At 40.0% G+C, this 58,466-nt stretch overlaps 2 protein-coding genes across 4 annotated transcripts; both read left to right on the plus strand.

Annotated features, from left to right (window-relative positions):
- The first annotated feature begins 7,573 nt into the window (after positions 1-7,573).
- Positions 7,574-24,595, plus strand: GFPT2 (glutamine-fructose-6-phosphate transaminase 2). Its single transcript, XM_048320217.1, has 19 exons — positions 7,574-7,676; positions 12,253-12,360; positions 12,979-13,077; positions 13,761-13,886; positions 14,452-14,510; positions 15,018-15,152; positions 16,571-16,632; positions 17,819-17,898; positions 18,179-18,296; positions 18,955-19,118; positions 19,658-19,753; positions 19,859-19,956; positions 20,299-20,419; positions 20,590-20,747; positions 20,878-20,992; positions 21,594-21,721; positions 22,366-22,533; positions 22,971-23,132; positions 23,739-24,595. Exons 1-19 carry the CDS (start codon positions 7,670-7,672, stop codon positions 23,781-23,783), a joined length of 2,049 nt encoding a protein of 682 aa, XP_048176174.1. The 5' UTR covers positions 7,574-7,669; the 3' UTR covers positions 23,784-24,595.
- Positions 24,596-26,027: 1,432 nt separating this feature from the next.
- MAPK9 (mitogen-activated protein kinase 9) lies at positions 26,028-52,536 on the plus strand. 3 transcript variants are annotated; one of them, XM_048319686.1, is made up of 12 exons: positions 26,028-26,133; positions 29,949-30,123; positions 33,988-34,117; positions 35,279-35,337; positions 36,240-36,378; positions 36,589-36,754; positions 37,709-37,780; positions 41,920-42,102; positions 42,618-42,742; positions 43,272-43,335; positions 44,817-44,888; positions 45,645-52,536. In XM_048319686.1, the coding sequence occupies exons 2-12, from the start codon at positions 30,002-30,004 to the stop codon at positions 45,785-45,787; spliced, it is 1,275 nt and encodes a 424-aa protein (XP_048175643.1). In that variant the 5' UTR covers positions 26,028-26,133; positions 29,949-30,001; the 3' UTR covers positions 45,788-52,536. The 3 variants fall into 3 exon arrangements, with proteins under 3 accessions (XP_048175643.1, XP_048175644.1, XP_048175645.1); XM_048319687.1 differs by lacking the exon at positions 37,709-37,780 and adding an exon at positions 38,009-38,080; XM_048319688.1 differs by having other exon boundaries at positions 45,640-45,724.
- The last annotated feature ends 5,930 nt before the right edge of the window (positions 52,537-58,466 follow it).

Genomic DNA, 58,466 nt, shown 5'->3' on the forward strand with positions numbered 1-58,466 from the left:
AACTGAGTTCAAAACTGCCTGTCTTTGCTGTCAAAATGTACAGCACATAAAAAAGGTTTCAGACTTGAATTGAAATTAGATGTTTTGACTGGGGGAGAATATTTTTTAAGAGTAAATCCCTTCATTTTAAGATGTAACTAAAATACAGAAAACAGAAACATCTATTCCTCTTTAGTTTTCTAGCAACGTTCTCTTACTTCCCAAACTCTTCCTTAAATTTTGTCCAAGTTACCATGAGTTAGTATTTTTTCTCTTTAAATTGCAGAAACAGTAGGAAACATTTAAGAAATACATGCTCAGTTTCAGCACACAACTCAAAGAAGCACAGTTAAAAGTGGAGATGAAAAACCATGATCTTGTCTCCCACTTGCCCACATACAATGATGAGGTAAACTGCAGGCTGACAGAAAGCAGAAAACTCAATTTTGAAGCAAAACATCGTCCTCAGCTTACCCCATCTGGTATGTTCACACCAAAGTACCCAGAGCCCAATGACAATACCACAGGAACTCTGGTTGCCAAAGGCAACTTTGCAGTGCAAGAGCATAAACACCCCCACAGGGATGCCATCCTTCCATGCATCTCATGGGACACTCTGAACATGAAGTTCTAAACCCATTTAGTAATTGGAGCTGTTAGGACTAGATAGAGTCCATCTGAGTGAGGGAACCCCGAAGGGGATTTCTAATTTTACTGTAATACAAAATCCTGTGCTTAATAGAGGAAAACTATACTTACAACCAAAATGGAAAAATAAAAAAAGAGAAAATACAAGGACTTTTTACTGACAGTAAAACAGTGCAATTCATAGCCTGGTCATGAGAGCTGTTTCACTGTGTAGTTGGCAGAAGCTGCCAGGGACAGATTTACTCTCCAGCCCGAGGGGCAGTGGCAGCAGAGGAGGTGGTGTGGGATGTGCACTTGAGGTGACGCCGTGGGGGAGCTGCCATTTCACTGCACAACTTTTCCTCCATTCCAGGCTAACTTAAGGATATCATCCTGCACACTTTCACAGGTTGTAGAGCACTGTTTCTGTTAATTATCAACTTGTGACTTCTATTCAGTGGTCTCTATCACCCTGTTCTGTAGCAATACTCTGTGTGTAGTAAACAAAGATGCTCTGCATTGTTTTTTTTAGATGCTTCTTAATCTCTAGTACAGAGGAACTGCACAAAAACTGAACTGGTTTTGCATATGGCTGGTGACAGAAAAGTTATCTTGGAATCTCCTGTGTGCAATATCTTTATTTCTACCAATGTTGATGTGCCCAAATCTGATTTTGACAACTGGTAGATTATGGCAGATCTAATAACCCCAAACCCCTGGAAACAGAGATATAGATGAGTCATTAATTGCCAGTGAAAGAAAATGACTGCTTCTATTTAAGCAGAGTTAATGCCATTTTTCTTTGAATAAGCTGCCAAAAGAACAAGATCACAAGCTGTTAGGAAAACAACTTGAAGAAGCTGTAGCTGTGATTTGTGTCAAGCTCAAAAGAAGGAAAGATACAGAATCTGTAGGCAAGAGCGGACATCATCACAATAGCTGTGAGTCTGGGACAGAAAATGACCCACCTGTGAGCATAGTTTTGTTCAATACTGTTATCAGTTGCTAAACAATAGCATCACATATCTATCGTAACTGGTTTTTATTTATTAAAGCTGGGGAATCCCTGGTTACCTGTGCTTGGACTTAAGGTACTTTACTTTCACCCTCCTCTAAAATAAAGAGTAGCACTGAAGCTGCAGTATTAAATACACCAGTCCTAAAAATTACTGTTGTAGCTTCAATCTGGGCTCCCCCCATTTATTTATTTTATTCCCAAGTGGGACAAAAGGGGAAGAGGTGGTGTTTAAATTCCCAGTATGTAGTCCTTTGATGCCTATCTCAATTGGAAGGAAGTGATAGGGACAGATTAAGATTTGGGGATAGGGATAGGTAAAACAAATAGATTTGAATGTGTGGGGTAAAGCCAGATGCATCTTGTTGTATGGGCTGCTTTTAGAAATCTGGGGTTGTTTTCTTTCAGCCTAGAACTGCTGATAACTGGAGCTGTATGGCAGTAACTCACATTCCCAGCACCTTGCCTCCCTCCAGCTCATTCCAGAGGCTGCTGTAGCAGCTTCTTGCTGGGCAGTGGTGACAGAAACAATGTTAGGGTTGAGACAGTGGAGAAAACTGGACTGTTATTCAGCCTGGCTTTGTGGAGAGTACAGGTATGTGTTCCTGTCAACAGGTTTTTATTTGCAAAATCAGAAGCTTCTTGCCAGAGAACTGTTTGAAGGGGAAACCCGAGGGCAGCCAGCAGCAAAACTATTTTCTAGCTTCAGAGGTGTTCTTCTCAAAGGCCAGCACAAATCCTTGAAACATTGAAGCTGTGAAAACAAATTGAGAGAAGAATGGAATGGAATTTTTCTTACCAGAATAGCAAGCCAGGTTCATACTTAGAAATAAAATTAACCAGAGCAGTGCAGAAGTTACACCTCACCCTGCTGTGCTCCGTGGTGATGAGTGAGCCAGTGCAGCTGGGGGAGAGCAGAATTATTGTACACAGAGGGTGGTTGCTGCCAGGAGGGCTCTGCAGGAGCTGTGGAAGGAGAGTGAGGCTTTCCCTCAGTGGAGGAGTAGGAGGTGATGCTGTGGCCTGTGTGCAGTGCGATGTAGCTGTATGAGCCATATGGAGTAGCTGCAGCAGCTTTTTTGGTTCTTCAGCCAGCTCCTTACCCAAATGCTTTCAGCCAAGCCACGTTTTGGTTCATTACTGGAGAGAATTAACTTCTTGTAATGCTTTTTGCATCTTTGGATTTTAAGCTTCTTGACTTCTTACATGTACATGCTTTCTGCAGCTGTTGTAAGTAGCTAGCTTTGCTCCCTCCAACCCCATGTAAGCTGAGAGAATCCTGAATTTATGAAAAATAGTGAGTAGATGGACCTGATTCCCAGAAATGGGGCAGGGGAGGGCAGGTATGCAGATATCTGTGTTAGTCTGTCAGCATTTCTCACTCTTGACCTGAAGGACCACACAATATGCTAAGAAATCCAGCACCAAAAGCTGGTTTGCTTGAAAAACCTACAGACTTTTCCAAGCATTTATTTTTCTCTCTGACACATGCCATCAATTTATTTGCAGCTCCTGTTATGAGGAATTTACATCAAAACCTCAGGAAACCACTTAATGCTCTTTAAAACACAATGCTTTAGATGAATTATTACTAAATGTGCCTTTGTGTTTTTTAAAGTATTTAAGATCTAGTTAATTAGCTGGGTTGGTTTTACATTACACATGTTCCTCACAACACTCAGCTGAAAAGCCATCATTGAATTAAATCATGGTTACTTAATCCTCAGTCATAGGTATGATGTTGATTCACATTTACATGTAACTCCTCCTACCACACATAATTTTTATAATTTCAAAGTCAACTGTTTGACAGTTACAAGTGATGATTAACTCTCCCCTGTTCTCAAATTAAAAGCTGTTAATTACTACTATGTACTTTTAAACTGAAAATACCAATGGTTTAGCCCTAGAAAGATCCTAGGTGAGCAGCTAGTTGACACCTCCACTGAGAGAACCATCAAAATAACAAACATTTTTTTCCTCTCTTTTGAACTTCTCAGCAGAAGAAAGGTGTTGCTGTCTTCACTTCAAAGGCATTGCTGACTGTTTTCCAAACTCGCTGTGGAGCTGAAATGGATGCAGAGGGTGTCCTGAAGCGCAGCCTGACCTTCTTCACATGACAGCAAGGTCAGCACTTCGTTTTTGTTTTTTCTGTTGGTGAAATTCAGCTTCACTGGAGTGACTCCTGGTTAACAGCAGTCATCGTTAGCAGACTGGGAAGAAATCAGAGAGATCCAGACCAAGCTGTCAGCCCAAATATTCTTGAGAGCCCTGGTAGGGAATAACACTGTCCCATTTAGTTAAAATGAAAGTGATGCTGATGAGAATGTTCAGAATTTTTCCACGTTTTAAATATTTTTATTTGGAGTAATAAATAAAAATTGCAGAAGTGCAGCAGCCTAGTTGAGGGGAATGATGATTTTTAATGTACAGTGGCTGCTTTTAGGCTCTCAACTTCCACATTTTGAAGCAAGAGAAACTCTAAATATATAATATATAATTATATGTAATATATAAATATATTATATAAATTGAAATAATTGATTGTTATTGTTAATACACGAACCTGTGCTGTGTATTCTAGTACGAATATAGAGACAGGCTATTAGTTCTCAGAAAATGTTGTAGCCACTCAACCAGCGGTCCAAAAAGGGCAATTTAAAAGGGGTTTTATAACCCAGCCATAATCATGCAAGTGCTGGAGTGGGAAGGGACTGCCATTTGGTCACCCCATGTCCTTCACACCACACACAGGTCACTCAGTGGTGACTTACAGGACAGGGTCTATTCCAGTGGTGTCACCAGTAAAAGGGCCACAAACCAGCCTCTGTGGCCTGGTCCATTGCATAACTGCTCCTCCTAATTTTTTCCTGATATTTATCACACTTCTTCCCTCTGGCACTTCACATCCACTGCTTTTTTCCTGCCCCTGTTTACTAATGAGAGCAGTTTGGTTCTTTCACTTCCTGGGACAAGGAACTTACTAAACTCCTCACCAGGAAATTCAGTCCCCGTGGGTGTCAAGGAACAGAACAAGGTATTCAGATGTGTATCTGTACCTCTTGAGTATGCAAATGCATTTTGAAATATCTGTCCTTAAAAGCAGCTGATGGCTGCTTTTCAGGGCAGATCATAAATGCTGTGAGAACTAGGACCTGTATTAGGCTCAGAGGGAGCCTAAAAATAAATCCCTCCTCTTTCCAGCCACACGCTCAATGATTTTCATTGCCCCTCACCTTTGCCTATTGGTGCTCCAGGCAAATTCCTCATTACCTGACACTAAAACAACGATAGAGTGATCTCCATCCTGTACCCTACTGTTTCCTACTTCCATTTTTCATCACTTGTGTGAAGACAGAAAAAAAAGAGAAAGATGTAGCTGGGCAAAAATTCCTCATCCTTTGGGTGTCACTTCAGATTCATGTTCAAACTTTACTGGGAAGCTGAACCAGCTGACCTCCCTGTTGCTTGTCAGTTGCCTGTCTCTTATGGCAGGAAAATTGTAACCTTCAATTTACAAACTCTATCAAAACTGCTCTGTTTTGTTTTGGTTTTTTTAATGGTCTCATGAGAAGAGCAGAATTTCTGGATTCTTACGATGTTGAATACAATAGGTGATACTTTCAAATATTTTGGCTTTTAGAGCTTATGAAGCTGTGAGATGGGATCAGTTCGATCATCTCATCTGAGTGCTGTAAAATGTGTCCTTCAAGCCAAACAAACCCACCAGTAAAAAGAATTAGTGTACTCTCTAATGCACTTCCAAAAAGTCATGTAAAAGCCAAATGGCATCAGACAAATGTGTCTGGGAAGTGTTGACTGATAAGTTACCAAGGTGACACAGTAACCGCTAATTAATGCAGTTCTTACTTGCAGTTGAATCTCATTTTGTTTAGTTTTCTCCCCGGGAATGTCACATGGAAACATGAAATGTCTTGCATGAGTGGAATTTTGGGCCCTAACTCGTGATCTTTGGCAATTAGTATTGCAGTGATGTTAAAAAAAAACAAGGGTTTTTTCCTACTGACTGCATCACTCATTAGTTAAAATGCTCCACAAGGAACAAATAAAAAGTTTACCTTTACTGTATATAATTTAATATAAATAGCAGTGCTACTTAATATGCAGAGCTTCAATTAGGAATGTCCCCCTCCACTCTGGCTGGCCTGGGGGAAGCAAGATCAGAGATTACTTTAGAGGAGGAGCAGTTACCCAAACAGACAAGAAAAACTGGAATGGAGTGTCAAAATGACTTGCCTGATGTCACGATGTCATGTTGCAGGTCAGTGACAGAGCCGGGACTGCAACGCTGCAAATCATGGCCCTGTTTGGTCTTATTCTGGGAGACTGGGGGAAGGAAATACTGGTTTTTAAGGAGTATGGTGTGCATAGTTGTTTCACACATTAAGTAAAAAATACACTTAATGTATTCCTTACATAAATTAATTTAAAAGAGAATTTAAACACCTTAAATTTTATGACCTGGAAATATTTTAAACATAGGTTTTTACCTTAAAATTGAGACAAAGTTTCTCTTTCTTAAAGTGGCACAAAAAGGGTTTTTTTGTAATTGAAATGTTAATATTCCAATCTTTATCCTTCATTCAACTTCTCCATCAAGATGAAAAGTGACAAAGTTTGAGGGAATCACTAATTTAGATTAAAAATTATCTGCAAAAACAGATGCAAGAGGAAAAGAGCCATTAAAGTCTAGCTTAAATAAGATACCTCACACTTGAATTTCAAGAACTCTATGAGATAACTAGGATCATGTCTATAAAATACTTTGGTACTTTGTAATAAGGAAGAAGAAACTATTTCGTGAAACTTTGTGTATTTTTAAAAGTCATGTTTGTTCGAATAATGGCTTAAGCTGCTCTGTGAATGCTGTCAGTCCAAGTGTGCTGCAAGGCGCTCGCTTTAAAAGCCACCATTCATTCCTTTTGGTTGGAGGAGGCACTCTGAGATAAGAGATGAGTTTCTTTTAAAGAAGATAAAGCTCGAGACACTGCATGGGCCATGTCTGCAGACCTGACCCTGTGCCAGGGGCCATGGCCTTCCTCCTTCTTGCAGTGCCTGCCCCCAGGAGAGAGCCTGGACCAGGAGGCAGCAGCTGGACAAGGCTCCTGGAGCAGTTTCTTTCTTGCCAAGTACATGGAGGAGACCACGGGCTGAGCAGGATTTTAGGCTCTCCCTCAGGTGAGCCTGGTGACCACGTTCAGCCGAGCACGGGGCAGGAGCTCCCCGTCCTGCCTGTGCGGACACAGGTGGCTGCTGAGCGTCTGTAAATTCTTGTGGCTGGAGGACGGGGGATCCCTTCCCCTGCCCAGCTCCAAGAGGGGCTGCCCTGACAGGACGGACTTCTTTGCTGCCTGTCCTGCTCCTTCATGGCACTGTGAGGTGGAAAACCAGAATCAGGGCACAAAAAACTCCTTGTGCCGCCCGTGGTCACACAGCCAGGTCTCTCTGGGGTTCGTGTCACCCCGGAAATCCCTGAGTCGGCCTGAGTCACCAGACCTGAGGAGGACACGGGATTCATCCTGTCTTGACATGACTAGAGGATGTAGCCTAGAGCTGTGCCAGAGAAGGTTCAGGTTGGACATCACGTAGAATTTTTCCATGGAAAGGGATGCCAAGCATTGGAACGGACTGCCGGGGGGGGGGGGGGGGGGGGGGGGTAGGGTGGAGGGGGGAGGTGTGGAGTCCCGATCCCTGGAGGTGTTCAAGAAATGATTGGACGTGTCAGTTAGTGCTCTGTTCGACCAGGTGTGATCGGTCAAAGGCTGGACTCGGTGATCTCGGAGGTCTTTTCCAAGCTCAATAACTCCGTGACTGCCCGTGAGCGGAGCTCGGCCGGGCCGGGCCGGGCCGGGCAGGGCGGGAGTGGCCGCGGCCCCACCGAGCTCTGCCCCTGCGGGGGCCCGGGCAGGGGGCGGGGGAGGCAGGGCCGGCCCGGCCCTATAACCGGAGCTATAAGAGCCGCAGGCGGCGGGGCCGCGCCGGCGACAGCCGCGTTTGCCGGAGCGGGAGGGACCGTGCGCTGCCACCATGTGCGGTGAGTGCCGGAGCCGCGGGCAGAGCGGGCCGAGCTTCGACAGGGGCCGCTTTGTCCCGAGCCCAGCGCTGTCGGGGCCGCGGGTTCGCTCGGGACTGGCCCCGCTGTGTCCGTTTGGGGGATGGGAAGGACAGGGAGCGCCTGGCAGGTGAAGGTGAGGCCCCTCGGCCCGCCCGTTCTCCCAAGGAGCGGCGATCGCTGTTCCGCTCCTCTCTCCCCGAGCCCCCCGTGCCTGGCGGCGCGTCCCCGGCTCTTGGGATGGAAATCGCCCCGTTCCCACCGCCCGGCTGCCCCAGGGGTGCCCGGGGTGCGTGGTTAACCTCTGCTCCCGGTCCCGCTGCCTCTGATGCACGGGAGGCGTTGGGCTCTGTTTTTCCTAATCCGGGACTAGGGGTTGATTAATCGTGATTCACTTCCCAAGAGCAGCGATAAGAGAGAGTTTGTGGCTTTCAAACAAAGGCAGTGAAGGAGCTTAATTCTTAGCTGTTTTGAGTTTATTCACGTCATTGTACCTAATAAAGATGAGATGGTAAAGATAATTCCTACACTGTGTATACAGTTGCTTAGATATGCTTTGGATCAGATTGAAATCAAAGTGTGGGTTCAGAAGCTGCTAATGCAGTTGTATTTAGTTAAGGAGGAAAGTTTAGTGAAACTTCGCCTATCTGTCTCTGACAGATCCTCTCAGGTCTGGTGAAAGTAGAAAAATTTGCACTTGTACTTCTTAGTCGTCATCAACAAAACCTCTTTTGTGGGATGCAGACTGAAAGTGAATTGAGTTACTGCTCCTAAAATTGAACTTTTGGAATTAGGTATGTTTTCCTTGCCTCCACATCCTTTTTAATTGTAACCTCAGACAGAGCAAGGAGCTGAGGAATCCTCTTTCGCTTGAAACACGAGGTGATATTGTTTCAACTCCTATTGTTTGAGTTCCTACGTGACAGATCACTATCAGTGAGACAAACTCGGTGTCTTCTAAACAAAACCCCTTCAGGTGAGAGACCTGGCCCAGTGCCTGATACACCCTAAAGTGTTCCCACTGAGTGAGACAGGTAATGGTAATATCAGAAACTTTGTGTGTCTGGGCTGTGTATTGATTGGGAAATGAAGATGTTAACAGTGTTCAAGGAGTTCAGTGAAACGTCCGATTTGGGGTGGAGTAAGTGACTCAGTATGAAATGGCAAAGAGCAGCAGTTCACGAAGGGTAAGTAAGAGCAGAGCTAGTTTTTTTCCCATCAGCATTTAGAGACCTTTTATATTACATCCCTTTTCATGAAAGATATCCTCCAGCCTGCTATGCTGATCTCTGTAGGGAGTGTAGGAGTTCTTGAGACTGCAACCAGCAGTTTCTAAATTACTTTTTTGTTGTTGTTTTTATTTTTTCATATCTTTCCAGGTTTAAGTGCTGATAATACACCCTATTGTGTTTTCTTTGGCTTCAGGTAGCATGTGAAGATTTATAGCCCTTTTATTATGTTTTGAAAATACATAGGTCATAAATAGTGCTATAAACATGCTCCTAAGGAAGCAAAGTTGAGATGTTATCATTCTTACATGTAAGAAGACAGCATAGCAAAAGTATTAAAGCAAAAGTATTCAGGGTTTAAAAAACAGTCAAGATGTACTTAAACTGATGATCTACCCATTTTAAATCAAAGTTATTTTCATCAGGATATGAAGTTGAGACTCTCTCAAAGCTAAGTTTCTGGCATCAACAATGTGCTTACCCCAAGAGAGGCATCATTTTATTTTTCAAAAAATAAATAATTTTGTTCAAACTTAAAGTATAGGCTGCCCCCTTCTTGATTTTGGTGAAGTCATGCAATTGCAAGAGTTCTTGTGGAATTTTCCCACTAAAAATACTCAATTTACTTTTCCTCTTCTTGACGCTCTGCTTGTAATCCTGAAAGGGGAAGCTCTAAAGGCATGTAAAGGGAGAGCCTTGCTTTCAGTGTCTGCACGTGATTGAAGCTGGTTTTAGTAATGTTTTAACAACCTTCTGTTTCTGTTTTTAGTATCTGCTTCTAAAGGTAAGCCATATGTGATTGACCTAGTTCATCCTTCTAAGCAAACTGTAATTACGGAAAGTTATAAACTGGATTTAACATTCAGATCAAGAGGCCAGTGTCCTAGTAAAACACTTACTGGGTGCTTTTCCTGGATTTTATGTTTTTGAGTCTTCTTAGGGAAGCAAGATCTGGAAACGGCATCTAATGCCTTGGGGAGGGCATCATAAAGTAACTTGTTAGCCTCACAAAACTCTTATCATAAGTATGATTCAACTGAGATTCAGTCATACTGGTGTGTGTCCAGAAAGAATTAAGTTACAAGGAGTCTTTATCAGAAGTTGTTTCTACACGACTTGAGTAATGTGCTTTAAATCTGGCCAAAATGATGACAGAGGAGGGAAAAAATATGTGAGTGGATAAATTATGAAACAGAAACGTACTAGAGAAAGTGTTACTCTCAGTGCTTAGAGTAAGATTTATTTCCCTTAACTGAAAGAGTTTATAACATGTCCTTTGAAGTCAGGCTGCTGCAATTGTTTTCATTTTAAATGGCCTCTGGTGACTTCTGCATCTTCTAATGCACGTGTGTGGAAGTGCAGCTACAATTCCCTGGAAACAAGGATCTTTTTAACAATTGCAGCACAATGGTAGCATTGTAAGGACGGTCCCAGAGGAAGGTTCTTCCTGGAGCTCTGTGTAGTGAAAGATGCCACATGGAACATACAAGGATGTTGAAGCTTAAATTCCTTTTGAAATTTGGCCTAGAAAGTAGAGCTGGATCTGGAATGAGGTGTGTGGCAATGTTTTGGAATGATGTTGAGAAATTTGTATTGAAGAAATTGAAGAATGCTGCTCTTGAGGTTGGTGATTAGTGCCAGAGAACGGTAAATATCTATCTGGAAAAATGATCAACAGGCTCTCAATCTGAAGTGACTGCTTATAACAAGAGGCATTATTTTTCAAAGCATCCATGAAGAACAGTATTAAGCAGTTCAAATTCCCAAATTCCTCCTTAAATGCAACTATTGTCTTAATGTCTCTGTTAATGTTGGATGCACTAGAAATAATTAGGCTGAGCTCCTCATAAATCTCACTTCTGAAGCAGAAAAGTATTATCCACCCTTTAATCCTTCCAAAACATTCAGAGGCAAATGCAATACTCTCTTTGTCTCACTGTCAAATCAACAGTTTTAATAGCTTATAAACCAGTGGAGTAACCAAATTCACAGCAATATTTATAAGGGAGATTTATTGGTGTATCATTATAACAGCTTCTTCACTATGGCCATTTACAGTTCAAAAGCCTTAATTGAGGGGGAAGAGGGTGTTAAATTTCAAACAAAGGCTTTCTCTATCTAAAACACTCGTCTGAACTGCTTATCTGTTGAGCTCTTAAAGTCTGGCTTTTTTCTAACTGTAGTCTCCAGTCCTGACTTGTTGCTTGGAGAAACTGTTGAAACAGTGAAATTAGTTGTTTCTGTTTTACTGGGATACAGATTTGCAAGAGTTAATAAGAGGGCCTAATGTATCCATATAAATATCAGAATCCCAGGAAGAGCAGTAGGCAGAGAAAAGGAATGGCTGTGTTTTCCTTTGCAGGTGACTCTTTTATTACACCTTTTCTAAAGATAAAACAACATCCTCAACATCCTTCTAACAAGAAAATGCCAGTGTACTTTTGCTTTCCAGAAACAAAAAAAAAAAAAAAAATAGGGTGGAGAACCAAGCCCCAAACTAAAAAAGCCTCTTCTTGGTTGATGACTGGTCTATTCAAGAGAAGAGGGATCAGACTCTCAGGCTCTTCTCAGGCTCGACTGTTTGCCGAGTAGGCAGGGAGTGAGTTCACGGCTCTCCTTGCGATGCCCCTGGAGGAGCTGACACGGGGCAGGCACAGGGCTCTGGTGTGCCTGGCTGGGTTTGGCAGGCGGGATTGTGCTGAGGCAGCACAGGGGGGAGTGCTTGTGTTTTGGGTGACCCTGTTTTGTACCTTCTGTTTCTTTCCTTTGTTGGCCTACCCTGTTGACTTCTGCCCTTTCCTCATGTTTTCTTCTCCATTCTTTTTCTGCTGGAGTGACTGTTGTATCCAGGATTAAGCTGGAGCCTTTCAGAAATAGATGCTGTGCCTTGTACCTACCCATGGGTATTTAAGGCCATGACTTGGATTACAAAAGTCTCCTTGTGTTAGTACTGGTGAATATATTCCTTCTTTGAATGTCTGGATATGAAATAGATCACAATGTTCCCATTTTCAGCTGTGGTTTTCATGAAAAGTAGAATTTTTTTAACCTCTCCTAACTGTTTAACTCTTGGTGGGTAACATGAGGAGACTGAAACTTGCCAGTAGAGTTTGTGCTGAAATGAGGCTTCTGAGTCCTTTATTGTATTTGAATTCTTTCCATTTAAAAATGCATTAGGAGGAATTGCACTAAAAGGGAGGTTGGGTGCCCCTAGGATTTTTCCCTGATACTACTTTTAAAGAGTTTTAAATTGAGACTGGAGTGATGAAATTTTTTTTAAAAAGCCTTTGCTTCTTTTCCCCCCTCCTTCCTCTTTTCTCTTTAAACAGGAATTTTTGCTTATCTAAACTACAGAGTGCCTCGCACTAGGAAGGAAATATATGAAACCCTGATAAAAGGATTACAGAGACTGGAATACAGAGGATATGACTCTGCAGGTATGTTAACGAACTCAACAAATTAATTTTAGCAACCAATAGTTCATTCCATTACTTTTTTGGGTGCTTTCAGTGTCTGGCGTCTTGGATTTTTCTTTCTTTATTCTACAGATTAACAGATCAGAACTAATTAGTTTGGTTCTTGGAGTGCTACAGCTTTCCTCAGGACTTAAAACTGGGTGTTTAGCCTTGTAATTAGGTGGTTGAGGTTAGTACACATAAGCAAAACAAACAGGGTGTGGAAGAAGATCTCTATATAGGGCCATGTAGTTTGTGCCTCAGCCTTTTTTGTGCATGTGAATCCCAGTGAAGGATGGGGAAGATTAAATTTGTCTTAAATTTGAGTTGGCTCATTTCATCAGGCAAGGTATTTCAGTCTGTTGCCAACCACAATTTGAGATGGCTCATGTATGTTTTAATCTGTGCAATGGATATAGACTTGATGTAGTTTCATCTGAACATGCACAGGTCTAGGAACAGACTTCAAATATATCCCTTTAAAGGGTAATTTAAAAATACTCATTTCAGTGGTGTGAGCCTGTATTTTCTCAGCCTTTTCCTTATTCTAGTGTATTTCATGCTTTAAATAACACTTAATGACTATGTCCTGTGCTGTAGGAGTCGCAATTGATGGAAATAATAATGAAGATAAAGAAAGATTCATCAAACTAGTTAAAAAAAGAGGAAAAGTAAAGGCCCTGGAAGAAGAGCTGTACAGTAAGTGTTAAAAATGACCCCTTTACTTTGGCCTCCCAGTCAGATACCATCTGCATCTCAGCAGAAAGTCAGACCATAAAATTGCAGTTACGATTTTGTGTCAGCAATAACTGCACTGGGGAGTCCAAGCAGCTGAATTTTTTGTGCCTCTCAAATCTGCGCTCAAAAAGCAAGCTGACCTTCAGATATAGCACTGTGAAATTGTCAGTCTATACTCCCTTCTTTTGGTTGCTCCTTTGTTCCAAAGCTGGGTGTCTTTGGTGCTTTACTCATGAGACTTCTGTGCTGCATGGCTGAAACATGCACTCTGACAGAATTTACAACCATTTAAGCAGCTGGTTGTCATCACAATCTGCTTTATGCAGTGCTTCCATCTGTGAAAAGCTGAAGTTGTGTTTTAATACATTTACATTATAATTTGTAGTAATGGGGTCTGTTAGCCTGGCTGTTAGCATTGGCTAAAAACGCTCAAGTCTTGGCAAGCAAGGATTTAATCACAGTAGCTTGAACTTTTGGAAGTGTAATGTCAAGAAAGCAAATGGTTTAAAAAAAAGCCAGAAGATAGCTTTTAGAGTTTTGCCTGTAGGAATTCTCTTTGTGTTTTACTAATCGTGTGTGCGTGTGTGAGAGAGAGAGAGAGAGGCAACATTAATTATTCAGTAAACTGATTTTCTCCTGTATAGAACAAGATGACCTGGATTCAAAAACAGATTTTGAAACACATTTTGGAATTGCTCATACTCGCTGGGCGACCCACGGAGTACCAAGCGCAATAAACAGTCACCCTCAGAGATCAGATAAAAGGAATGGTATGTAATCTCTGGAGCACTCAAACCACATGGATCTGAAATGATTCAATCCACAGAGCACATAGGTTCTCACTATTGTTATGATATCTATTTTTTGTACTAGGGCTAAGCTGTTGCCATTCTATTTAGCTTAAACATGTATAAAACAGCCTCTTCTCAGGCTAAAGTAACACTAAAAATTAATGAGATCTGTTCTCTGAAAATTGCATGTTAATTGAAGTACAACATTCTTGTTTTGAAAGGTGAGGCTGAAAATAGAAATGTGTCAATATTGCCTGGGCCAGAAAAGGGAGATTTCAAATCATTCTTTACTTGAGATGGCTTGGTGCTCTTCTACTGGGTATTGTTTAGAACTCTCTTAATTTGGAACTGCCTTTGTATGCTTTTAGAATTTGTAAGCTTCTGCTTTCTGTTGTCCATATTGTGATAAACTGTAGGTCTGAAAGCTATAGCTACAGTTTCAAGTGTACTTCTAAGCTTTTTTCCCCTTGTAATTTTGTGTTCTGAATTAAATATCCTAATTTTTCATTGCTCATGACTACATACACCTATTTTTTTCTCTTAGAATTTGTTGTCATCCATAATGGAATCATCACAAACTATAAGGACCTGAGAAAATTTCTGGTGAGTTTGTGGCAACTTGATTCTAAAACTAGAACATTAATACTCCTCCAAAGTACCATCTGATCTTTCATGACTTCGATGGAACTTGAATTCAAGTTTCTTGATATCATAAATAAGCTGTGTGAAAGAGTCTGCCTAATAAAGATGCTCAGGAGCTAGTACATGCAATATGTTCCTGTAATCCTAAATGCAAAGTATTTATGAGTAGAGTAGCAGTTTGTGCTGAAATTCTTTGAGAGGGTGTGTGGAGTGGGCTCTCTCCTGTCTCTTGGGGCTTGACAGATGCTAAGCAAGTCTTACTACGTGTCTTATTACAGTATTTCCCAAAGATTATCTATGGCACAATAAGTCCTTGTATTTTATCTGTAGTGATTTGTATCCACTGGTCCAATGTAGTGCTCCGAGCTGTCTGACTCTGCAGTTTCTGGTGGGAGGCAGCTGAGAGGCCCTTCAGCATTTCTGGCCTGAGGATGGACACAATTTTTACCCTTCTATATGGTATTTCAGGAGAGCAAAGGCTATGAATTTGAATCTGAAACGGATACAGAAACAATCCCCAAATTGATCAAATACATGTATGACAACAGAGAAAGTGAAGACACCAGCTTTTCAGCCTTGGTAGAGAGAGTTATTCAACAGTTGGTAAGTGGGAAATTACTTTTTTTCCTGTACCACAGTATAAGCTATGTGTGGGGTTCCTTAGCATTCTGCCTTATGCATTAAGATCCTCTGCAGGAGTTCTTAGAAGGTGCTGCAAATAACACTTTTAGGCTTCTAAACAATGCTTAATAGACCAAGAAATGATATTAAAATTTTGGGGACTTTAAAGGCTTTTCACTGTTAAATCTTTAAATTGCAGTAGCAGTGGGTTTTGTTTGTGGAATTTTTTGTTTTGTCTTGGTTTGGTTTTTTTAGCAAGAAGTTAATGCAGCTTTTTAATGAAGCAGTTTAATTTAAAAAAAAAGTAATAGGAGCCTCTGGGGGTTAAAGTCTCTCATAAATGGCAGTGTGTTCTTAAAGGTTATTCTGATCGTGTTGAAACACTGCTGTGATTCAAGTTTGGCCAATGCCTTGGCTCTCCTATTTGGAAATAGATCTAAGAAGCTGGACTAGTTTCCAAACTGCGAAGTGGGAATCTACTGTTACTCAGTATGTGAATGCTTAAAAACTTTGATAGATGCATTGCAAACTTGGAGAAAGCTGGCTTTGTTTCCTCCCCCAGTCTCCGGGCAGATGTTTTCCCTCCCCTTCCTGCAGTTTCTTACACTCTTTTCACCTCCCCGTCTCCTCTTTAAAGCAGCTCTGTAGGATTCATTGGAGCGGGGCTGGAATCCACACGAAGTCAAGGCCTTTGTGGGTCAAGAGGGAACAGCAGTGCAGGCCCAGAGCTGAGGGGAAGGGAGGCTTCACCTGACCCCAGAACAGGGGCAGAGTGCTCTCAGTGGAGCCCTGTGAGAGGAGGGAATGTCACCATCTCTGTCCCGCTTGCAGGGTTGGGGGACCTTGGCTCCTGCTTTGGGAATCCTCCTCCAGGATTTTGCCAGCTCTGTTAGTACTATAGAGTTATTTTTTTGGGTTTTTTTATGGTGTTATGGATTTTTTGTGTGTTTTGTTTTTGAAATACATTAATGAGAATTTGCTGCTTGAACTAGAAATAGTAACTCCAGGTTTTTAGTTGAAACTGAATGGTAATGCTCTACATGCAAATTCTGATTGAAGGTCTGACTGAAAGTAAATATCTAACACTCTTCATGTTGATTATGAGTAACATCTCTGACATTTTCATAACCTTTGCATTAGAAGTTATTGTTTTTATTTATAAAGAAAGGCTAAGTGCTCGCTTCCTGATCTTTCAGCTGCTGCACTGTTAATGTGCAGGTCAGCTTGTTCTGCTCCACAGCCAATTCCTTTAAAGGTGCAGTTTGCCCTCCAGGATGAGATTCCTGATAGCAGTTCCTTCAGTGCCTCTTCAGAGAGGGGCGCCAGTTTAATGAGATGCAACTATTTGAGATAAGTTGTTTAGGATCTTTTTTTTTCTCCTCTGTGTTCATGGTTTCCAGGAAGGCGCTTTTGCATTGGTTTTCAAGAGCATCCATTACCCAGGTGAAGCTGTTGCTACCAGGTTAGTAAAAGTCCATTTTATACATAATGCATGCTTTTTATTAGGAAAAAAAAAAAGCCAGCATCTCTTAAAGATACTAAAATATTGATGTTTAAAGTGCTTAATTAACCAAAACTCAGTGAGTCAATAAAGAATCTCAGTGTATCTAGTGTTTCTAAATTTGTATTAAGAGTGTGCTAACATTTTTCCTATATCAAAAAGGGGAGAGGGAAGGGATATTACTCAGTTTTAATTCCCATTGAGTAAAGACTGAGGTAAGTATATTCATGTTGGCTAAAAGACGATCATAGTAACAGGTTATACAAATAGAGTTCTATAGCTGTCATAGCATTTATGGTGTCTTTCTGTGTAAGTTCTACTTTTATTTATGACTTGGAAAACAACTTTCAGGAAATGTAAAGATATTAACATAGCAAGTGACGTAGCAGTGGGAATAAAGACTCTTTTATGTTACAACCCAAAAGCCCATTGCTTCTGTGGTCTAAAATAAGACTACATTGAAATTGTGAAAAAGCCAGCTGTACCATCACTCCAACTGGAGAACATCTTCTGAAATGAACTATTCTATATGTGGTTCAGGTTTGGGTTTTTAGGGCTGAGGGATTTAAGAGAAGCTAATCTTGTAATCTGAGTGTGACTTGTTCTTTTATTCCTATGATTTTTTTTTAATAAGGTCTTCAGTGTGACATGTAACCCATATAGTTAAAAAATGGTCTTAATATTCTACAGTTTCAGAGGTGCAGTAGTGATGGTTGATGTTTCTGAGTTTGAAAGGCTAAAGAGTGTAACAGTATTTCAATTCTAAAGAGCACGGGAGTTTATCGTTGTCTCATTTTAGAGGCAAAGTAAACTTACGTTTCAAATTGGAGCCTGTACTAAGCTGTTTTCTGATTACTGGAAAGAAAACAGCTGGTTCATATGCAATTTCCTATACCTGGATGTAGTTTATGGGTAAAGAATCACCAACGCACATGGTACTTACTCATATAATAATATTTGGTGAATCTTGCAGAAAAACCAAGTTTATATAACACCTGACATGTAATGGCCTTAGGATCGTGGTTGAAGGAGGCTCTTCCTGTTTAGGAAGCTAGATGGGATATTGTCTTTTCAGCTTCACAGATGTCCTGTAACCTCTTTGTATGCACATTTTTCTTTATAAACTTGAGTGTTTTGCTTTTTGTAGGAGAGGCAGTCCTTTGCTCATTGGGGTTAGGAGCAAGTACAAACTCTCAACTGAACAGATTCCTGTTTTGTATAGAACATGTAAGTTGATAAATCAAAATACATTATTTTTAAGAACTAAAATTACTGTTACTTTATGATGAGAAATTAGGTTAATTAGTTCTTGTACCATAAAACTACCAGCTGATGCCAGAAATAGCTTCTTGGCTGAGGATATTTTTATACTACTGAATGTGTAGTTCATGTAAAAGTCCCATCCCCCAAACTATTTCTGTAACTGTGATACCCAAACCTGTATAGTCTGTAATCTTAACTTGAACAGAACTGGTTTTGCATTTAGAATGTCTCATTTCTTTAATAGGCAACATTGAGAATGTGAAGAACATCTGCAATTCCCGAATGAAAAGACTGGACAGCTCAACCTGCCTTCATGCTGTTGGGGATAAGGCAGTAGAATTCTTCTTTGCTTCAGATGCAAGGTAGTAAAAGTACTTCAACTTTTCTGAAAATACTAAAAGTGAGCTCTGGAAATCTTATGCTGTCTTGTGGCTTTCTGAAAGAAGAGCTTTTAATCCAGGTAACATCAGAAAGCCCCCAGGCTCAGATGCTCAAAAAATGTTTGCAGTTCAAATGCTGCTGACAAACCTTCAGAAGTGCAGTATCTGCCAGTTGCTGACCCCTACGTGAAATACATCCAGTGTAGGAAAGTAATTTGGGTACAAATGGACACTTAACAGCTGAGCATTTGGGCAGACTATAGGTTAGTCAGGGTCATGATGTCTTTAATTCAGGTATCAGAGGAGTAAAATAGCGGTGCAGTTCCAAGCTTGGCAGGAACCTGGACATCAGACACACATTTATCTGGAAACAAGAGCGTGACCTTAGCAGGATCCATCAGGGACCCTGGGAGGCCACTTCAGAGCAGCAGTGGTTCCTGAGCCTCCTGCTGTGGGTTGCTGTGAGAGTGCAGAAGGAGCAGCAGATGGAGCCATTGCCTTTAGGATGGCTCTGTCTGTAGTTATGTCTGAAAGGAAGAGAGAAGCAAGGCTGGAAATGCTCTTGTGGCATATTTAATTGCTTTGCTGTTACCAACTCTGACGCGTCAGGTTTGTCTTGCTTCTGTTTTTTTCTCTGTAGTGCTATCATTGAGCACACCAACAGAGTGATCTTCTTAGAAGATGATGACATTGCAGCAGTAACTGATGGGAAACTCTCAATTCACCGTCTGGAGCGTTCAGCTAGTGATGATCCTTCCCGGGCCATCCAGACCTTGCAGATGGAATTGCAGCAAATCATGAAGGGTGGGTTGAAACATCTGTAAATGAGTATCACCAAAGATGGACAGTTACTGTTTATGCAGTAGATGAGGCAGAAAACTGCTAATTGGTTGTGAAAATTACTTTTTATTCAGGCTGTTTGTACTGGGGGATGACAATTCCAAGTTTTGAGACTAAGTGAGAATGGACAGTCTGGGACCCTATCTATTTTAGCCTTGGAAAAGTCATAGATACTTCTATTCATTTCAGTATTTAGTGAAAATATAATAATGTTAGCATGTTGTCATTGTTGGCAAAGTTTTACTGTAAATGAATAATTGAAGTGGAACAGAGCAGTTTCCTTATGAAGGAATTTATTTACCTTGTCAGTGCTGGGAGATGGAACCAACCAACCAGAGTGAACTATCCATCCTTCCTTTCGTCTTGCCTGTTCTAAGCTTTTGTTTAAGCTAACACAGTCAAGTTAGCTTGTTACCACAGGTCATCTTAGAAGTTCTCTTTGTAACTGGAATAGACTTAAAATAACAAAGCTAAGCATTGCCATGTCATGTTTTTGTAAATAGGTAACTTCAGTGCCTTCATGCAAAAGGAAATCTTTGAACAACCAGAATCAGTTGTCAACACAATGAGAGGCAGGGTGAACTTTGAGAGCAGCACAGGTAACTGAGAACAGCCCTTCAAACTGCACTAAGTTTGAAATTTGTAAACATGCTATGTAGAAAATTAAACACACTATCGATATATGTGTATTTATTTGTTTGCAGTTCTGCTGGGGGGGCTGAAGGATCACTTGAAGGAAATCAGAAGATGCCGAAGACTGATCATTATTGGCTGTGGGACCAGTTACCACGCTGCAGTGGCTGTATGTTCCCAGCCTTGGTTGAAATGCAAATATAACTTAATTGCTGGGGTTTCAGACAACAGCTCTTCATCTGCTTTTTCTTCCATCTCTAACTCTGTCTTTCATTGAGGGGTCTCACTGTTTTATTTAGTTTTCCTTAGTGCTACATTCTTTATTAATGCTCCAATGCCATTACCTACCATGCTAGAAGCTAACTTTTTCCACCTTGGTTTTTAAAGCTCTGGTGAGCTCTAATTACCAGCTCTTCTGTTAAGAATCCATTTAGATTTTCTCTGACTTGTAAAATGTCCAAATGTTAGCAGGTGGCAATATTAACAAATACTGTGTGCTGCTTGAATACAGACTCGACAAGTCCTGGAAGAATTAACTGAATTACCAGTGATGGTGGAACTTGCCAGTGACTTCCTGGATAGAAATACACCTGTATTCAGGGATGATGTGTGCTTTTTTATAAGCCAGTCAGGTGAGCTGCATTTGCTGTTGAGTGAGTGCTGTAAGATTGCTTTCCATTGCACTTTCCATCGTGTAAGTGTGGATACAGTTATTTAGAACACACTTGTGTAGAATTTCATGCTTTTCAGGAATCGTTATTATCCTCTGCCAACCTGAAGTCAAGATGTGAATGTTTTCCAGGTGAAACTGCAGATACACTCATGGCCTTGAGGTACTGTAAAGAACGTCGTGCTCTGACAGTTGGCATCACAAACACAGTTGGAAGTTCAATATCCAGGGAGACTGACTGTGGTGTGCACATCAATGCAGGACCTGAGATAGGTGTGGCAAGCACAAAGGTAATTGCTGTTCAGTGTTTGACTTTCATCCTTCAGCCCTGTGGAATACAATTAAAATTTTAATTGCAGCACTTCAAACATATTCACTCTCTGCAGAATTAGCTGCTAAATGTTTTTATTTTGTCTGCAGGCTTATACCAGCCAATTCGTGTCTCTTGTAATGTTTGGCCTAATGATGTCTGAAGACAGAATTTCCTTGCAGAAAAGGAGACAGGAAATCATAACTGGACTAAAATCATTGCCAGGTATATCAATATTTTGGGTTTGAGGAGGTGTAGGGGATGTTGGCAGTGTAAAATACTACTCAGGGATATTTCTTTCTCATTTAAGTTTCACTCTCCCCCTCATACTGAAAGGCAGACAATATGAGAAAAATGGACTGTTAATTTCTGCACTATTTGCCAATTTTACAAGCGCCCTTCCAAGAAACTTGGCAGGAAGATTGGAATTTTCATGGGTTGGGTTTTCTAATTACAATAAGGTAGTTTTGTATGAGAAATATTACTTGATCTCCTAAATTCATGGTTAGAAATTTTTTAAGCCTCCCACTTTAAATCAGGATGGATAAAAGGAAACTAATTCAAAGTGACTTTCAAATGGATGTTTCACAACTTCCTTTAGAAATTCAAATGGGATGTATGAGCACTGCTTAAACCAATAGTTGCTTTAAATTTATTACTGTAAGGCTGGAGAAAATATCCTTAAACTGCAGTCAAAGTTGCTAAGTTAATGGTTGAATTGTATTAAGTGTATTTATTCTATTAGATAATTAGAACATTCTACTACAAGTGAACTATTTTTTCCAGTTAAAAAAAATTAATTTTTTTTTTTTCTGTGCCTCAATAGAAATGATTAAAGAAGTCTTGTCCTTGGATGAGAAGATACATGATTTGGCTCTTGAACTGTACAAACAAAGATCATTGCTGGTTATGGGTCGTGGGTATAATTATGCCACTTGTCTGGAAGGAGCTTTGGTAGGAACTTCTCAATATTGTTTAATATTCTTGAAAAAGAGATTTTGTGGCTTCTGCAACATAGTTTATTTCTAATATTTCATTACAATTTAATTCTACTGCAGTAAAATCGCTATCTATAACTAGGAGGATTTAATTCAACACATACATAGGGTGAACCTGGATATGATATCAGTTTCCTGTGTCACATAATAAACACAGTGTTTAATGAGTGTTTAAAAACAAGAAACTAACAATTTAAGTTGCTGACCCATTTGAAAACAACATCAGAAAAACGCAATGTGCTGATGTTGAGAAGAGACGCTCATGCAGGAAACTCATGAATTATGTTATGAACGCTCTGGTAAAATGGACACACCCATTTCTCAGAGGAGTTTGATGTGTTAAAGGTAGACTGCAGTAGCCAAGGTTGTACTGGGTGTTTGTTTCCTAAAATTCCTGTTGGTCACTCCATGTGCATGGGCGAGCTCTGCTGCTGCCCACAGCCTGCTAGAAATCCCAGCAGACACCCGTGTGTTTTCACTACTACTTGATACTGGGTACATGTATTTAAGTAGCAGAGGTCCAGCCTTGGTGTTTTGCTTCTTGTGGCTGTCATTTCTCAGCTGATTTAGTAATAATTTGAGGCATTTCATTTTTTTTAGAAAATAAAAGAAATCACCTATATGCACTCGGAAGGTATCCTGGCTGGTGAGCTGAAACATGGGCCCTTAGCCCTAATAGATAAACAAATGCCTGTTATCATGGTGATAATGAAGGATCCTTGTTTCACCAAGTGCCAGAATGCTCTGCAACAGGTCACTGCTCGGCAGGTATGGTGTTTAACTAATTAACTTATACCATGTCACAGGAAAAGAGATTGTGCACACTGCATTGCTGCTGACTGTGCATCTGGAAAGGGACGTACTGCTGATTATTTTTAATTATTAAGTTGTAAATAAGATGATACATCTGCATTGCAGGTTGTTATTGCAGGTTAACATTAGCAGTGAAAACTGATTTCATATGGCTTGTTTGTTTGTTTTGGGGTTTTTCTGTTTTGAAGCAAATGGAATTAATATTAAAACTCTACAGGGTGAAAACATTCAAGTCTTACAATATAGTGAAAGTCAAGAGCCATTATGCAAGACTGGTATTGCCTTTGTTAGCTAATTGAGTGTCTTCAAAGACGTGTAGGCATGCTATGAACAATATTTCGAAGTAGTTCTAGGCTAGCTGTTCACTTAACAATGCAAAATTTTATTTTCAGGGTCGTCCAATCATTCTGTGCTCTAAAGAAGACACTGAAAGCTCAAAATTTGCCTACAAAACCATTGAGCTACCTCATACAGTTGACTGCCTTCAAGGAGTGTTGAGTGTCATTCCTCTTCAGTTGCTTTCATTCCACCTGGCTGTTCTCAGAGGATATGATGTAAGTGTTTTCTATATTTAACACTCCATTTAGTGCAGTTTTGAACTTCCTCCTACCAGTGTAAAGTGAGAGACCCAGTTATATGGCATATCTAAGAGATAGCTATGAAAATAGCTAGTGAAGTTCATAGTGAGTGTGGTTATAGAGGTGGCATTTCAGTGCCAATTCTTCAGTTTTGTATTTTTAAATTAGTATCCTTCTAAAAAATTTTAAAGCTCTTTTGCTTAGTTTGATTAGTTAAGAGTGCAAATGGGACTTTTTCAGAGAACTCAGTCTTGAAATGTGATATTGTAGTTTAACTTAAAATAGGTCAGTGCTTTGCACAGCTTGGTTTGTTGATGTGTTGGTGTGTCAGTTTGATAGTGATGACTGCTTTGGAAAGGTACCCTGTGCAAAACAAATATGTATTTGTTAGGCGGGTTTTGGAAGCACAGATGAATTCAGCTGCGAGTCATTATCTGCAGATCTATAGCCTGTTGTGTGTGTTAATGTGTCTAGAATAAAGAAGAACTCATTAGGAAGTCTGAAAGAGCACACTAAATGAACTGTCAAATGCAGAATGTCAGTATTACTCTGTCATACTGAAAGTCTGTCTCTTCATTCTAGGTGGACTTTCCAAGAAATTTGGCCAAATCTGTTACTGTCGAATAACAGCCAAGAACAGCTGATGTGTTTGTCACCAGACCTCTGAGTTATACTTGTAGAATGTGTTGTTCTGAACTGATAGGTAAATGTTCTTTCTAAAGAGAATGACAGTGCTAACTGGAAAGTGTCAGATGGATTTATCTTGCAGCTTTAAAAGCTTTTGATGTGCCTTGTACCCAAGTGCTTTTGCTCACGGCAAATACTCCTCTAAGTTCTGAAATTGCCAAAGAAGATAAAAATTGTTTACACATGGTATACTGAATGAACTTTTTTACTGTGCAATATATATATATATACAGCTCTCTCCAGAGTAACTGTGAACATTTTTTTAGCCTACACTACATAACTAGTTTTAAAGATATAGTATTTATAAGTACAATTTGTATAGCTTTTTTTAAGTTATTTTTTTAGTACGTTGCTTATCTGTAACATTGGTAATGCTCAGACTGTAAATACTGAGCGTGTTGATACTTGTGTACAGGTGTTAGGGATTTTCCTTCTTCAGCCTCAAACTGGAAATTTGTTGTCCCCTCTTCTTTCCCAGCTTCCCTTCCCCCTTTGCATCTGTGTTTCATATTTAACCAGTCATTTACAAAGTTCTTCTGTGGCTGTTAATTCCCAGCTATGTTTTAAATGTCTGCTTCTTTCAACTGTTTTGAAAAGCCAGAACGACATTTGTTTTGTATGCCACCCCAGCTCTTATTTGCATAACATGTATAGTGCAACAGAATAAGGGAACTGGATGTCTTTCAATTGATATTTTTGTTTGAAGAGGGTACAATGAAATGACAATACAATTAAAAGATTATATAATTCTTCTTGTTTTGTGGTTTGGTTTTGTGTGTTTGGGTTTTTGTTTATTTTGTTGTTGTCTTTTTTTATTTTTTTTAAATTGATGACTTCTATCTCAGATCTGAATCAAGTCCTCTTTTAGTACCATATATGTTTGCAAAAGAACGCTTCGCTAGTTGCAAACCAACTTGCAGTAGGGGGGGCCTTATAAACCTGCAAAAAAATAAGGTAAATACACACAAGAAGTTCCCTGCTCATTTGTTTGGTTTTTATTTCCAAATGGCCAGAAAGCATAGTATTTAGTTTTTCTGCATTTTATTAACTAAATACTTCACTAGTAAAGCTTCCTTTATGATATTCCTCTGCAGGCTTGCTTATAAATTGAAGAGTTTGAATGTTTACTTAGGTTAAGAGGTTGAAAGTGTTACACCAGCTTGTTGTAATAGAAGCTACTTACTGGAAACTGCCCTAGTACTTTTTATAATCACATAAAAGAACCAAAATCATAACGAAAAGTATAGTACTAATCTGACCTAAATGCCAAGAATATGTAACACTGTGTCTAACATGTTTTGGTAGAATGATGAGAAGGCCCCTTTTACTCTCTGTCTAGAATTAGTATTCTCTTCATATTAAAAATTGGAACTATCAAAGCATATTGATGTCATCTACTCTATATGCTCCATTAAATTGATTTTATTGAAAAAATTGCAGGTGCGTTTTTCTAAAATCATCTGTGAGAACAGAAATCACAGAAATGAAAGGTCTCATCACTCCTGGGAGAGGTGGAAAATGGAGTTTATTTTCAGGCAGCACCTGTTTTAAAAAAACAAGCAGTTCTCATGTCAAGGTGGGGGGTATGTAATGGACAGAAGGCTTATGATTTTTGAGTGTGGTTGAAAATAGCTTGGGGAGGGAATAAATCCCTTCCCTTCTGAGCCATCCCCCTGGAAAAGCTGTGGGAAGTCCGTGCTCCAGGGCTGTGGCAGAAGCAGCGGTTCAGGGTGTGCAGCAGCACAACGAGGCCGTGGTGTGTTGTGACGTGGTGACAGGCTGCCACCATACGATGTCATCCTGCCACTTGGAGGGCTTCTTGTCCATGGCAGGTGTTTGTGTCACGGAGGGCTTCTCCCGGCCTGCTGGAGCTGTGAGGAGCTGGCAGTAGGATTGGTGCCATAGCCAGTCATGACATGGTGCTGCAATCAAGTGACATCATGACTATCGCGACAGCCTGGTATCATGCGATGACATCACAACTCTCGTGACAGGCTTACGTCATAAGATGACATCACGATTGTCGTGCCAGTCTGACGCCACGCGACGACACACAACTGGGGGGCGGCGGCCGAACTGCCCCGTCACTGCGGGCCTTCAGAGCCCTCCCTTATATAGCAGCCAGCAGGTCCCGCCCCCAAGTCCGATTGGCTGAGCTCCCCGGCGGGGGGCTGCGATTGGTCGGGGCGGCTGTCAGTCAGGGGCGGCGCCGTGCGGAGCACCGGGAGGCCATTGTGGCTGGGGCAGCGGGAGGCGGCGGCTGGGGCCGGTCCCGCCGCGTCCGACCCAGGTGAGGGGGTGGCCGTGAGGGGCGTGCTGGGGCGGCGGGGCTGGAGCCGGGGCGGGACGAGCCCTGGGCCTGACGGAGTCCTCGGCTTGTCCCGCGGCGCCCGCCCGCCGCGGCGCGGGCAGAGCCGGGGCGCCCCGCGGGCCGCTGTCCGGGCCGGGCCGCGCCGGAGGGACGCGGGGGAGCGGCAAGGCCGGGCCCGTCCTCCTCTGGCCGAGCCCCCCCTCCTCTGGCCGAGCCCCCCGCCCTGCCCGTGCCGCAGTACCGGCCCTGGCGGGAGCCGCCTCTGCTCCTGCCGCTCCACTCTCGCTCCGTGCCGGCTCCGCCGGTGCCCGTGTGCGGCCGGCCCGCGCTCGGCGGTCCCCAGAGCCCCGTCCCGGGAGGGGAGCAGGACCGAGGGCTGCGGTTCCCGCTCGATGGGCCGCGTCGAGCCCGGGCTTTCTGGAGCCGAAGCGATTTCTCAGCAGAAGTTTTAGGAAAGATATGAGAAGAGTGTTTTTGCTCGGTTCTTACATAAACAGCGAAATGCACGTTTAAACTTTTTCTCTCTTTACCCCAACTTGCCCTGGCAGAGTGCTGAGATTCTTTCAGTGTTCGCGTGTGTGTGTAGCAGATAGTGGTGAAATCTTCGTTTGGTCCGTAGTAACGTGGGTTGCTTAAAGAAGAATGTCTGCTTTCCAAGAGTTTGCAGTTGCAAGCTACCTCTAAACTGCTGTAATCCTTCGGCATTACTCAGCTGGTGCTTTGTTACACTTCAGTTTTAAAGGTTATGAGTAGAGGAGTGAGGTGTAACTCGCTGTGATTTTGTAGCTGGACTCTTACCTTTTGTTATATATTGCTGTAAAGATTAAAAATACCCCATTGACGCTATTCGATGATAGTCCTTAAAAGAGCACACCTGAGGTTGAAGTGCTTTTGCAAGGGTGAAGAAGGGAATAAGGGGAGATTTTCTGCACAGAATTCCCGTATGTTTTCATACACACATTTCCTACGTATGTGTGTATTCATTGCTAATATTGTCAGCAGTAGAATTTTAGCTTAAGGCTTAGAAATCAAGCTAAGTTTCGTGTTGTTCTTGTGTTTCATTGTCAGTAATAACATTTCTGTAACCAAAACAACTCTGGGAATGCGTTCCCAGTCTGTTTGTTTCATATGCTTTCGACTTGAAGATATCCAGAGGACAGATCTGGTTAATAAGAAGTTGCCATTTTAATAAATATATTTTAGGGAAGTGACTGTATAATATAGGATATATTCTATAGTGCAGTTGCTTTCAGCTTTTAAAGATTTCTCACTGGAATTCTATATAAGCCTACTACTGGCAGGTTTGATGTGTTGGTTATTTTTCTAGTAGGAGAATAATGGATAAGGACTAAGAAACTTATTTGACAGATATACTTCCTCCTAGCACAGCAGGAAATCTGTTTTTATTTGGTGGCTCTTGCCCCCAGAATGGATTGTCTGAAGTCCTGTGAACAGATCATGGCACCTAATTTTACATTAATATGTATGTCTGAAGTAATATATGTCCTGATGCATCCAAGCAACTTGAAGCCCAAGTGAAAGTTGACTTGAGATGGAGAGGTGCTTTGCACAGAGAATGGCAAACATGTTGAAGTACATAAAGCTTGTGTGTTCTGAAGCCCAGTTCTCTCTGTGGGTCTTGTCTAAAATGCTTCCTGATTGCCTGGTGATTTTTAAAAGGTGGCTTTGTGCAGACAAGGGTTCTTAAAGGGAGGGGTTTTTCAGGATAATTTCATTTCCCCTATTTTTTTATCTCTGTTACAGAAAAGTGTTTCATTAACCCCTGAAGAGGTACAGCATAGTTTCTTGTGTAACTAACAAGTTGATATCCTGTAACTTGATACCCAGTTTATGCAAAACCTGTACTTTTTTGGTTTTGTCGCTAAGTCCTTGCAGAGGGAGGATCTTGACCTTTCAGCTGTGCCTTTCTTCCGATAATGAAGATTCAGTGAAAATACCATAGCTGCTCAGGAATGGTTCATCAAAAAATTTGGTACCTCAGAAAGCATAGCTTTGGAGTAATGAAAAGGGTTGGAAAGAAGAGTGGGATGTACTGGGGAAGTCTGGGAGCTGCTCTTGAGGCATCACTTTGGTCTCACGTTAGTGTGAGCTGGCTGTGGAACTGCATCTGACTGCCTCTAATATGCCTATATTGTGTGGGAGATGTTGTTTTTTCCCTCCTTCTCCCTGCAACAGAGGCAGAAAGTTGGTAGCCTGCATTTTCCCTTTGCTGATTGTTTGTCCTCTAAAGCTTCTAAGAGGAAATGTCGAGTAAACTGACTGTCTAAATTGCTGCTGGAGATGACCCAGTTGAATGTCTGCCTCTTAAAATGCTGCATAGATTTGGAGAAACTAGAAAGTAAAAGGGACTCTAGACATTTCTTGACAATCTCTTAAGACTATTTCAGTTTGGTTTAAACTTAGTCTTTAATAGGATTGGGAGGTCTTCCACCTATTTTACTGCAGATTCCTTGAGTTTATCTGCTGACATAAAACATGGAAAAGGTGCTGCTCCCTCCTACGTGCACTGAGGAAGAGAGAAATCCGGATTCTAATTCTTGAAGCAACTAAAAGTTATTTCTGTGGCTTTGTGCCCTTCTAGAGTGGGTGTCTGGGTTGCTCTTGAGGCTTTCCTATTTTGCATTGGCTCACAGATACTTGGTGGGGCCAGTGAGGAGAGAGATGAGCTGTTCTTTCTGTAGCCGAAGCAGACAGCACAGGACCCAGCTGCTCTGGGGGAAGGGGCTGCTTGCATTTCCTGTTCTAAGGAACAAGTTTCAAGTGATCTGCCTGTGCAAATCACTCTGGGCTCTAATGGCACTGTCATAGTGAATGTAAAATTAAAAAGGGGAGAATTTGTTAGCAAATTCTTCAGTAATTACCGAGGTAATTTTCTTGTGAGGTTTGGAAGGGGGATGGACACCCAGGAAAACTGGTGGTCTGTGCTCTTGTTACTGTAGTACATCAGAGCTAAAGAGGTTTAGTCCATTACTGTGCTCTCTGATGTGATTACTTACCTCTAATTCATTCTTGACAGATGGATTTGACTTACTCTCTATTGTGGCAGGAAATAATATTGTGGCTCTTTTAAACTGTAGCACAAAACTCTAATTCTGTAGTACTGTAAGGACACTGATAGTGTCGGGTGTTGTGGTGTGTATAAAATGGGAAGGAGAATGTGTTGCCATAGGTCAGGGAAGGGTTACCTGGCAGAGGTGAGAAGGCAGAGCCCTCCTTGAAATTTCCTGCTGAACAGTGCTGAAAGGGATGTTGGAGAAATTGCAGCAGCCACAGGGATTTAGGGGGCAGTTTTGTTTTTAACCAAGTCTTTTATTAAAACCCCGTTTCTTTCTGTCCATGGACTCCATGGATGTCTGCAGTCACTTTTATCTATGTACTCAGTGTTTGAATAACATAGTTTTTGAATTTTTTTTTCTGTAATACAGAAATTAGTACAGTCCTAGCACATAGTAGTAGTTCTAAGTTATGGAGTAACCTTCAAGGAGTAGAGAGTTGTATTTGGGTGGTTTTGTTTATACAGTTGTTTACTGAGATGCTTTTTGTTGAGGGATTGGAGTAGGAACATGCATTCCCTTAAAGTGTGAAAGCTGTAATTGCTGTCTGTCTGCAAGTACTTTTCATTAGCAATGGTAATGCACAAAACTGAAAGAATGTTTGTTTAATGGTGTGCTGTTGAAAAATTAATATGTATTAAAATATGTATACTATTTCCCATCTTGTCTGCCTGAAATTAGTGAGATATTGAACATTTGTTTTCTTTCTTTTTCTTTAAGATCTTGAAAACTTTGCCAGGTCCCTGAGAGACAAAACTACATGACGCTGCACCATGACTGACAGTAAATGTGATAGTCAATTTTACAGTGTTCAAGTTGCAGATTCAACATTCACTGTACTAAAACGTTACCAGCAATTGAAGCCCATAGGATCAGGGGCACAGGGCATTGTTTGGTGAGTAATAAATACTTTATTTAAATATGAAAAGCTATAAATATAAAGCAGAATTTGCATGCATTTCTGGTAGAGGTACCAGAACATAAAACACTGGTAATAAATTCTTATGTTACAGGGTTATAGACTAAATAAATTCTAAACCAATTTCTTGCTATAGTTCATGTGCAAACCTATTATTTTGTTTTGTTTTTAGGGAAAATTAATATTTGGATAACTGCATAGATTAGAATGGTCAACAGATTTCTTCATTTCTCATTAACCACTTTGTTTCTAGTTCTCCCATTGCCCTTGTAGTTGTCATATTGCAGTGTAAGGTATGACAATGGTGAGAGATTCTGGGTTTTACTCGTTTCTTCATCATGGCCCCCTCTCTTCCCCCTCTTTTATTCCCAATCACTCCTGTCCATTTCTAGGAGCCATCAATGCAGTACCTTGCCATTAACTGGCAGGATGAGGCAAATCAGTGTCATTGTCACTCCATGGATTAACCAGAAAGGGATGCTGTGTGAGGGGTTGGGCTGGCCGGCTCTCCCTTGGTGTGTCGCCCCAGCTTTGTGTCCAGCCTCCACTGGCCCAGGACGTGGGAGTCCTTAGGCTGATCCTGAACCTTAGTCTCTTGTATGGCACCACACCTCTGGGCCAGCTAAAGGTAAACACTTTCAAATATTTTTTAGACTGCAGCAATCCATTCTGCACAGCTTAGTGCCAGCCCATATTTTGTTGGGCAAGACTTACTTGGTAACAGCAGAAATGTTTATTGATGTGGGTTTTCATTCCATAAACAGGGGAGCAAACAGATGTACTCAGGAACTCTGTGATATTAACTTAATCACAGCACATGGTGGGCTGTTCGTGCTTTGAATCCAGCCTGCAGTTTGTCTTCATCTATAAAATCTGCAGAATAAGTGTGATGACTCATGTACTGTGAACAACTTCTTGTACAGCACCTGCCCATGTCTTCTTGGCCTTTTCATAACCATAATAAGTTATATAAATAGGAAAAGAGTGCATTTTTGTTGGAGCATGTCTTTATTTTAGAATTTTTTAGATAGCCCTCTTGCCCTGCTGATAGATGATGAACAAGCAAAACGAGAACACCGTATTTCATTCTTCTTCAGTGGGTTGAGTGATGAGAGGGTCCTAGATCTTGGCCATTAGGATTTGGGTAAGATTTAGTATAGTACTGACATTTTCCAGGTAGAAGTGTTCTCAGAGTTATGCTTGCTTTAGATGGCATGCAGGAATTCGGGGTGGTTGAAAGTATTTCTCCTTTCATTAGAAGCAGAGCATTTCTAAGCCAAATGACTTTGACTATGTCCCTGCTTCAAAATGAAATGCAGGTAGTGTTAAGGTCAATGTGTTGGGAAGAAGAAATTATTTGACATATTGACTTGTTTTGAAACTACTTGGTTTATGGAACAACAGAGTGAAACATTGCATAAATTTTCATCTTCCTGTGAAATAACTCAAGTTGAACAAGGTGCAACATCTTAATTTCTCATAAAATCTTTACTCAAGGGAAAGATACAAAAAATTAGGAAGTAAAATGTAGAAAACTCAGTGTAAGATGGGTGCTATCCTGCTATGTTTGGCTGAAAAAATTGTCAAGTCATTAGTGTAACACACAGAAGTGATATTTTTTTAATCATCCCATGTTTAACATAAAAATTAGGAAAAGTGTTTCTGGAGTTTTGTGTCCGGATTTTATTCCTTTTATGAGAAATTTTTAATACCGCCTGTGTCACTTTAGCTAGGAGAGGTCTAAATTTGTGCTTTTTTCCCCATTATTTTAATGGGAAACTCCATTGGTATTGCTCCATGTAGTTTTATCTTTGATATTAAAATGTAGGAAAAAAAGTAGTTTTAAAAATACATGCTTGGGAAAAAAAGTAAATGAGAGCTTGAGGAAGATGAAAAAGTAACTCAGTTGTTATTTAGAGGATATTCCTAGCTCACACTGCAAACAGGCTAGGAGAGAAACTGGATATACCTTTTGTATTTTATGTACAAAGCACACATATTTAACTTACTGCACTTCTTTGTTCCTAAATATTAATACATCTGAAGTCTGGTAATCTATTTTGAACTGAATCAAAATAACTTTTGTCTTTAACTTCCTGACATCTTTTTTTTTCCTTTCTTGTCCTTGATTTCCTAAATTTTCTAGTCAATCTCCAAAATAAGAGGTTCAGGTGGAGTTCTTCATATGTGCTTAGACTGAGGCTTGATACGTCTGATTTGTTAGATCACAGAGGAGCACTTCCCCTAAAATTATTCCTCTATCCACTGCTGCCCTGTGATTTACAGCTAATTCATACAGACCCTGTTGGTTACTGATTTAATACTAATTCACAGGTATAGTCATTAACATATGGAAGTCATTAAACATTAAAGGCATTGACATATAAAAATTAATTTACATGTAACATCTTTTGGATGAATACTGAAATATCAGTGCTTTCATGTTTGGGAGGAAAATAATTTCTCCAACTGTCTGGCCAGTTGCTTTCCTCCCACTTTGTGTTTCCTTTTGCACAGGCATAAAGGCTTTAAATCAGAGATTGGTCGTGGCATTCAGTAATGACTTGTGCATTTCACAGAACTAAGCTGAAATAAATGCTAGCAAGTCTTTAGGGTAAGTGGCACGTTGGTTCAAATTTGGAGGCATGTCCCAAGAAAACACAGCATCTCCTGGGTGAGCCCTGCTTTGTGGTGGTTTTGCTTTTTTCCAGGAGGGAAAGCAGCGACTTTATGCTGGGAAACTTGATATAATTTGAGTATTGTTGTTCTCAGAGGGAAGCTGTACCTTTTGTTATAGTAATGTAGTGTGATAGTCCTTTTAAGTCTGGTGTCACATATCTCGATGAGATAGGAAAGGAGCTTGCGAAGAGCTTAAATGTGCATGGAAAAAATGTGAATGAGAATTCTTTCCTACCCTATGAAAGTAGCATTAAATGGAGATAGGGTAATGTGGGAATCCTTATTTCAAACTGAAACTGTTTTAAGACTCGATCTCCCGAGTAGCATGTGCTAGGAATTCACATATATTTTGCCAAATAGTCTGTGTAACTAATGAAGAATATTCCCACTTTAGTCTTGTTTTGTTTGTACAGATACTTTAGCTTTAGATTCTTATAGCTATTAAAGCAAGTGTAAACTTTGACCTCAAACTGCAGAGGGAAGGAACAAACACAACTGAAAAACAGGGTAAATTTAATGGTCATGGTCACTTCTAAACTCTTGTATTCCTCCCTTCAGTCTGAGTTTTCCATAGTTCTCAATTCAGTGCATTTTTTTCCACCCAGAAGCAGATGATGAGTGTAATTTTCTGCTAGGCACTACAGTTTTTTATCATTGCAAACTATCCATGTACAGGAGAATATTGATCCCTGCAGAGGGGATTGTGGAGACATTGTTGTCATTCTCCTTTAGCAAAGAGAAATTTCCACTGCAAATACTAAATGATTGTCAGTCAGCAAAAGTGTCCAAAAAGTATTCCAAATATACAGACTAGGCAGCTGGAATGCTTCTTGATTTCAAATAAGCCTAAAATATTTTTAGATCTTGCAATTTTGAGTGTGAGTCTTGAGTCAGCAGTTTGAGTCTAAAGACAGAAAGGAGATCAGGAAGACCTCTGATGAATGTCAGTGGCTTCTGTTTGACTTACTTGTATTTATTAAAGGATGTGTAGTTTTTAAAGGATGTTTCTTTTCTGAATTAAACTTAGATGTTGTACCAACAGGTTAGTGGATATACTTTGTCTTAAATCTTGGTTTCTTTTCCTTCCTCACTTCTGCCTCCCTTTTGCACCTCCCCCTCCCCCCCAACAGACTTCAACTTTTTGTCTTTGAATACTTCTAGTGCTGCATTTGATACAGTGCTTGGAATCAATGTTGCTGTGAAGAAGCTGAGTCGTCCTTTTCAGAACCAAACCCACGCGAAAAGGGCCTACAGAGAGCTCGTTCTTTTAAAGTGCGTCAATCACAAAAATGTGAGTTGGGCTTTGTGTTTCTCATTACTGTGTGTTATCAAAAAAGCTTAGGATTTGCTCTCTCACTTGCTATTAGTAACCAAAGGAATGGAAATAGTGACTGGAAAGATTTGCTGTGGGCAATGCAGTTCTCCCCAATGCATGGCTCAGTTTTTGGGTGAGCTGCTTGGGGTATGAAGTGCCAAGGGGAGGAGGTTTTTGCTGTGTTGTTGGTACAGGGCTGCCATCAGTGTCAGCTTTAGAGACCAGGCCTTGGTCTCTTGTATTTGCCCTTTTTAAGTCATCTGCAGCAAAGCCTGTTTGGCACTGGGATGGTTTGTGGCTTTGACCATTTTAACTTCCCTGTATTTAAATCTTCTGAGCTTAGGCAAGATTTTTATTAAATACAGTGTTTAACTGGTGGGGTTTTTGAGGGTGCAGCACTGTCTAAAAAAGTGAAAGGCTATGGACAATACTTGTGAATTTTGAAATCTTTGAACCCCCTAAAGTGAGTCTTGATGTCAATACTTCAATGTTCAAATACAAGAATATAGGGTTTATGTGACTGCTGTGTTCTGGTACTAATATGAACTAAAACATTGCTGGTCATTGAAGTTATGCAGTCAAGTGTCAAACTTCCTGCAGTCAATTAGCCTTTCAGGGTTGCTTTTTAAATAAGCTTTTGGTGAGGCCCAGATGTAGCAGAATAAAAGCAAGGTGGTTATTAAAGATGGCAGTACAGTAATTTTAGCAATTCTGGAAATAGTACATCATAATCTAAGTTTAATGGGATGGCGTGGGGCACCTCTGTGCACGTGGTGTTGGACAGCCTTGGTTAAAATTCCTTGCACAGCATGTGATTTAAAAGAAGAGATTATTATTTATGGGGGGGAAACAGGATATATTTCAGGTACTAGGGAGGGAGATAGAAGTCATATAACTTTAAAAAAGAAAAGAAGTGATTTTGTCCTATCTTGGTTGCTTTGGCACACATGCTGCAGTTTGGAACTATTTCTGAATTGGCAGTTTTTCAGCATATGTGAATTAAGTGCAGCCAAGTAACATTCAAATTGTGTATATAGTAACAGTGTGCACTTCATTTTGCATAGTAACTTCTGCAGTAGTGGAGTTTTATGTGAATTAAAGCAGATGTTTCTTCTAATGTTTGTTTTTATTTTATAGATTATTAGTTTATTAAATGTATTTACACCACAGAAGTCACTAGAAGAATTTCAGGATGTGTAAGTACTAGATTTCTTTCATTTTCTCTGACAAATACTGGCCTAAGCCCTAGAGATGGATTTCCAGTATCCTACAGACTTCACGCTTTGAAAATCAAGAGTAGCTAAAAGCTGAAGTGGGAAATAAAAAAGGGATATTTACCTTTTATTCATCAGCCTGCCATACTTTGCTTGCACATGCATCTGGTTTCTGTGCCTTGTCCTTCAGCTGCATGCATCACCTCAGGATAATAACTTGGTCTGGATAACGTGAGAGCAATTTTTTACTGTACCAGTCACATCAGCACAACAGTATTTTGGCCTCGATTCAGAACTGAATATATTTCTTTTTTATTCAAGCATTATCAGTTGGTCTAGAAAGGATTCGTGGCCATTTGATTGGTGGGGTATCTAGGTTCCAGTGAATGTGCTGTTGTGAATAGGCTGCTTGGGTAAATGAGGGAGTGTTGTGTCTGAAGAGGGTAAGTAGATGACAACTGAAAATTATTTTATGATTCTTAGTTTTCACTGTGATTATCCTAGTTTTCTTATTTTTTAGAGTAAAATGCAGTGAAAGAGCATTTATGTTGCAATATCTGCAATCTCTGCATCATCTTCACTCAGTCTTAGTTTTTCATGATGCATAAAGATAGAATTATTCTCTGTATTACTGTTTATAAAACTAGTGGAATTTTAGTATTTTGTGACGGAATATTGAACACTTAATTTTTAATAGTATAACTTTCTGAATAGCTAATTTTACTTTGTAACTGTGGTCATGTGTGGGTTTTTTTATCATTGGCTTTTTGACATTTAGGTTAGCAAAGTAGTTGAATTTTTTTAAATACCTCTTATGCTAAGCTTAAACCTCATATGAAAAGTAAGACTTGAGTTTTCTCAATGCTTTCTTTTTTGTGCTTTAGATATTTGGTTATGGAGCTGATGGATGCAAATTTGTGCCAAGTTATTCATATGGAATTGGATCATGAAAGAATGTCTTACCTTCTTTACCAAATGCTCTGTGGTATCAAGCATCTCCACTCAGCTGGTATCATCCACAGAGTAGGTAGTAGTAGATCATTAACAATACTCTTTGTGAACACAGTTTTTATGAAGAAGGGAGGAAGGGAGGGGGTTGTATAAATATGCACATACACCAGAGCAGGAAAATGCAGTCGTTAGTAAAGTGAATTTTTGGCTTATCCTGATTGTGGAGGGGGGTGTGTGGGTATTATTATTAATCCTTCCTTAACTGAAGTAATTTCTTGTTAGGATTTGAAACCCAGCAACATAGTAGTAAAATCAGATTGCACGCTAAAAATCCTTGATTTTGGACTGGCAAGAACAGCATGTACTAACTTCATGATGACTCCATATGTAGTAACACGGTATTACAGAGCACCGGAGGTTATCCTGGGAATGGGATATAAAGAGAATGGTAAGCTGATGGAGTAATGCTTTAAATTATCTGTCTAAAGTATGTCTCTCTTGGAACATAACTACTTTAAAAAGAGGAGGGAGGGCTGATTTCCCCCTGTCAAGTTTGTTGTTATTCTAATCATGGTTTTGGAAATCAAAATTATTACAGCACAATTTTTTGTTGAGAGTATAATAGTTTTCTGTGTGCCTTTCTCCATTTAACATTTACTGCTCCCTCTGCCCTGCTGTAGTTATATCTTGTCATATATTCATCTATTATCTTTTTGCCATGTTTTTATTCTAAGAAAACTGTTTAGACACTGATGCTGGCTGATACTAAAAAACAATAAACCAGAATATCAATATATAAATAATAAACCCTTTAATCAATGTAATTTTATTCTGAAACATCTTCTTTTGACAATGTGTCCCCTTTTACCTCTCTGATATATTAAAATATGCTGCAGATCCCTACCATAAACCATGCCTTATATTCTCTTAAGTCTGCATAGTGCTCAAAGGGACTGGGTGTTATATTATTAAAACCAACACAGCTGTAATCTATTGAACATTCAGCCAATGGAATTGCTGCCAAGGAAATTGTCTTTGCATTATTGGGGGTTTGCTTGCTGATTTTTCCTAGCACTGGACTTGTATGCTCTTTGCTTTATCACTAGAGCTTGTGGATGCCGTGGTTTTGTATACCTGCAGTTTTGACTGTCTAAAACAAGGGACTTGTGGGACCTTGCTGGGCCCTTGATAATGATAAAAACACTTTATTTAGTGCAGAAGGCAGCTTGTACAGCACATACTGATGTGGATCAGAACTTCAGCAGAGATTGTTCTGGTTGGGACAAAAATAAATTATCTGCAGGACTGTGGGAATACAGTGTGAGTTTTCAAATAAATAATTGTGGTATTTAAAAGAAAATGTCTTTAATCTTTTGTCCTTGTTGCACCTAACATATGATAGTGGATATCTGGTCTGTTGGGTGCATTATGGCAGAAATGGTCCTCCATAAAGTCCTGTTCCCAGGAAGAGATTGTATCCTTCTTCATGGTCATTTCACAAGTGTAAACACTGACTATGTTTTACAACATGCTAGTAACAAAATTCAGAATAGTCAATTGGTGTTGATGTGATTGAAAATTCATGTGAGCAGTTTGGTTTTCCACATTGTTGTGTTTTACTGTAGATGCAGATGGTTTTGTTTGTTTTCCTCACATTTGTTCATGATACTTCATAATTTGATCATTTCACTTTTATTTTCAGTTGATATCTGGTCAGTTGGGTGCATCATGGGAGAATTGGTGAAAGGTTGTGTGATATTCCAAGGCACTGATCGTATCCTTCCCTAGTCATCCTTGAATCCCATTCCACTTCCAACAGAAACACAGTTACTTAGATCTGTATAAAAGTATAAACAATGTTTTCAAGAATATGTTTTACTAGATCCACTGTGCTCTTTGAAATTAGTGTCATTAACCAAATTGTTGAGCTTTCCATTTTATTTTCTTAGTAGACTACATTTGATGTAATTTATAGTAGTTGAATTCAATGTGTTATGAGCTTCAGCTTTTGTAGTTTAAAAGACAGATCCTGCTAGGTTTGAAATACAGAAAATATACTTAACTGCTTTTTTACTCTTGTTCTTTGTAGATAAGTGTTTTAAGCAAAAGCCTACAAAGTTACTTCTTAACTATGCATGGATTTTGCTTATTATTTATTTTAACAGTAGACTAATTTTTATTGCACCATTTTTTGAGTTTCAATCAGATTTTTTTCTTGTTTATAGCGCTTGCTGGGCAAAGGTGACCTGATGGCAAGCACACTGCATGAGATCTTTTTTTATTATTATTTAACATAAAAAGAAAACCTTTCTGTAGGTTCTTTTTTTTCCCCCATTTTATGAAAATTTGATTTTGTATTTACTTTTTCTATAAGATTGTTATTCTTCCATTTCTCCCTCCAATATTTTTGACCAAGATTTCATAGAATCATAATCTGAGAATAGTTTGGATTGGAAGGGGCCTGAAAAACCATCTAGTTCCAACTGCCCTGCCAAGGGCAGTGACAACTTCAACTAGACCAGGTTGCTTCAAACCCCGTGCAGCCTGGCCTTGAACACTTCCAGGGATGGGGCAACCACAGCTTCTCTGGGGAACCTGTCTTCATAATTGTACTCCAAGCTTTTTAAGTCAATATAATATTTTTGCTCATTAGCAAGGAGCAACCACCACTAAAACATCAGGTGCCTGTTCACAGATACCTGTGTATCTTATAGAGGAGGACTTCCAATTTTAATGCTAAATTTCATGACAATGATCTTCAACAGTTGATCATGCATTATTTAGTAGTAAAATGACTAAACGTTAAATAAGTCTCTTTTTTTTCTACCTTTCTTCCTTTCTATACTTATTATTTTACCTTTTGAAGCCTTCAGACCAACCTAACACAATTCTTCATGGATGTTATGTGTCTTTCACCTGCATGTTGTTAGCATGGGCTATTTTGATTTATTCATGAATAAATGAAGGAAATTTTGTTCATACTTGTTGAATATGCAAGTTACGGTTTGTGATTCTCTCAGGGTCACTGAAGTTCCACCAGTCTATGTTTCAAGGAGTCTCCTCCTCTGATAGGGCAGTGCTTAGCTGTGCTTACAGGGATTTTTGTTTCTTGTGAGAGTTTCAGTTCTCTTTAATGTGAGATATTGAAAACTCTTTGTGTTGTTGAGGCTTTTCCTGAGTGATCACTGCGTTGGTCAGGTTGTCACCTTCAGCTGCAGGATTGTCTTGGCAGGGTGGTTTATGGGCAGTGCTGCTGTGCATGGCCATGAAGCTTTCCATTTGTTGATTGTGTTTGGGGTTTCTTTTGTTCGGTTGCTTTCTTTAAGTTAAATTTTAAAATGTCTTAGTATTTGGGCATTTAGAGGAGGGAGCTCAGTTCAGCCCATTGCCCAGTGCTTGCCCTTGACTATCTTCCGGAAAACCTACTCTTAGATTCAGCAATTTGTATTTTCCCAGATGGTGGATGGGAGTTTCTGGAATACTTGCAGCAGTGCTCTGGCTGGAATGAAATGCTCTGCGTTGCCAGGGTGATGGGTACACAGAACCTGCTCCTGACTGTGCTGGGTAGGCCTGAGTTACTACCAGTTGCTGTTGCAGTGGAAGCGAGAAATGGAGAAAAACCAGGGAATGTAGATACTTAAGGTGAAATAATGGAAAAGCCTGGCAGCAGTGGAGTGTTTTTGATGTTCTGTCTGCCCGTATGGAGAAGGAAACTGATTGCCTGACCAACGCAAAAAGCATGAGGGGTATTTGTGCTTTCTTGGGAAAAGTCATGCTTTGTTGTGATTGTAATAAGGACTCTGTTTTCAACTTCTCTTCTTCCAGAGTCCCAAAAGGCACATAGACTTGGAATGGATTAAATGCCTGATTCCTTCTGACCCCGAAGTCTCTAGAATGGGGAGAGTGGCTTTGTCTGAAGGCTGCGAGGTCATTCACAGAGAGCTTACTCTGCCTGCTTTATACTGAAATCCCACTTGGGTTTCTGATAAGAAGCTTATTTTAAGTCCATCCTATGTTGAGAATTTTTTTTTCAACTTTTACCATCTGTAAAGCACTTTGAAACTGAGATACTGGTTTTTGCCCATTTTTACCTCTAAAGTGGGACAGGTCATTAAGTTTTCTGCCCTCCCTGTAGTCTTCTGAGACCTCAAGAAACTGTTTATCTGACTAACCAGGCTGCTGTTACTCAAAGGAGAGGCATCTTGAATCTAGGTTGGTGGAGATCTCACAAAAATCAGTTTCTCAGCTAGGAACAAAATTTCCTGATGTATGTTAATTTTCTCTTTGTGTTTTGTTTTAGCATGACAGTTAACAATATTCACTTCTTAATTTTGATTTTGATATAGCTTTTCCATTGGAATGCATTCAATAAGCAAATAAAATTTTCAATCTTTGTATCAGAAGTCTAAAGTCTTAGCATGGAGCAGTGACTATACATACAATCCTAGTTATATTCTTGACACACTAACTGAAATAGAAGCACCTCAGTGTTTTTAAAATACGTCTTAATTCAAAGTATAGCATATTTGTTGTTTAGTTGCATAATCTGTCTATGAGAATGGATAGGTTGAAGTGCTAGATTGTGAATTTAGCTATTAATGTTTACAAGGTCAGTGGATAGGCTCTGCTGGAATTGCACATTTTTATCAGGAAAAACTGGAAAGTGTAGATCTGAGTAGACTTAAATATCAGGAATATTAATGCAGTGTCTTCTCACTGTGATAAATGAGCTTTGTTTCCCCAGCTAGGCTGGTTCAGAGCAGGCTCTGGTATCTCTGTAATGAGTGTCACCATGTCTGGGGAAAATGCCTTCACTTGAGAGAGGGAGAAGGGACAGTTCTGAAGAAACATGAGGCACAATTTCAACCTGTGGCTTGTAAATACTGTTCTTATAAAATATTTAAATTTTGAATTCAAGAACAGAGTTATTTGGGAGTATTACCACGGTTGATACACTTAAACAAAAGAACCTGGTACAGAACCTTCTGGAATATGGATTTCCTGTTCAGAGCTCTTCTGCACCTTTTCTGAAGTTGAAAAAGGAAAAGAAACCAACCCCACCCAAACACCAACCAAAAAAAGCCCCCAACCATCCAACTACACCCCTGCAAAACGCTCCAACCCAAAACTTGATTTCCTTAGGAGACAGGTACAAAATTCCTTACTTTGGATGGGATGCATTTGTGCTTTAGGGTTTTTTGTGTGTTTTTCTCTACCTTCAAGAATTTTCAGTGTTCCTGATGTTATATTGCACTTCAGAAGATTCCACAGCAGCCTTTCTTTTCTGACCTTAGAGTTGTTTTGCTATGGATACAACTGCCAAATAAAGCTTCTTTTGGACTCCAGAGAAGTATTATAATTAGAAAAAGATACTTAAGCATAATGCATTGTGCAGCACTTCCAGCCTGTCCTTCAGATTACAAAATCTGAGTCTTATTTTTGTGTCAGTGTAGCTTTTTGCATGGCAGCTCAGAATACTGCTGATGCTACCATGAAGTTCATCTTTGTGTCCTCTGTTCAAGTTTCCATTAGCTTCTCAGATTTTGTAAGTGGTATTTTTGTAGAGTGCAGACTTCAAATTGTTCAGCTGATTTTCCTAAAGATATGGTGCAGATATTGATCAATGGAATAAAGTTATTGAACAATTAGGAACACCATCAGCAGACTTCATGAAGAAACTGCAGCCTACAGTGAGGAATTATGTAGAAAACAGACCAAAATATCCTGGTATTAAGTTTGAAGAGCTCTTCCCAGACTGGATATTTCCATCAGAATCTGATCGTGACAAGTTAAAAAGTAAGGCGAGTTTTTTCTCTCCTTTTTTCTATGATGTTAATTTAAAATGTCTGCAGCACACTTCATTTAAAAACCTAATAGAAGTATTTATTGTAGTAGATGTCAACATTAAAAACTGCATATCTTCTGTTTCTTTCATTTATGACAAATTCTGGAATCTTAGTAGTAGTTACTAAATATATACTATTTCCCTGTCCCCAGGATTCTGTTTAATTCTGTTAATTTTAATCCATTGAATAATGTCTGTCATTTAATGTTCTCCAAAAGTAATACTTGTTATTGAAATTATTGCTGATCATCTTTTTCTAGTGCATACAGCTCATGTGGGCTATGCTTTATCTTTAGATAATTACTGAGAAAGTAAACCCCCTCCCAACAATCCACCTTATTATATTCTGTAGAAAAGAAGTGAAATGTTGCAGTGCATGTCCTGTGTTCCAGTATTCATTTCCTGTGTCAGACATGAAACTCTACAGCTCTTTTACATGTGTGTTCTTTTCACCTTTACTTTCTAGCCAGCCAAGCTAGAGATTTATTGTCAAAAATGCTTGTAGTAGATCCAGACAAGAGAATTTCTGTAGATGAAGCCTTACGTCATCCTTATATTACTGTCTGGTATGATCCAGCTGAAGCAGAAGCTGTAAGTTTGCAACTAAAATAAATTTTTAAGATTCCAATTTAATAACTTTAAAAATACCTTTAATTTTAGTCAAGAGCATGCTTTGAACTCATTCATTGGCTAGCAGGAGTCACACAGGAAGCCTTCAGATGAGCGTTAGGGGAAGAATCACCTGAAGAACAGCTGCTGGTGGGGAGCTGATATAACTTTGAAAGTGGCTGTTAATATTTAATTTTAGTTACAGAAAGAGGTGCCTGTTTGGTGGCACTCCTGGGCTTTTTGAGACAGGGACTTGCTCTAAGGCCCTGTAAAGCATTACAATGAATTTAATTTTGGTTGATGCTTTTAAACAGCCTTTCAGGACTTAAAAGCAGGACTTAAAAGCAAATTCTGGAGTTCTAAAATGAATGTGTCTTTGAGGTATAGGGAATAAACTGCCAACAAGGAAGGTAAAAAACGCTAAAAAAGTTGTCATTTTTAGGTTTTTTAGTTAAGATTGGGTGTGTTAACCTGATGTAGTAGACACTATAGACTTCTCTTTTCTTTGTAGCCTCCACCTCAAATCTATGATGCACAGTTGGAAGAAAGAGAACATGCAATTGAAGAATGGAAAGGTAAGAAGTGAGCATGACAAATTACATTTATTGTCATATCTTGTGTTATTAATGAGTGGCTGCAGCGTGTGCTGGATTGTGTAACAGACTGGACCCCACTATTCCAAATAAGCAGTACTGCCTGTGGCAACAGGAAAAGAAATCAGTAATGGAAACATGTTGTGTGTGAAGTGAATATTACATAGGTGTGTGTATGTTCATATATATGTGTAGCATCCTGAAGTCTGTTCAACAAAATGCTGCAGTTTTCTATTTTCCCTTCCCATTGTAATCTGCATAGCTTTTTCCTTGATAGAGAGTTTTCTGAAAAAGAAACGTGCCTCTTCTCAGTGTGCATTATTTAAGCCATATCTCTTGACAATATTTACTAGTTCATTTGTTCTAGAAATCTTAAATAGCAGAAGAGTTCTTTGGTGTGTTTTTTTTTCTTTAATCTCATTGCTTATTTATTGACCAAATAGATTAAACTGTTGACTTAAACAAAAGAGTAAACAGCACTGTGGTACTAAAATCAATTCCACCTTACAGTTTTAGTCAAAACCATTAAATGGTGAGGCAGTTAAAATTTTAACATCTGCCATCACAAGACCAAGGGTAATAGACATCTTTTATGACTACTTTGAAAGCTGCTTGCTTTTATAGAACAGCTTTATAAATTTCAGATATTGATTGTGGCTGATACATACATATATTATCCTTAGGGCATGCCTGCACAGATAGGTAGGCTTCAAATCATCTTTGATTACTGCAAGGTGGAAAAGTAAAATGGATCAGCTAAATCTAATTGAATGCATTTGTAAACATTGTTACTCAGAATTGAAGATCTTAATCTATTTAGATACTGTTATCTAAGTTACATTAAGATTCTGGGTATTTACACAAGCTTCTGTGATTTAAGTTACAACTCTGTATTTTTCTGGTTGTTGTTCAGGTATCCTAAGTTGTCCTTGATTAGTAAATGAGGGTTTTCATGCAATATTTTAACGTTTACCTTCTTCAAAATATCCAGATTTTCCTCAATACATCCATGGAAATGGTTCTTCAAGAATAAATATTATGTATTATTTTGTTATCAACGTAAAATTTCCAGGGAGGTTTCCATAGAATCATATTTTGAATCCAAATCTGATTTTTAATTTTTTTTTTTTTTTACAGTTAATATTAGTGCATTGTAGGTATACATAAAATTTTGGGGTGGGATATTTGTTATTTTTAAGTGGACAGCTATCCTATTTATATAATATGTTGATTTTGGTACAGTCCTGATGTCTTTCTGTGATGCTTGATGAAATCTGTATAATTCTCTTATTGCTGTAGGGCTGGAAAGAGGGAAAATAAATACCTCTACTGTTCTACTTCCAGACTGACTCTTAACCATTTCCTTGTACCTTGATACAAATGTGAATTGTATGCAAATCCTCTGTGATTTTACAGTGCTTTTTCTGTCTCTTCTCTCTTTCCTCCCACCGTTCTCTCATAAGAATTAATATACAAAGAAGTTATGGATTGGGAAGAAAGGAGCAAGAATGGTGTGGTAAAAGATCAGCCCTCAGGTTAGTCATTGTTTCAGTAGTTCTGTGACTGTCACACATAGTGCTGGTCTATGAATGAAGAAATCCTGTTTAATAATGCAGGTAGGCAAAGTTTTTGTTGTTTGGGACTCTTGAGACGGATCTGCCTTTGGAACTCCATGTGCTCTGATTTTTAATTGTTACGAACTTGTGGAAAAAGTTCATTAGTCTTGTGTGTGCGACACCCTGAGCTGCCTTCTCCCCAAAGGGCTCAGTCATCAAATGAAGTTATCAGCACCACGTTACTTCATCTGGTGCTCAGGTAACTTCTGTGCTGAATGCTGTTCTGTGGCTCAGCATGAACCCCTTTCCTGCAGGGTTAAACAGCCTTAGGGCTCCCTCAGGATACTGAACAGTGCAAAGTATTTGTGCCCATGATTGAATCCTTGTGTTTGCTGCTGTTCTCACGGCTCAGTAATCAGAATATTGTGCTGTCTTTTATTAACTCTATCTGTTAGATTTCTTGACACTCAAGTCACTATTCACACTATACATTGTTAGTTTTTTCTCCCTTTCCTCCACAGAGAGGGAGAGAAATAAAAATCTCTTAAAAGGTCACCTTGGCTTTTGAGTGCTGGGGCCCTTAGTGCTTGCTTGCTTTTCTCCTTTTTTATTAATTCCTTGATTTTCTATGGATTTCTGTGGGGAAAGTGCTGCTCACAGCCCAGAAGCATAGTTATTTGTGACTGTAATATTGTCTTGCCTCAGATTTTATTATGTTTGGTTTTCTTAGCACAGATGCAGCAGTGAATAGCAACACCAGTCCTTCCCAGTCATCTTCTATCAATGACATTTCATCCATGTCAACAGAGCAAACATTGGCCTCAGACACAGACAGCAGCCTGGATGCCTTGACAGGACCCCTCGAAGGATGTCGATGATCAGCCATGACTGCAGACTTGACTTTGGAAAAGAACTCTTGTTTCCATTGGGCCTGAATTGCTTGTGAGTTAATGGAACCAAGTAGAAAAACTCCATGTTCTGCATGTTCTGCTGAAGTAATGCCTGTTGTTTTTTTTTACTCAGTTGTTATGAAATTGCCTGCTTAATGTTGTAGAATGAAAGCAAATCAATGTCTAAAGAACAAAAGAAAATTAAATTTAGACACTCTTATAGGCTTTTCTTTGTTTCAGCCTATTTCAGGTGAGCAGTTATAATAGACTTTTAGCCAATAACTCCTCTTGAGTGGGTTCATCAATCCCAGTCCAGCTGGCAGGCTTCTGTGACACAGTGGTTGTTTACATTTTAGTACAGTATTGCTCGTTGGTAGGCTTTCTGAATGTATAGTCCCTATGAAGTTTGTTTTAATGTGTGGCTGTGGCAGTTTGCTTTATATAACGACTGGAATGTTGTGTGTAAGTGTGAGCTCACATGTGGAACACTCTCAGTACTATGTTTAAAGGGCAGTTTTTCTTCCACATAGCACGTTTTTTTTCTTTTTTCTTTTTATATCAAACCCTTTCTATCTTCACTTTTCAGCAATTCTCTCTTCTTGTAGAAGAGATAAATGTGAAGTTTAAAGCATAAAGCCATTACTTTGTATTTCACCTGAGTGTCTCTAACTTTTTCAGTCTTTTAAATGTGGATGGAAGATACAGTGGCTTAAATAAATCTTGAGGAAGGATGAGTGACTTTTCTGTGAAGCAGTGCCTGTTTGGAAGAGGACAGTGTGCTAAAATGTTCTGTATTTTCTAGCTTGTGATACTCATCCTTTAACAAACATAAACAGAAAAGGAAATTTTGTCTATGATGCTCTTCATTCACTGCAAACTGATAAAAGGAGAGATGACTTGGAGAGACTTGCAGCCTCAAATAGCTGCATAAATATTTTCCATTTTTTTTAATGGGTCCATTCTATCCAGTGAGTAATTAAAGAAATAAAAGTACAGTAGTTCTGAGTCACTTGTAAATTAAGTATTTAGTTAACAGAGCTTAGCTCTATTCTCACCTTAGGAAACCCTCTATTTGTACTGAGAAGAAAAATGTGTTTAATACGTATTTTCTAAACGCAGTGTCAGACGAGGAGGAGGTTATTTGCTGCTTCCATACAGATTTATCAATACAGTTTTCAGAATCAGATAATACAAAATTGCCTGTTACATTGCACAATCTGTTGAATTAGAAAATGCATTTGCAGTAGAATAGGGCTTAAATTGCTTTATAACACACACTTGTGACTTTGTGCACGTTCACTTTGGAGTGCACAGGTGTGAAATTTTGCTAAAGGATCTCATGTGTGCATGTGTGTGACTGAACTGTAGAACTGTAAGAGTAATAGACATGTACAAGGTGAGGTAAAACACCACTTTCTTAAAGGCACTATATTTAGCTGTTGATCAGATACTCTTGTCTTGAATGTATAAATAGAACCTGTAACATATACTGGCCCAGCCAGCCACTGCATTACTGACATACTTCCCTTGTAAAACACAACTGTCCATTGTTCCAGACCTCATGTCTAGAAAAGCAGCACTTTCTCCTTATGCAAATACTGCTTTTATATTAATTTTTGCCCGTTTTTAATAGCTTAATTTGCTGTAGCAAAAATATCAAGATTTTAATGTCCCAGAAGATTGGGGGGGAAAAAAAAAAAAGTAGTTAACTTTGGAATTATTCTGGCATCTCTGGTTTTTAAAATTCTGTTTAATTGAATTGCAAGATATTGAGGCTTGTGTTTTTTCTTATTGTTTGGTTATAAACCTATGGATAACTTACTCTGATCTTTGGATACTGACAGTATATGTGAAATATTTTTAGTGCATTCTCGTCACTGGAGAAACATTTAAAAATACCTATTTACCATATAGTTGCTGTTCATTTGCCTTTTTCAGTCCTTGTTATTTGTGTAAGTTAAAATAGCTGAAGACACCTTCTCACAGCAAACAATTAGTGATTCATTACCAAAGTCATCTGCTGGATTTCATTTTTCAGGACTTCTAAATTTTTCAGCTGAAGGTGCACTGTTCTATGTTCATTTTAACAGTTTCTGCTTTAGAAGACTTAAAGATTTATTTCTTTTTCCCCATGTGATTTGAATATTTGCAGAGTTGAGTTTTTCCTGTTGGACTTGGGCTGCTCAGCACAATGGAGGGTTGGACCAGATGACCTCCAGGTCTCTTCCAACCTAAATTATTCTGTGATTCAAATTGTCTTTTAATGTTTTTAACAAAACTGTCCTGTCTTCATTACTGGAACTGACCTTCTCCTAGTACATACACTTAGCGTGAATATATACTCATGGCACAAGACAAGAAACCCCAACCTTGAGATTAACTGAGTTTATTTGTAAATCTTGTAGGAAAAGCTGTCTCATACCTAAATTTTTTTTTTAATGTCTTCTTGCTATGGTATACATTGAAGCTTAATTACAGAATGCCTTCAGAGCATGCATGAAATGTCTGTGGGTATTGTGGATTTTGACTCCACTTTAATTCAAAACCAAATTGCAAGTGCACATGGATTTCCAGAGGACACATATGCAGACGGTACACAAAAGCAGCCAGATGCATGCTGCAGTTCCCAGGTTATCCCAGAGTGTACATGCAGGCCTTCAGTGCACTGCATGCAGCTTCTCCCCGTATCGCTGTTCCTGACTGCAGGGGGAATTCAGTGCCAGGTTTGTGGCATGGTTGTCAATGCCACAAGAACCTCCTCACTGATGGAAAACAAAATGCAATGTAACTTGACAGGGGTTTAAAAATAAGGAGAGTTTGGTGTGCAATATAATCACTTTTATTCCTAATACTAAAATTATGTATGTAAAGTGATGCAATTGACCATTGTTTTGCACTTTGGCATTTATAAATATTTATATGTATTTAAAGATTATGTGTGTGTATACATATATATTAAGGAAACAGCTCAGTTTTGTAAACATAAATGTTACTTTCCTTTGAGAGACTTTGTATAGTGTTACCACTACTGCAGCATACATAGACAATTTATGAACTATGACTAAAATAAATGGTGGTCAACATAGATACAATCTGTAATCTTAACTGCTCACCTGAAAAAGAAAGGGATCTTTGGCTGTCAATAGATACTTTACCAGAAACTTTACTTAAACATCTGAACACTGAGTAGCTGAATGGCATTGCAGAAATGGAGTATGTTTTAAACAGTTAATTTTATCTGTGCTTATATAATTTCTCCTCAAAAAAGCCTTAGAAAGAGAAGCTTGGCATTTTGAAATCTGGGTAAGCAGCCTGTAAGTGTGCTTTGAGGAAATACTGTGATATGATAAGTGTAGGTCAAAATTAAGGCTTTGTCTGCATGGATCATAAAAACTAAACTAGTCTAAGGACTGGAAACTACAGTTTGCAAACAGCCTTTGAAGTTTTGTAATGTTTCCTGCAGGGGCTTGCATTTTCTTGTCAAAAAAATGAAAAACTCAACATTGACTAGAAATTAACTAGTTGGTTGGAGAGTTTCAAAAGCTGTTAGGAACCAGAGTGCTCTTGAGGTTTTGGGTTTTTTTACATCCAAACAGAGCATATATGTTTATTCCAAATTAATTAAAAGAAAAAAGCGATTCCATATGTTTAATTTTCCTTTCTTAAAGGAAGGACCTTAAGTGCTAAATCGCTTTCCTTAAAGTTACAATTTTATGAATGAAGTAGGATTTCTCTGTTCCAAATATAGCTGACATATGGAGTCTCCAAGGATGGGCTGGGTGAGCCTTGTGTTGTCACAAGGGCCTCTCTCCACTTGGGAGTGAGCTCGGAGGTCACAGCTCCAGGTGCAGACAAACCTTTGTGGTTGTTGGGGAGCGCGGGTTCAGCCTTGCAGCAGCAGAGGGTGTTTGGGTAAATGCTGAGCTGCCTTTGTCTGCATATTCTACATGTGTTGTATGGATTCTATCAGGGCTTGATGCTAAACGTAGTGAGACCATATACTGGGAACCAGATTCTTTCCTGGGATGTGTGTTGTGTAATTCCTGCTCAAAACTGGTTTTGATCCAGGGACACCTGCGCCCAGATGCAGAATTTGGACTTGAGTTCTATAATGAATCTAGTGATTTCTTTGCTTTTCCAAAGTGTCTTGAATTATTTTTTTTAACATGTTGAAATATGACAAAAAAAGTGTATTCTGGCTCATTATTTTACATATTTTAGATTGTCTTTTACATGAGTAATGTTTTAAAAACTTCTTACACAAGTTGTCAAATCAGTTTTGGTTTTTGCCCACTCTGCATGCTAAAATAATGTCTGGAGCTAAAATAATGTTTGAAGTAAACCATCTTTTCTCATATTAGCTTTGGAGGAAAGTGGAGAGATAACCATTGTTTCTGTTTGTGTTTTATAAAATGATTATTTTTGTAGCTAAAATTTCAGTTGTTGGATTTCAGTCCCACAGTGTTGCTTTGTGGATATTAATTTTCTGGGTCCGCTATTTCAAACATGTGTATAACGTGTCCAGTATAAAATTAAACTAATAAAATGCACTCTTCTGCAATTTGTTATTGAAAAGATGGCAAATCATTTTGGTCCAAGAATTCAAAACAAAATAGAGAAAAATCCATTTAGCTATTTAAGTTTATTCCTTGATGCTGCTGCTTATTTTTTTAAAAGGTGCTTGCAGTTTTGCACAAAAGAAATCAACTTTATTAATTGCTGGGTTTAAGCACTTTAGGATTCTTCTAAATACAACCATATATGGTGTGAAAAGGAATGAAAACATGCTTAATGTGTTTAAATTTTAGTTGCAGTCTTTGCTATTCTGATAGAGTTGATCAGCATGTTTCTTTAAACCTGTTTTCAGAGATTTGAAATAAGAAACTTTTTGGGGGCTGAAATTTAACACATGGTAAGAGATCATTTGAGAAATACCTTCTGAGTGGGTCACTTGATTGGCAGTGTGACTACCTGGCCATCTATTTGATAAAGACACAGCAATGTCTGTTCCTGTAGCAAGGGCAGCTCACTGTGAGCACTAGGATTCCTTTTTTTAAACAAAGAAACTTTTCTTAACTCTTGGCTATGCATCATAAAGTAGTTGTATGTGCTGTGGTGAGGCCAGGACATCTGCCTTGTGGGACTCCCTTGCAGCAGATGCTCTGTGACTCCCACAGGAAGACACTGTCCCTGCTCTGAAATGCTCCAACAAACCCCTGGTATTTGCTGGAGTGTCCTTGAGCAAGTCCCTGTGGTTTTTTTCCCCAGCTGAGCAGTAGCTCAGCACTCCACAGGCTCCTTAGGATAACAAAGCAGAGGAGGAGGGAGTCAGGTACGAAGAGCATTTGATGCTGGCTGCCTGAAGCAGAGATCGTGTTTGTTGCTGATCACAGAGCTCTTCAGTACCCCTGAGCATGTGCTGTTGTCTTGTCTTCTAACTGGGAAAACCATTTTTGAAAACCCAAGTGTGTCACAAGCTTTTCTATGAATTCAGATGCTTAAATTGGTGCTAATTTTTTAAAAGAAAATGTAACAGATGGTTAGCAGTGTTATTTGTCTGTTTTTGATACCTATATTTTCTTAACTGGTGGCAAGCCAAACTTTATAAAATGACTAATGTGCATTTTCAGCTTCATTGGATTCCCAGATTTTCCTAAAGTAAAAAGTTTAAACTTCCATGGTAGCTACTGCTTCTTTGGAGCCATTGCCTTCAGGTGTTTTATACACTAATCAAATGAACACAAATAGAACAGACAGCAATACCTAATTATCCCTTCCTTTAAATCACAATGTGGTTCCCTAGGTGGTTTTAGCAGTTTAGTGTGATCAAGATGCCTAATTAAGAGCAAATCAGAGATAGCTGTGTGCAGTTAACTCAGTGCATTGAAGCCTTACCTGGTTGTTAAGATAATTTATAAAGATTATACAAATCTTAGTCTATTTTAAAGAGGGAATAACAAGCAGAAATAATTAACTGTTTTCATACAAATTAAAATGTAAATTCCAGAAAATATATTATTTAATGTATTACAGAACATGGGCTATTAAAGAGTGTAATAGGCTCATTGAGTGATTAGTTATGAAATCCAGTTTTATCCAATGACTCAAAATAAACCCCCTCCAAAATGTAGTTCTTTGAGAATTTCTTTTGAAATGCCTTCAAGTTTAACTCCCCTCACAATCCTTTGTTGGTTTGGTCCTCTTTCCCACCTTCTGTTTACTGAATGTCACCAAAAGTAGCATCAAGCCCTATCACTTCTTACAGTGTTCTGGTTTTATGGCCTTAATATCAGTTATAGTCTGGTATATAATTTCAGAAGAAAGATGTGCTTTGAAGTCTAACTATAGATACATGTGGCCTCTTCTGCCTACAGAATTAGGCTTTGATTGTCATATCTCATTCTCGATGCTTGTGCAATAGGAACATGTTCCTCTCAATGCAGTGGCTATTTTGTCTGATGCTGGACTTTGGTTTCAGGATGACTAGAAAGTTTTTTGGGGTTTGTTTGGGGTTTTTTTTTTATGGACAGCAGTCATGCTTCATTGGTTTTTTGGACTGATACTCTTTAGGAAACTAGAATTTCATAAGGAAAACTGTCAATAACTAGTCCTGTAGTTCTAGTTAAAGCCTTGTTCTGAAGCTTTTTGGTTGTTTTTTTTTTTCTTTCCAAAAACGTTATCGTAAAACAGTACTAAAGCCACTGTAAAATTGCAAATAAATATGTGTACATAAAAGATTTTAGGAGTCTGTCTTATTTACTATATTTTTTCTTTCTTGGTTCTTCCTGTGTTGAAGTGGAATGTTTTATTTAACCAATCATGTATAGATTACTTCTTTCAAAACATGAAGTTTCAGTTACCACTTTAGCTTCCAGTTAACCGAAACATAAGTGTTGGCATGAAAAAACTTTAAGAAAATGTTTGGAGCAGCTTTTTCCTGAACAACTGGAATGTTGGGGCACATTAACAGCACTTGGTTTTGCTGCCAAGTGTGTTTTGAAACTTGGGGGGGGGGGGGGGGGGGGGGTTGTTGTTTAAATGGTAGAAGCTTGAAAAAATAGTTCCACTGTGCTTCTTTTGAGGACGATGTGAGTATTTTTGCAAAGACAGTGATGAGGTTTCCAGGCACCTCGCAGAGCTGTCTACTCTAGCTCCAGGGAATGGGAAGTAAAACTGAACTGCTGCTTTGATCTCCTGGATTTAATGAAGGGTTTCTGATATTAAAGGGAGGATTAACAGCTGCCTTCCCAGATCCAGGGTGAGGGCTCTCAGCCAGCCTTTGTTGTTGTGAAAGCTTCACCTGGGACAGTCTGAAATTCTTTTTACAGCAGTGTTAATTTCTTATGTGGAGAACATGGAAGTTTTACCTCTTCTCTACAGGGCTTTGCAATAGAGTATCTGGATAAAGCAGGGATGCCCAGTACATCCCAAAGAATCCCTGTATTCGATGATGGGATGTTTTTCAGGTTGTTGTTTGGGCTACAAGGAATATTTAATCTGTTAAATACAGACCAACAGCAACAAAAAAATCAAGCAGGATGATGTGTGAGCGGGGAAGTGCTTTACAAAGCATTACCCAAGAACGTTCCTCACTTATGCAATACCTTTTCTTTATGTTTCCTGCAACTTCTCGATGCTGGCAGGACAGTTTTAAAAAAGTAAGGAGGAAGCGGTGTGATTAAACAAGACTCAAATATTTTTTGAGGAAAGCGGGACTTCAGAAGTTGATATTCTTCATAGCAATGAGGTCTAAAAAAGAGAGTAGAAAAAAAGAAGAAAGCAAGTGCTGGAATTCAAATGAAAAACCTGCTCATTTGTGATTGCTTGGTGGGAAGGTGGCAATGAAACAGGCTCTTGTTCAGTGACGCACTCATATGAGTGCATGGAAGGGGTTGGCCAGGAGGCACTTGGGAATGAAGATTTGCAGTGCTGCCTGGGGCTTGGAACAGAGCAGGGCTGTCTCATCCCATGAGCCTTGTGGGGTAAGACTCCGGGTTTTTGATTCATTCATATTTGGTCTTAAAACAAGCTGCTTGCTATTCTTTGGGGAAGGAGAAAAACATCTGTGTGCTTTCTGCTTACACACCATTGGCTGCTTTGGTGACACCTCTCAGGTAGGTGGCCTCTCTTACAGTTAATCTGGCTGGAAGAGCAAATAATGAACCACATGTTTTTATCATACAAAGTATAGTTTTAGGTTGGTACAGGTTTAAGTAACATGCTATTTGTTTATGTGACCGTTCTGCAGTGGGTTAAAAGAACAGGGGTTATTTTGTTGATACTTAACTGTGTGTCATTAATGCTGTATCAAGGTAGTTACTGTATTTCTTGAAACTAGTGTGTTCTTCTGGGAGTGCTGTAGGGAGGCTAATTATAAGGCAGAGGAGCGAATGGCTTTGTAAGAGACCTCCTCGCTCTCCATGAGTGAAGAATATCCCTTCAGTGGGAGGAACAGCACCTCTGCTCCCAGGCACAGAGTGCAGGTGGGAGCCGTAGGGAGGTGCAGTGCTGTCTCCTTGTTTCTGTGTTTGTCTCTACCTGCAACAGCTGCTTTGGGATGCAGGTAGGAGCTCAGCACTCTCCTTAAAGCCCAGGTAATACCTGTGGCACCTCTGGGATGGCTGGTAAAACACTCCAGCAGGTGTGGCATCCTGAGATTAAAACCACTCAGGCATTTAGAGCATCACTCAAAGCCACCTGAAAAGTACCAGAGCGCTGCCCCAGTGCACTGCACAGGCTGGCTTGGGAGGGGATTGTGTCAAGAGTCCCAAAGATTTTTCCAGTGGTAAGAGAAAGTGTCCCTGGCATTAGCAGGGCAGTGCAGAGCTCCTGGGGGTCCCATCGTGTTTGTAACAACTGCTCACTGCATAATTGGCAGCCAAGGTTTTCTAATTGAGTTGGGTTTCCTGTTTCACCTCAACAGGAGCCTGTGCTGACACCAGGACTGGCCTTTCTCTCTCCCCCAGTTTAGCTCCATTTCCCAGTGACGCACTCCTGTTTATTTCCACCCGTGCATTTCCCCAAAGGTTCCAAAGAGCTTCTCCATTGCTCTTTGGAGCTTTTCATTTCTTCTCTCTGTATCTTCCTTTGCTCTCTCTGCATTTCTCATCCCCATCTCCCCCCAGCCTGTACCACTTACGTTGCTGTCCCAGTTTCCAAAGCATCCCCTGAAACTCCAACTGCAGTGCTCTGTTCTGCTCCAGGCTGGTAGAAACACAGATACTGTAAACCACAAGATTAATTCCCCCCTTAGAAAAGTTCTAGTCTTTTAAAGTTAGCCTTTTGAAACATATGTTCCCATAAATACAAGTATTGGTACCCCCAATATGTTTCCAGTCTTTGGTGTTATGTATTAAAAGCTGCAATTTTTAGTTATACTAATTTATAATAAATAACCATATGGCCAAAGGAGTCAGTTTGTGGGTTGATTGGTTTTTTTAGGGTTTTGTTTTTGTAGTGGAATGCTCCAGTAGTGTAACAGCAAATGGCAATGCAATGTATTTTAGGAGACACTGATGATTCTGCTTGAATTGCAGTTCCCTTGTACTGCAGGGGAAAATAGAAGAAGAATACGGCAAAGATATTAAAAAAAAAGAAAGATTAAAATCCTACAAACAGTTCCTTTACTTAGCAGAAATTGAGGAATACTTCAGGAAGTTAAAGATTAAATGGATTTTTTTTCTTTACGCAAGGCAAAGTGTAATTTGACATTACCCACTTGCCATCTGTTCAAATGCTGCACGTTGAGGTATTTTCTGGTTTATGTCAATTTGCATGACATACTTGTAACTTTTAACTAATTAACAATTTTATATTTAAAACATTCATTCCTTTTAACTACACAATAGCAGAGCAGCAGTCCTTGGAAAGTGAAACTTGGAAATGCTGCTGCCTTTTGGCTTTGATGACAAGCTATGGGTAAATTCAATTTCTAATTGTGAAATTGGGAAAATACTAATGAACACTTTCCTCAGAGTTGTTAAAATTCATGACTTGCAATTTGTGAAGAATAATGACTTACTGCTAATGCTGCTGAGCAGCCTGCACATTATTCCCTGGAGAAATGCTTGATATTGGATTAAGGCAAAAAGGGAAAATACACAATAGACCAGAGGCTTTTCAAGAGCTCTGTGCAGTCCTGCAAAAAGTCTTTTAGATGCTCTGGAGTTCCTCAAGCACCTTACATGAAAATGAGTTTGGATAACTGAATAATTGCCTACCTAATCCTGTAGTGCTGGATCCTGGTGCTGTTCCCAGTGATGCAGGGAGGCATTGACTACAGCAGCATCCACAGACCCTGCACTTGGTTACATGCTGTAGGAAAGGATGCCTTCCCTGACGCCTCATAGTGTTCAAAATCCTCTACCTTGCAATTATAGATTTGTACTCGGCCTTCTATCTGGCCATCAGCATCCTCAGAGCTGACAGGTGGTGCTGTGAGGGTTTGCTGCCAAGTCCCCAGGGCAAGCGAAGCTGTCACTGCCATCCCCTGGGATGTGTCCTGTCTTTTCCTGATCCCACAAAACATGACTTAGAGCTGTGTTGGTTTCTTGGGAGTCTTCTGGCTGGGCAAGTTTTGATACCTTGAAAGAGAGTTCCCCTCAATCATGGTTCCTCAGCAGGAGCCTGCTGAGCTGCCCAGCCGACTGTCCCCAGGCCCTCCAGCGCTGTCACCCACTCAGTGCCTCTTCTGCTCAAGAGGGGACCTTGTTTGTGTCTGTCTTGCTCTGCCTTGACACAGGTCCTAAGAGTTTTCTTCCTCCCCCCTGCTGTTTGGAGCTTTTCAAGTACTTGGAAAGGGTCCATTTTGCCAGAGCTGGGATTTTATTTCAGCCTCCAGCTTTGCTTTTTGTGTGCAGCAGGTTGAGGTCTTGAGCTGCTGTACCCATCTGCTGCCCACTCCCATTGTCACCATGGCTGGTTTTTTGCCATCTCCAGGAGCTACTGCTGCTCGCCTACCCCAGCTCGGTTGGTTGTAGCTTGTCTGACACCTGCAGGTGGCCCATTTGAGAGCTGCCCACCCTTAAATTTAACTCCCTGGCTGGAAGGGGAATTCTGCAGCACTGTCTCAGTCCCAGGGCTGTGCAGGGAGAGGGGGGTATCCCCTTTGCAGGCAGCAGGGACACAGCAGAAGCCTGTAATGTGTGTTTTGGCTGTGCTGTGCCCAGCTGGTGAGGCATGAGAAAAATTGCATGGATGTAAAATGGCTCATGCTGCTCATCCCTGGAGCATCCACTGCGTCAGCTTTGGAGCGAGCAAATCGCAGCGGTGCAGCGAGGGAGGCGACTCCTCCGGTCACGATGCTTCAAGGACAAGAAGCTGGAGGTTAAGGAAAAATAGACCACATCAGCAGTATTTCAATTCCTTTCGGAAAAACTTTGATGTGAATAGATACAGAGTGTTTATTTTAGCTGCCTGTTCTCACATGAGAATCAAGCACAGCACAAAAATAACTCGGTTATAACTAAAGGAAGAGCAACCCTTGCAGTTTAAATGCATGTCTCAGAAATAATCATCTCTGATGGTTTAAAATAATCTGGAAAGATGTTTTCTCTCCCTCATCCCCACATGTTCAGTCTCATGATTATAAGAAATGCAAATGAACTGGTTTAAGTGCTGCTGTGTTTCTGTAAGTGTTTTACGGGTCTCACTCTGAAAACCTCTTCACATTTCCCTCTGCCCACCTGACAAAGCTGGGATGTGTTCCTGGCAGAAATTGGGTCTGGGAGGTTATTGAGACATTTTCCCACCTTAACCTACATTCCCTTCAGTAGGAAGAGTCCTTAGAAATGAGCAGGCATGTGCCAGTTTTGGGAATCTAAAGAAGGCCTGTGGTGTAATATATAAAAGCCGAGTAAGTAAGGCTTAGCTGTCTGAGGGGGAAGATGCTGTACTGGAGGAAGGTGGGGAGGAATCCACTAATTTGATTTTGCAGAAGTGAAATAATAAACTGGTTTAAATTCCACCATCAACCACCCTTCCCCACCCAGTGCTGCAGTTGCTGCAACCTACACTTTTCTTCCAAACAAAGATCTTCCTGCAGTATTAATGGCAGTGCTTTACAGGAGTTCTGTGCCTATTAATAAGCTGACAGATGGCTGTAGTTTCTGATGAACCAGATTAGGTTTCATTGATTAATCTGTTTTCGCCCTACCCCAAAGGACAGGCACAGCTGTGCCGACCAGCAGCTGCTCTTGCACAGACCTGATTTCCACAAGCACATCTGCCTGCCTGGCGAGGAAGCGATCCCGGTGCTGCTGCCCTCGGGAGGCTGGGAGGGAGCTGGTCTGGCGTCTCTGCTAAGGCAGAATGGAGAAGCAGGGCAGCCAACGGCGTCCCTGTTTGGGAGCTGAGGGACTGGGAGGAGTCCGACCTCGTGGTCCCCATTGCAGTCACACTGTTAAAACAACATCATGTGGGTGAAATCAGGGAGCTCAATGGGAAATTCGGAGCTGACCTCTGGTTGTGGTCCCCAAGCCCTGTGTATTACTGGAACTGATTCACATGACTGACAGGGGGAGACCTGTTGGAGGCAGCAGGTTTGCAGTACATGGGGCTGGGACTTGGGAACAAGCAGCCCTTAGTTCTGTGCCTCTTTTACAGGGTGGCTGCCAAGCTCCAGGATAGGAACCCAAAGTACCTCAGAGCAGCATCAGTGGGGTGTCAG

The sequence above is a fragment of the Corvus hawaiiensis genome, chromosome 15 (genome assembly GCF_020740725.1).
Source record: "Corvus hawaiiensis isolate bCorHaw1 chromosome 15, bCorHaw1.pri.cur, whole genome shotgun sequence".
Classification (NCBI taxonomy): domain Eukaryota; kingdom Metazoa; phylum Chordata; class Aves; order Passeriformes; family Corvidae; genus Corvus; species Corvus hawaiiensis.

Excerpts from the sequence above, each read along its gene's own strand:
- GFPT2 (XM_048320217.1), top strand. Across the intron at positions 13,078-13,760 it reads CCTGGAAGAAGAGCTGTACA|AACAAGATGACCTGGATTCA; the intron begins GTAAGTGTTAAA and ends TCTCCTGTATAG. Across the intron at positions 15,153-16,570 it reads AGAGAGTTATTCAACAGTTG|GAAGGCGCTTTTGCATTGGT; the intron begins GTAAGTGGGAAA and ends CATGGTTTCCAG.
- MAPK9 (XM_048319686.1), top strand. The coding sequence starts at position 30,002 with ATGACTGACAGTAAATGTGATAGTCAATTTTACAGTGTTCAAGTTGCA. Across the intron at positions 36,379-36,588 it reads CAGCTGGTATCATCCACAGA|GATTTGAAACCCAGCAACAT; the intron begins GTAGGTAGTAGT and ends ATTTCTTGTTAG. Across the intron at positions 43,336-44,816 it reads TGCAATTGAAGAATGGAAAG|AATTAATATACAAAGAAGTT; the intron begins GTAAGAAGTGAG and ends TTCTCTCATAAG.